This window comes from Malania oleifera, chromosome 4, assembly GCF_029873635.1.
Source record: "Malania oleifera isolate guangnan ecotype guangnan chromosome 4, ASM2987363v1, whole genome shotgun sequence".
Lineage (NCBI taxonomy): Eukaryota > Viridiplantae > Streptophyta > Magnoliopsida > Santalales > Ximeniaceae > Malania > Malania oleifera.
Genome location: NC_080420.1, coordinates 87,264,629 through 87,336,717, shown reverse-complemented (window position 1 = coordinate 87,336,717; position 72,089 = coordinate 87,264,629). Strand labels below are relative to the sequence as shown.

The 72,089-nt window shown below is 33.3% G+C and overlaps 1 protein-coding gene, 2 long non-coding RNA genes and 1 other non-coding gene across 4 annotated transcripts in view; 2 read left to right on the top strand and 2 right to left on the bottom strand.

The window, feature by feature from the left end:
• The window catches only part of LOC131154498 (isopentenyl-diphosphate Delta-isomerase I), a 7,633-nt gene extending 3,500 nt beyond the window's left edge, over nucleotides 1-4,133 (bottom strand). The window contains exons 1-2 of the mRNA XM_058107307.1: nucleotides 3,797-4,133; nucleotides 1,679-1,734 (exon numbers count right to left, since the gene is read on the bottom strand). Of these exons, the coding sequence (XP_057963290.1) occupies nucleotides 1,679-1,734; nucleotides 3,797-4,077 (337 nt within the window). The 5' untranslated portion in view covers nucleotides 4,078-4,133. The remainder of the gene's footprint in view (nucleotides 1-1,678; nucleotides 1,735-3,796) is intronic.
• A 14,010-nt stretch (nucleotides 4,134-18,143) lies between these two features.
• Nucleotides 18,144-18,983, top strand: LOC131154497 (uncharacterized). The gene is made up of 2 exons (XR_009136454.1): nucleotides 18,144-18,301; nucleotides 18,682-18,983. It is a non-coding gene; the product is annotated as an uncharacterized LOC131154497 (long non-coding RNA).
• A 13,521-nt stretch (nucleotides 18,984-32,504) lies between these two features.
• Nucleotides 32,505-32,611, top strand: LOC131154611 (small nucleolar RNA R71). Its single transcript, XR_009136529.1, has one exon. It is a non-coding gene; the product is annotated as a small nucleolar RNA R71 (small nucleolar RNA).
• A 6,818-nt stretch (nucleotides 32,612-39,429) lies between these two features.
• LOC131154496 (uncharacterized) lies at nucleotides 39,430-54,214 on the bottom strand. Its single transcript, XR_009136453.1, has 2 exons — nucleotides 53,580-54,214; nucleotides 39,430-39,815 (listed from the first exon to the last, which is right to left on the bottom strand). It is a non-coding gene; the product is annotated as an uncharacterized LOC131154496 (long non-coding RNA).
• Nucleotides 54,215-72,089: the final 17,875 nt, after the last annotated feature.

Below are 72,089 nucleotides of genomic sequence, written 5' to 3'. Positions count from 1 at the left end.
ATGATAGATAAAATACGACAGATTATATGCTATATGACATGAAGTATCTGTTCAGAACAACCATCCACACTCAAGTGTACTGGATGTAGATTTTTATATTCTTAATAGATTATCTGCCAGATCTGCCACTGATTTTTTTTAAGAGAAAAGAACTATATGAACAACGAACCAATGCTACAATAAGGGGAGAACAAAATGTCCTTCCAAGAACAAAAAGAAAAGAAATCAGAAAAATTACATGAGCACAGCCAGCCAAACCCTAACAAGATCAGGTAGCGGCAAACCCCTAAAGAACTCGAAAGAATGGACAAAGAGTGAGACCAAGAAAACTGCTCTATCCCACGGGATTATACCATGGAAAAATCTGCCATGGATTATCCCATAGTCACCTAATATGTGCTGTGCATTATAAGTCGAGGTACCAGTGAGGGGAACAGGTATGCTTCTTAGATTGGTAAGTGGTATGATGAGGTTAGATGGTCAACCATTTCAAGTCATTGCGCGCTTTGAAGTACTTAATTGGGTTTCTAACCATTTTGAGAATCAAGCTCCTCAATTACTTCAATTTTATAATTGAATGAATATTTTTGCGGGATTATCCACCTCTAATACACCAGGTGCATAGGATTGTGACTACACAATTCAAGAGGCAAAATGTACCATGAATCAGAAATATGATTCTGGATACAGGTTTGGTGGTGGATATAGGGATCCGGATAATGATGGATTATGCACAAAAAGAAAAAAAAGTGTGGTTTTCTAGGTCTATCTAGCATATAGTTCATGTACATTAAAAGTTACATTTAAAATTTTAATAAAAATAATAATAATAATCATCACAACTAGAAGTCAGCCAAGTAGAAACACATTTCACATATCATCAACAGATGGTAAGAATTCTTATATATTTTGGAATAATGAAAAAAGAACGAAGAAATCACAGAAAACATATTTTGGTGTTTTGTTAAATTTTACCCAAAAAAAATTTGCGAAAATGTGCGGCCATTATTATACTGCTCCTATACAATCTTTATTATCTAGAGGATCCATACTGAAAATATTTAAAAGAAATCATTCTTGTATATAGCCTTATGAAGTAGGAAAAATATTTATAGAATTCAAGATTTCTTTTATTATTTTATGAACAGTGATAAACGCCTTTAAAGAAGAAACCTTCAAACTATTCACAGCATTAATCACATTAAAAAGATTTGAAAAGCTGGGGAAAATGTTATCAAACTTCAAAGACGATAGTTCTAGTGATTCAACAGTGAAGCCCTCGTTCACAAGCTTAACTCAATGGGTTAGCCCTATAGGCATTGTGAATCCATTCCCTAATTGCTTCAGCTTTTAAGGCAAGAAACAGCTAACACATAACCAGAAACCAGGGAGGAGAAAAGAAGCTATAAAGAGAAACTTTCAAAGGAGGCATTGAAACAGAAGAGAAGAGATATATATATATATATCAAAATAGAAAATAGTATATTGAAGAGAGAGAGAGAGCATCCTTCAAGTGATAGCAGATGGTCTAATCACAAAACTACAAAACTGTAACATGTCGGCATCAGCCACAGAATCCCAATGAACTAAAAGAATGTATCTACTCTTTCTACGAGGAAAAGGCATTCAAATAATCTCAAATAAGGGAACTCCTCGTGCTCGTGAAAATTTCACTTACAATTGTATTTGGAGTTGTGACCAACAACACGATCATTCTCATCAACTAAAATGCACCTGCAAGTATTAGAATTGAACAAACGTTACTTAACCCGGGAATTAACAACTTCAGTTTAAAAACATTAATCAAAGAAAAGATAATTTCAAAGAAGAATCATCCAATTCAACACAAGACATCTACCCCAATGCTTTTATAAGTTAACACAAATTTCATGAATATTTTGGACAGCTGATATACAATTCAAATGAATGAAACCTCAGTCATGTACAAGATGGATTATAAATCCATCAAGGACGCAAGAAGAAAAAATATATTATAAGCAAGTAATAAAATATACAATAGGCAAAACCAAACAAGTTTAATTGACAGGTCATGACTATGTAATACTGTCTCAACAAGTCATTCTCATGCAATTACTGAAGTAACTAGAATATTGCACATTTCAAAAGCACAATAGATTCTTCCAATCATTACGTTTGTGGTTTAGTTTCTTTTTCAACGCAAAATGTTTTTCATAAGTCATACTATATAATTAGGCAAAAAGCAATCCAAACTGCGTAACTATACAGAGAACCATAGGAAGAAGGGAAAAAAAGGACACAAGGAAATTCCCTCAAACCAACATCGGAAAGGACAAAAATATGCAATGTAAACCTTCACTATAAAATGAGCTAGGCATCCAAACATATACATTACCGGTATAAACTCAAATACGACAAAGACGACACAAAAAATTTCAATGCCTAAAAAAGGTAAGAGGTGCCTAATGGCAACATACACACAAAAATAAATAAATAATATTCATTAATTGTATAGATCGACATCTAGCATGACAGATAGATGACAAAAATCTTCAGACTCAAACTGTTATGAAGTGCCTATTGCCAATATAAACACATACAAGTAAATGAATAATTTTGTGCCAATGCATGTTAATTTGTGTAAAAAAAAAAATTACACTAAAGAGAGCATAAAATAGCAGCACCATTGCACGTGGAACTCCCACTCAATTATGCTGTACATCTGAACCATCAACGACCCGCTATTAATATAGATGATCACAATAAAGATGGTTGAACTCTCAATAATTACGAACCAAAAAATCATCATCATCGATCAGCAATTACGAACACAAATGTTCACCTCACCTTAAGAAATTGAAATGATTTTTCTACTGCTTCACATTGTTTCCCCCATTCATAACATCAAATTAGAAAGCAAACATATCAGGAAACGATGGAAATATAAAGTTATTCATCCATGGAAGAAAATCCTGACTATTTTTTGTCCAAGTGACAACTCAAACTAGGAAGATCATCGATGTTTTGGAAACCTTTATGGACTTTGAAGAGATTGACAAAACCTCCACAGCAAAAATTGTTTTCTTCCATTTCTACATCAAGATCCATGCCTAATTAATTATAGCATTCTTCCTTTTCAGCATCAAAATGCATGTCTAATTTATCTAATCAAATAAACGCCTACAGAATAATCATCCACTAATAACTAACTATAGGAGCGAATAATCATCAACAGATAGTCCAGAACCACAAATAAACCGAAGATTTTGAATAGACACGATACATCTTGCTCCAGATTCAAGATAAAATGCTCATCACAATAAACTAATGCTTCCGACTCTTTTTTGCTTCCTGGGGAAAAAAAGTCTCCTCGAACCTACACACACGTGCGTGTCTGCGCGAGTGTGTGTTCTAAGGCTTGTGTAACTATCAAAAATAACAGAGACCACAGAAAAGAACAAATAAACCATTTCCTTTCCAAAGAACCGAACACCAACCAGGATAGGAACATCCTTTTCCCCTGAAGAAATTTACAGAAGCTTTTTGGACCGCAAGCAGAGCCTCGAATTCAAATTCAAATTCGAAAAATAAAAACTGAAAAAAAAAAAAAAAAGGATAAAAATCCCACTTGTAAAGAGGCATTCAATTTTCGAGAAACAAATAAAACAAAACCAAACACCAAATAGATCAAAATCTAAAACAACACGAATTAAAAAATACCAAACAAATCAACCGAAAAAAACCAAGGACCATAAGACGATCAAGCAAATTTAGAACAAAAAAGGCGACAAGAGATAAAAAGAAAAAGAGAACTAACTCGTCCTCGAACATCAGTCGCTTCTGGACAGCGTCCATTGTTGCATCAGCAACTTCGCCCATGGCGGTGGTGGCGGTAGATGTAGAATAGGATAGGAAAGAACGCCTCCCAGACAAAAGGGAAGAAGACGAGGAAGGAGAAGCGAAGGCCCTGAGAATGCAGAGATGGGTTCTTCCGAGCGAAGGCGGAGATGGAACAGAGAGAGGGAATCGGAGAGGTGGTGCAGCTGTGGAGGAGGAAGGAGGAGAGGCTATGGCCGCCTTAAGTAGCCGCAGCGACATTTGGAATTGGGCCGTGGGCGTTTGGCGTTTAGGTCCCTGCCGTCCCTTACATTTCTTCCCATATATAGCTTTATATATTTAAATAATATATTAAAGTAAATATTTGAATTTATTTTTCCTTTTTGAAAGTCAGTAAATAGCTAAAAGTCAAAATGCTCAATGCATGCATCGTTTATTTTCTGCAGTTAATAATTAATTATAATCAATACAAATTATATGTTATAATGTTTATTATTAGGGATGGGCGTCAACATAATATATATAGTTTTAAATGAGCAAAAATAATTAATTTCAAGAAAATTTAAATATTTAATAAACCTTTATTAAAAAAATATAAATATAATTAAAGCTAACAATAGTTGTATAAATTGAATAGAAATTGAGTGTCCACTATGCACCCATCACAATCTAGTATATAATCTCGAAAAAAAAAATTTAATGTTGTAAGTTATAACTTTTGGTAATGTTCATATAATGGCTCAGTATGGAATTGACTTTTAACATGCTAATATAATCTTTGTCTATATAAGGACATATTTTACAACCAAAATAGATATAAAAAGATAATTAGCAACATCTAATTTTTGAAGAACTAAACGGCTGAATTTCTATAGCTCTAAATTTCTTTACTCTTTACTATATTTATCACTTTATTTATTTACAATACATTATCAGTACGATCAAGTCTCTAATGGTATAACAGAATCTTTTAAGTTTTATTGGTATTATTTCAAGGTAAAAATCTTTTTTTTTTTTTTAACATTTGTTATTATATCAACACCTTCTACTACGTTATCTGAAAGGTATCTTTTGGATCCTTTCGTCGTTAGCTTATCTCTAGAGTTTCGTTTGGTGTATTTTGTTTTGTTTTTTGTTGTTTTTATATTTTTATCTCCTTTGTTAGTTATGTTTAAATTTGTTTGTCTTAATTTGGTTGGTTGGTTTTAACTTGTAACCACGGTATTCCTCCGCCAAAAGTAAGGGTTTATTAATAAATAAATAAAGGTGTCGCCCTCTTTTACCAAAAAAATAAAATAAAAAAAATTTTAACTTTAACTATATCTTTTATCTTGAGTACATGTCCCTAAATGTTTATATATTGGAATATATGTGAGAATAACACTTCCATTTTAATATTTACCTAACTTTAAATTTTTTTTTTGCTTTTTTCAAAGTAACTTTATGATGTCAAACTGCACAAAGTTTGAATTCGTTGCCCTTGATATTTCTGGAAGAAATTATCTTCCATGGGTACTTGATGCTGAAATTCACCTTAATGCTATGAATTTTGATAGTACAATTGAAGAAAGAAATCAAGCATCCCTGCAAGATCACGCAAATGCAATAATTTTCCTTCGAAATCATTTACACAAAGAATTGAAAATTGAGTACCTTACTATCAAGGACTCATTAGTCCTTTGGAATAACTTGAAGAAGATAAATGAACACAAAAAAAAAATGATAATTCTTCCAAAAACTCAATATGATTGGATACACTTGCGATTGCAAGATTTTAAAACTGTAAATGAATATAATTCAACTTTATTTAAAATTAGCTCTCAATTGAAGTTATGTGGAGAAAAAATTACTGATGATGATATGTTAGAAAAAACATATTCGACTTTTCATGTCTCAAATATGCTCCTACAGCAACAATATCGAGAGCGTATATTTATAAAATATTCTGAGCTAATTTTTTATTTACTGGTGGTTGAACAAAATAATGAGTTTTTGTTAAAAAATCATCAATTTCGTCCAGCTGGTTCAACACCATTCTTTGAAATGAATGTAACTGTTTTTCAATGTCATGGGCAAGGTCGTGGTGGTAAAAGGGGTTGTGGTAGGAAAAATTATTGGACCCATGATGATCATCCTTCGAAGTTTGAAAGTAAAGGTGCTGAAAAGACTCAAAGGAAATGAGCAAAGAATAAAGAAAGTTCTGAAAAAAATAATAAAGTGCAAAATAATGACAATATTTACTATAAGTGTGGAACAAAAGGTCATAGGTCTCGAATATGTCGCACTCCTAGACACCTAGTTGATCTTTACAAGGCATCCTTAAAAGATAAAGAAAAAAATGTTGAAGTGAATTTGTCTGAACCCATTGATACTAAGTATGAGTCTCCTTTGGATGTTGATTTTGATGTTTCTGATTTTTTTTTAGGATCCTAGTGGCAAAATTGATCATTTGATTAGGGATGGAAATGTCTACTATTAAATTATCTTCATGTTTATGTTATTTTGAAAAAATTAACTTATGTAATTTTTTTTTATTAAAAGTTTTACATATAATATGCTTAGTAATATTTTGTTATCTTTTCTAATTCTTAAATTTTATTTTTCATTTACTAGATTATACAAAATAAACTTGATAAAATGGAGAATGACATATGTTTGGTGGATAGTGGCATGAATCGCACAATTTTTCATGTTAAAAAACATTTCTTGCAATTAACATTAGTTGAAATTAATGTTAATACAATATCTGCCTCTGCAAAAGTAATAGAGGGCTCTGAAAGAGTTCACATTATGTTTCCAAATGAAACAAAATTGTATATTGATGATGTGTTGTATTCTAGTAGATCCCGAAGAAATCTACTAAGTTTTAAAATATACGTCGCAATAAATATCATTTATTTATGTTGATGACATAAACATAGTAGGAACTCTAGAAGAGATCTCAACGACTGCTAACTATTTAATGAAAAAATTTGAAATGAAGGATCTTGGGAAGACAAAATTTGGTCTTGGTTTTCAAGTTGAACATTTAACAAATGGAATTATTATTCGTCAATCATCTTATGTAGAAAAAAATCTTGAAACAATTTTATATGGATAAATCTTATCCATTAAGCTCATCGATGGTTGTTCGTTCACTTGATATGAAAAACGATTTTTTTCATCCTTGAGAAGATGATGAAGAAATCCTTGGTCCTGAAGTCCCTTATTTTAGTGCAATAGGAGCACTCTTATATCTTGCAAACTGCACTAGACCATATATAGTTTTTGCGATAAATTTGCTTGTAAGGTTTAGTTCTACACCAACTCAGAAACATTGGAATGGAGTAAAACATGTCCTTCGTTATCTCCGCAGCACATCTAATGATATGAGTTTGTTTTATCCAAAGGGAGTAAAGTCTGTGTTGAAAGGATATGCTAATGCTGATTATCTTTGTGATCCTCATAAAACTCGATCACAAATAGGTTATATCTTTACATTTGGTGATATTGTTATCTCATGGCGATTTGTAAAGCAAACGATCACCACTGCTTCTTCAAACCATTCAGAAATATTGACAGTTCACAAAGCAAGTCGTGAATGTGTATGGTTAAGAACTATAATCCAACACATTAAAGGGACAAATGGATTAATACTGGAGAATGACAAACTAACAATATTGTACGAGGACAATGCAGCATGTATTGCACAAATCAAAGGTGGGTACAAAAAAGATAATAGAACTAAACATATTTTACCAAAGTTCTTTTACACTCATGAGCTTTTGAAGAAAAGAGATGTTGATATTTGCAAAATTCGTTCAAGTGACAACTCAACAAATCTATTCACAAAAGTATTGTCAACTTCAATTTTCAAAAAACATATACATAACATTGGAATGCGACAACTTAAAGACATTTCTTAATTGATTGTATTTTTTATGAGAAGTATGAATAATGTATTCTTTTTCCTTCATTAAGGTTTTGTCCCACAGGGTTTTCCTTAGCGAAGGTTTTAACGAGACATATTCATAGTGTATAGTCATCAAAGGGAAAGTGTTATAAAACGTATATATTATACATGTTGATGACTATCTTGAAAATATGTTATAACTTTTAGTATGTCCACATAATGGTTCATTATGGAATTGACCTTTGAGATGCCAATATAATATTTGCTTGTATAAGGATATGTTTTACAACCAAAATGAATATAAAAAGACAATTAGCAACATCTAAATTTTTTTACTTTAATCTTTTCTATATTTCTCTATTTATTTACAACATTTAAAATTCTATAAAATGTGAATAGTTATAGCATCTTTCATATGATCAATAATATAAATTCGTAGTACAATGTTCATAAAGCAAAAAAAAGGTAAAAGGGTCCTTTTTATTGCAATTTTCAATTTGAGAATAAATTGAATATCATAATCTCGTATGAATTTGTGCTTTACTTTGATAAGTTTAAATCGGAAAAGTAAATAACGATGCATCAAAAAGAAAAAAAAAACCAATGTACAAAAATAAAAATCTTCTATGATTATTATCTTTCTGAGCAAGAATATTTTTACCTATACTTTTTTATTTTTTAAATAAAAATATTATAATTACTTTTTATTGTCAAGTAGTATGTAAGAATAATTTTTTTTATTCTCTAAATCTTATTTAAAATTTATAAATTTTAATATAATTACCATGTTGGGTTTTAACTATTGTCCATTTATCAAGAATGAATGTAACATCAATTCTAAACTACTGTTTAAAGCGTGCTTGTGTGTACCAAATAATTTCCCGTAATTTGACACAAACTATTTTAATTTGAAAAACAACAAAAATTAAAAGAAAAAGAGGGAGGGAGTAGGTAGATAAGGACAAGAGGTTGGAAAAAAATTGATAAGAAGAGAGCAATTAGCATTTAAATATTTTAAAATATAATTTTACTTTGATTGGTGAAATTATTTTATATATATACTATTAGTTACTAAAACCACATCGTTAATTATTAGTTTTAAAATGGGATGTGTCTTTACCACTTATAAAAGTAGGGCAATAAAGTTTTAATGACTCCCAAAAAAATAAAATAAAAATAAAAATAGTGACAACACTCTATGTTTCTATGACTTCCATGAATCCTGATTTTGAAAATCTCATAGCTTGCCAAATTTGAATATGATACCAAAATTGGAGAATAATATTTACTATTACTACTTACCTAACCTATTCTAGGTGAAAGATATTGGTATAACTTAACTAGATTATGCTTCAACACCAATTATTTATTTAAATTCATCTTAAAATTGAATTTAATTTAATAAATTGTGCCAATAAAACTGCTAAGAAACTTATCAAGAAAACAATTTTCAGCTTCACTCGATAGAAAAGGATAGAAAATCTCAAATAAATGTAATTATTCATTGAAGTGTTGTGGTTATTATCATTATATATAAAAGATTTAAGTTGTCATATTTAGGGCGATCGATCTGTTGAGAATTCCACTTGTGAACTTGTCTCGCATTGGAAAATTAAAGTAGATGATGGGTGCTTATATACATGGATGGACCCAAGACCCAAATAGCTTGAGCTTTTGGGTCAAGTTGCTGTTCACCCATATGTATCAAGCCCACCCATGGGCTCCTCCGGTCCTAACAAGTGGTATCAGAGCCGACGGTTCGTAACTCTGGGTGAGCGACATTGTAAAAAATCGAGATGGGAAGCTAATTCTCCTAACGTGCTAATAGTTGGAGGACCAAATGTATGGCTGAGGCCAATAAGGATCATCTAGGCTGCGGATAGATCCGAAAAGGGTCAAGATGTGAGAGATAGGATTGGTTTGGAGGCACATCGAATGCAATCTGACGCATGTAAGGCGCCAGTGAAAAGGCCCACTTGAGCAACTGTTGGAGAATTGTCCCAGAAGGAAGACGATTTTCGTTCATGGGGAACAGCTGGGACTTACAAGTGAGGGGGAGATCATTGAGAATTTCACTTGTTAACTTGTCTCACATTAAAAAATTAAAGTGGATAATGGGTGCTTATATACATGGATGAACCCAAGATCCAAATAGTTTTAACTTTTGGGTCAAGTTGCTGTTCACTCATGTGTATCAAGTCCACCCAGGACTCTTCCGGTCCTAACAAGATCGCAATCACGATTTACTAGTGCTTCATTCGGATGAGGCAAGCGAGTTAATAATTAGGCAAACTACTTCACTAAGGATTTTTGAACAAACAAAAAATAATATGAGGAATATATATAAACGTGTGTGTGTGTGTGTGTCTATATAGGTATACATGATAATGCAAATTAAATAAGAATCCAAAAAATTAAGGGAAAACTAAAATAAATAAAATAATAATTTTTCAAATTGAATCATATCTGAAAAAAAAAAAAAAAAAAAAAAAACTCATTTATCTAAAGCTTTGATTGTCATGTTATTCCAATTTATGATAATAGAACAAATGTCTCATGTAAATATTTCTATTTGATTTGAGTTATAGAATTGTTAAGAATGCAAGTGCACACAACGCCTATATTTATATTTGGTTAGACAAAGATATTTTGCTAGACACATTATACCAAAATATTCTTAATTTTTTTATGTAAAACGTAAATGAAATAGTCATACTTTTATAGTGAAGATATTTTTTTAATATTATAATGTTATGTTTAGATATTACTATGAGTTTTTTTAAAATTAATTATGTTATTACATTTTAATATAGCAACATTAATATTATTATAACGTGATATAATTTTAATTTATATTGTAATGATTAACAATGCATGATATTATTAGTAGTATAGTATAAGGTAATTAAAGTTACATTTTTATGTCATCTTATGAATATAATAACATAATATATAATTATTGTTGAAGCCAAAAATTGCCTGATATTTACATCCATAGATCGTGGTTATCATCTACAACTAAGGAAAAAATAGAATTTGGAAGATTCCCGATGACTTCCGATCAATATTCAAGCTAAAGTTCATAAATCATGTATATAATTTAGCTAGAAGGAGTGAACGTTATGATGATGCATTAATATAGGAAAGACAATAGTGCGGTTGATTTTCCTGCTAAGGAAGGAAAAATGGAAACAATGTAATTCAAAAAAAAAAAACACCTTCTATCACGTTATCTGAAAGATATTTTTCGAATGGATAAGTGGGGTCTCATTTCCGTTCATCATTTGCTCAACACTAGAGTTTCGTTTGGTGTATTTTGATTTGATTTTGGTTGTATTTATGTTTTTATTTTTTTTATTAGTTATATTTAGTTTTGTTATTCTAATTTGGTTGGTTACTGGTGTTTTTTTTTTGGAGAAGGTTTTTTTGTAATCTCCCTTTTGCTTATCTTGTAACCACAAAATTTTTTCATCAAAAGTGAAGGTATATTAATAAATAAATGAAGGCGTCGCCCTCTTTTAATAAAATAAAAAAAAAAAAAAATGCTATAGCTATAGTTTTTAGAATGAGCCCCCTACTTAATTACCTTGTCCTTCTCTCTCTTTTTTATAGCTATCCTCACACTTAATTATGCTTTAATGCTCATCCCTCATTGAATTGGGGTTTACCACCATTATTTGCGTGTTAGTGTGTTATACGTTTCTTTCTCATCTCTTGAGCTAATATTACTTCTTTATTTCATAAGATAGCTAGATAAGCTTCTAATTAATTATTATTGTGGCCCATAAGATGCTCCCCCACTCCTGAGCCTTGGAAGGCTCTTTCAAGTCTCGGAATATTTATTTTTGGCATTATCTTTTGATTAGCTATTAATTATGAGTATAACCTTTAAACACCTAATTTTGTTTAGATTGAATTAATTGAAAAATAAAATAGCATAATTGAAGTCTCTTTCCCTTTTTATCAATGCTTTGTCAAATGGAAACTATCTATACAACAACAACATGTAGCCTTAAGATATGTGTGTAAATTAAAATTTATAATAGTCACTTTGATTAATTTTTTTCAAACCAGTCAATTTTGATTGAAATAAAATGTGCAATAAATAATAAAGAATATATATATATATATATATATATATATATATATATATTGCAATAGCTAACTTTTGAAATGAAAATGAAGTACATGAATCTTACCCATTTTTGGGTATCTAATTAGATATATTTTTAGTAAAATAAGTAATTAAATATAGTTTCAATCAATATAGGGAAAAATTTTCAAACAAAGAAGACTTTTACTTCTTGATAGAGGAGTCCATTGAAAAAAAATATTTCCACCACAAAAGAAAGAATATATATATATATATATATATATATATATTGCATATTTATTTGTTGAAAATCTCATCCTTTAAATTTTTTAAAGATCAATGTGGGCAATGACCCGAGTATTATCCTCGTAATTCATCTTTTAGACACTAGTTTCACGATTTGTTTTCTAAAATTTCATATATACTGTATATGTTTTTACCATTTAGAGATGTGACAATTAAGCTTAAATGAATAAAGGTGTACCTTTCCTTGATGCCTACAAGTATGGAGATCAAAAAAATTTTGACATAGTTCATCCAAGGTGAGGTAATGGACTCATATTGTTGGTCTCATTGTGGTCATAATTGCTTGCTGAATAACTTGTCATGCACTAGAGTTGTGTATCTTAGTGATTACAATTATGGGCGGACTTCTTTTTTCACTTAGTCTCCTCCGATCTTGAGGTTAAGATATTCCTCGATGTGGGGCTAATCAAGGTGTCCTCCACTTCCTCTTTTTATTTTACATTTTATTTTTTTAGTTCCAAGGATCGTCATGTAGAAAGCAACACTCTCTTACCTGGCATGCCAAATTAACTATAGACGTCAAAAATTGAACTTGATCTTCGTGTCCATAAATCCTAACAATCAGTGATAGTCAAGGGGAAAATAGAGCTTAGGTGACCCTTGGTAACATATAGGGGTTAAGTGTAAGAACTATAACTAGCCATAATAATACATAGTACGTGCCAACTTTGATTAAGTATCAGAGAAGGCCCTAGAAGCCACCAAAGATAGGAGTGGGCAAGAAAAAAAAAAAGAAAAACTGAACCAAAGCGCATAATTGGACCAAAGCAAACCGAAAAATTGGTTAACCATTATGTTAGTTCGGTTCTCGTTTGAAATTTTAAATTTTTTAGGATATAACTTGGCTCATTCAATAGCCACAATTAACTAAACCAACCAAATGTAAAAAAATACATATTATATGTGATATCATATAAAATTTTTTATAATTAAGATTTAAATAGATGTATTGATCTAATTGTGCTTAATATTTTTTAAAAAAAATATTTTACATTTATATGTTGATTGTTATGAAAGAAAAATATTATTTTTAATAACTTTAAAATTTTAAATTATACTCAATAGTTCGATTCGATTAATCATTGAATATTGGTATAAAAACTGGTTAACCAAATTTCGGTTAATCCTTTTAAACAATTCAATTTTGGTTCGATATTCTATTATTTTAAAAGTTCGATTCAGTTAGTGATTTGGGTGTAATGGTTCAGTTAACCAAACCATGTCCACCCTGTTGGAATTGGTGTGATCCCAAGAAGGGGGTGAATTGAGTTTTAAAATATTTTTCACTAATTTGAACAATTACGCCAATTCACCACATATCATATCTCATTCAATGTGCAGGTGCGTATGTAACATAATTTTAAAAGTGAAAGCAAGCATACACGTATGTAGTATCTTATTTAAATCAAATATGTATATGCAAATAATTTTAACATTAAATAAACATTTATACACATGCTGAAATTAAAGTGTAGAAATTTAAATAAGATAGAGAGAAAGAGAATGACACACAAATTTGTTAACGAGGTTCGGCCAATATTGCCTACATCCCCAATTTGGGCATACCCCTCAAGGATTCCACTAAACTTGCTCACTTAATCGGGAGGAGTAAAAGTCTTTTACATCTTCTCCTTACGGGGTAAGGAAAACTGCAGCTCAATTATTAGGCTGAGCCGAACTACGGAGTTGAGACTCCCTAGTTCAATTCCGGGCTAAACTGAACCGATCTCATTTACGGGTTTGAGACTCCCCAGTTCAATTAAAGGGATGAACCCAACTAGTACATTAAAACCATTTTTGTACATGAAAGTGCTTATGAAAAATACAAGTAGAAATATATACAATAAGCCCAATAAAAATATGCACCCCAATGATATGAAATAATGCTCAGGGGAGTAAGGGTGTTTAACTATATTTAAGCCCTAATAAAAGGTTTTCTCCAAAAAGGTATTTCAATAAAAATATAGGAGAACCTATGGTTTTTCTCTTTCAATTATTTTTGCACAAATAGAATGTATATGAAAAATGAGTATTATGTTCTCCAACAAAGATTTATACAAGTAAAAAATATTTGGAGAATCTAAGAGTTATGCTCAATAAAATATTTGTGCAATAAATAACTTCTTCCAAAATATATTTATCAAGAAAATAATTTGAGAGAAAAACAAAACTATATTCTCAAAATGATTTTCAAAAATAACTAGTATATGAGAGTATAACATGTGAATACGAAAATTAATTCCAAAATAAATATATTCTCTTTACAAAATGATTTTGAAATGAATAGATAGAAAGAGAGATGAAGAGTTTAATTTGAAAAATTTTTCCCCAAAAATGAAATTTTTGCAATAAAAATGAGTTGAGGAAACTTTGAATAACAAGAGATTAGAGAGAAATTTAGAGTTAATCAAAGATGCTAATATGAAGTAATGAGGGGATATTTATAGTTTTTTTAAGAATTTTGACAATTGGGGACACGTTCGGTATTTTGGAAAAGATTAATTAAAGTTTAATAACGTTTTAATACATTTTAAAAAATTTCAACTCGAGAGCACCGGTCGACCAAGACAAGTTCGGTCGACCCAAGTTCTAGGGGTTCGGTCGACCGGACGTGAAATGAACTATGGTCTTCGGTCGACCAGACATGTAAGTCCAAAAGCGATTTTCAATATTTGCGAGGTTTGGTCGACTAGGCAGATTTTGAACTAAGCCTATTGGTCGACCAGACCGTTGAGCTCCCACACGTGGGAACTATGTCGACCAGATTGGTGCAATACAAAAAATTCTCGGTCGACCAGAAGGTCAAATAGTTGACTTGGATGGAGTTCGGTCGATCGGGAGATATACACTTAGCTGTGCGTGGTTGACCGGACTGTGGTCAATTTGTTGACCTGGTCTGGGTTCGGTTGACTGGGGCATTTTTGTACATGAGAGTTCGGTTGACCAAATGTACACATTTTGTGTATTTAGGTTCTATTTAAGCCACTAGTCACCCTATTTCAAATGACCAAATATGTGTATGCATGAGTGAGTGTCATATAGTCATTTTTAGGTCCTTTTGAAGACATTGAAAAAATCCAAAGTTTTTGTAAACTTCGTTTAGCCTCGATTTTAATCCTAAAGTTATTCCAAAAATTCTGTATGATTTTAGTCTATTTAGAAAAAGGTTTTTGGTGAGATGTGCTGATCCCTATGGTCTATCTACGGTCGTTCTGAGCATTCATACACATCATGCAGATGAATGCATTATTACAGACCAAAGATATAAAAAATTAAATGCAATATATACATTAATAATGATGGTTTAATATTTATATTAAAATATACTATTATATATTTATATTGAATTATATCATAATATTAACATTATTTTTAAAATTTATGTTATATACACGTTTATGTACCCCGATTTGAGTTCGGGTTAAGAGGCATAAATCAAAAAATAGGTAAAAGGAATAATTCTATTTCTACATGTAATGATTGCAGGAATGGGAATCGGAGTGAATTACCGCAAAACAAACACTAGGATGGAAATCAACCATTCCGATTCCAATTTTTAAAGTTGATTACCAATTATCAAATACCATGTAAAATTATCTTAATTAATTAATTAATTTATATTTTTCATTTTTCATGATAAGAAAACATAAAATAAAATAAAATAAAAACATGATTTTTATTATATACATTTTAAATATTTTTCAAACTCCAAATAAATTTAAGAAAATATAAAATCATTGTTTCGTGGTTAGGACAGACGAGAAATTGAAAAAAAATTTGAATTTAATTTTTCAGCAGATAATCTCTAGTTAGTGTTAAGATTCCGTTCTCATTATGAAAAGATACGGATAAAATTATTAAATAGTGTACCTTTTTTATCTTACAGAAAAGGTAAAAATGAGATGTTCCCAAAAAATTTTGGATGATCATATGAATCAAATGTCGCTTAAATATAGACAAATAAAGATGAGACGGCGAGCATGTGCTACAATCCTCCCCCCTCTAAGTATCATTGTCAACTCCTAACATCTCAAACGCCTCTTTCTTTCTTCTTCTGTAGGTGGGACTCTCTCCCATGTGTAGTGGGGCAGAGCGAACGACAAGTACATTTGAGATATGAGGGTACCAAAAATGTATTCAACTTTTATTAAAACCCCGCACGTTTTCCAACAAAAAATCATTTATACAGGCCGACACTTCATAATATGGGATCCTACGCGATATTTATTTTGTTTAATATATTTTTTTTCTTTTTTAGTTTTTCATATCTAGATTCATATTTTCTCGTTGACATAATTAAATTTCAAAATTAACAATAACTATAAATTGAAAAATTATGTAAACAAATAAAAATAAATTTAATAAATCTATAAAAATAATAAATTAAAACAATATAATCTGATTATTATTATTATTGCATATTAATTGGCGAGTAAGGTTTTAGAATGTGATTCAATATCATACCTGTATCGATATTGAATGTGATTCGAATATTATAGTTAATTGGATTAGAGTCAGGAAATGCTCATTGTGGTATTTGTGGGATTTTTGGGAGCAGCTTATTCGTTTATTGGAGGAAGTAGATTTTTCGATAAATCATTCGTATAGAGAAGGGAACAAAGTAGCAGATGCCTTGACTCGACAAGATGCTATGGGGAGGAATAGTTTGTTTACAAATAGTAGTCAACTTCCTAAAATTAGCAATAGTTTGTATAAATTGGAGAAGATGAGTATGGCTTATATGAGGTATGTTTAGCTGATTTTCTTTTGATTTTTGCTCATACTTTTTGCTGTTCTTCTTTTGTTTTGTTATGTTGTGTGAGATTTGTTTTGTAGGTCATGATTTGTTTTGTTTTGTTTGGACTTGTAACCCGGTTTTGGCTGGATGTTGGTGTTATTTTTTGGGAGATTTTTAACGTTTGTCTTTTGTTATCTCTCATTGATTGTCTTGTAACCACGGTATTCTTCTGCCAAAAGTAAGGGGTTATCAATAAATAAATGGAGGTACCGCCCTTCTTAAAAAAAAAAAAAAGAGTAAGGTTTTAGAAATATCGGATTCTTACCAGATACAACGCTCTAACCTCAAAAGTTCCACAATCTAAGAAGAAATAGAAAAAAAAAAAATTCAGAGTGAAAATAATAGAAAAATAATGCACAAACATTAAAATCAAAATTAGGGTTAATGAAAATGACAGAGAATTGGAGGTTCGAAAATGATGAACACAAGAGTCGAAACAAAAATCTTAGAGAGACCGAGAGATGAGAGATGAGAGTGAAAGAATGAGAGATGGAAAGATTTTTTTAGAGAGGTTAAGAGAAAGAGATGAGAGTAATAGATAGTTAGAAATATAATAAAGTTGTTAGTTGAGAAGTAAATGAGATTTGAAATAAAAGAAGAATTAAATTACATTTATTTTACATTTTAAAATATAATTTTATTTATTTGTTAGTTTGGAAGTCAATATATGGAAAGAGAGCATAATAAATAATATTAACATTATTTAATTAAAAAAAATTTAGGGCCCCAAAAATATATTATTATATTAAAAAAAAATTCCGGGACCTTAAAATTTTTGGAGCCCTAGACAAGCACCTCAATCGCTTAAAGGAAGAATCGGCCCTATATATATATATATAAAAAATATTTTGATAACTCGGGAACTCTATCTATGATGCGCCACTTTAGATAACATGGTGCGACATCAAATTCAAAGGGTGAAAATCGTTCACTCATTAATGCACGTCTGGTAATTTATTGAAATAAACTCTTAAAGGGAATCAAACACATAACATTTAGTTATAAAATATAACAATATATATTGAAAGCTGCAAAGCATGGTTCATGAATTATTATTATTTTTTTTTTAGTCTTTAAGAAACGGAACTCGTGAGACACGGGCTTCCAATTTTTTGGAGCCGCGTGCAAATCAAATCATTAAAAATAATAAATAAGTAGGATAAGTAAAATAAATAATGCCCCACGTGCTGCACGTGAATTTGAGTGGGTAAGGTGCATCTCACTGTCACAGGCCTCCCAACTTGAAAGGATCCAAGTGACTCTCTTTCTCTCTCTGTCTCTCTCGTGGTCGGGGGGATTACTAAGGTTGGGCTTCCCAAATTAATGATCACCTACAAAGTTAGTAACGCAGATGATACTCGTGTTGAAGAATCTGTGATGTTACGTAAACTATCTGGTATATTTTCTTTTATATTTTTGATTAAGGAATTTTTATTTTAAAAAATTAATTTTATTTGATTTGCTTTATATAATTTTGATTGTCCGTAATAAAGTGATTAGTGGCCAGGGATTGAATTATTTTATATTGGCTGTGTCGAATATATTCTATTCATTCCGAATTTGGCAAGAATATAAGGGTTCAAATCAGTCTAATTACCTTTTTTTTCTTAATCAGGTTTTGATTTTAAGGCTTATGGTTCAGGTTCACTTGAATGAATTTTTGCTAATGGAACCATTTGTTTCACATATAAATTTTAATTAAAATTTTAAAAACATTAATGGCCATTTATTTTTTAAGTGTTATAATTATTTATTTATTTTATTTTGAGAATGCAGAGATCAAAATACGAACGTAATGAGAAGTGTCAGATTTTAAATGCGGAAGACGTAGCTGGGCAGTGGGCGGAGGCGGTGGCGGCGGCAGGCGGGCTGCTCCGTCGAAACCTTCGAAGCAGTCAAAGTCCGATTTGGCTACTCAGGAGGAAATCCGTCAGCGTGAATCGTGCTGCCATTGGAGGATGTCACTTTTGGAGTAAACAAATGCTTATTTATTATTGGATAGATAATACGTTAATTCAGTGGTCACGTCACCACTAAGAATAAGAAATTTTCCTACTCAAAAATTGACGACTGTTGAATTGAATCCTCTGTCCTTCGGCTTACTTCAGTACGCCATCGCTGCCCACCCCATACGCGCTACATGTCCCCAATTTTATTTTATTTTAAAAAAAATTTAATTCCCAATAAATAATTCTTTGGATTAGGGATATTAGCCGATATATATATATATATATATATATATATATATATATAAATGTAAGGATTTGTTCATTAATTCTTCTTCATCAAGTGGCTCATTTGCCACAAATTCTTAAGTTTGTATTTTGTGATGAATTTCAAAATTTAAATTTACATTTATATGAGTTTATTTTATCTTTTAAAGCATAAATTTTATATTTTACATCTAAATTTGTGTAAATTCAAAGGAAAAGTAGGATAAAATTATACTGGCTTTGTTATGAATCCAACTAAATTTGAATTCAAGATTTATAATTTAAGTTTATTTTTTATTTTTTTTAACTAAAAGAGGGCGACACCTCTATTTATTTATTAATAAATCATCACATTTGGAGGAAGAATACCGTGATTACAAGATAAGTAAAAGAGAGATTATAGAAAAATAAAATAAAACCCTCCTAGTAACAATACCAACAACCAATCAAATCGGGACAATAAAACTAAACAAAATTAATAAAGAAAATAGAGGCACAAAAATAATCATAAACAAATCAAAATTCACCAAACAAAACTCGAGAGTTGAACTAACGACAAACGGAAGTGAGACCTCATCTATCCATCCGAAAAATATTTTTTAGATAACGTGATAGAATGTGTTGTTTTTCGTAGATTATATATTGTTTCCCATTCAGGGCCGGCTTTTCACAATATAGAGTCCTAGGCGAATGATTTAATCAAGTATCCTTAATATTTTGTTTAATTTTTATTTTTATTTAAAATTAATTTTTCTAACTTTTTGAGATGTAAAATCACTAATCAATGTTATCTTTATTATTATTATTATTATTATTATTATTATTATTATTATTATTATTATTATTATTATTATATTAGATTCTAATTCCATCTCTGGAATTGATTGCACGTTTCTTGGAGGATTTTCATCTTACTCATTTATATTTTGTTTAGAACTAAAAATAAATTTATCAAGAGCTCCCTTTTGAGATGATAATAATTCTTATATTTTTTTTTTCTTTATTCGTTTTTCATATTCGGATTCATATTTTCTCGTTGACATAATTAAATTTCAAAATTAATACTAACTATAAATTGACAAATTATCTAAAGAAATAAAAATAAATTTAATAAATCTATAAAAGTAATAGATTAAAACAATATAACCTAATTATCATCATTATTATTACAAATCGATCAGCGAACAAGACTTTAGAGATATCGGATTCTTATCAGATACAGCGCTCTAGCCTCAAAGCTTTCAAAAATCTAAGAAAAAAAAAAATCAAAGTGAAAATAATAGAAACATAATGCACAAACATTGAAATCAAAATTCGAGTTGATAAAAATTACAAAGAATCGGAGACACGAAAATGATGAACACAAGCGTCGGAGCAAAAATCATAGAGAGACCGAGGGATGAGAGTGAGAAAGTGTGAGGGATGAAAAGATTTTTTTAGAGAGGCTAAGAGAAAGAGATGAGAGTAATAGATAGTTAGAAATATAATAAAGTTATTAGTTGGAAAGTCAATGAAACTTGAAAAAAAAAAAAATGAAATTGCATTTAATTTATATTTTAAAAAACAATTTCATTTATTTGTTAGTTGGGAAGTCAATGTATGGGAAGAGAGCATAATAAATAATGTTAACATTATTTAATTAAAAAATATTTAGGGCCCCAAACATATATTATTATATTAAAAAAAATTTTGGGGGCCCCAAAATTTTTGAAGCCTTAGGCGAACATCTCGGCCGCCTAATGGTTAGGCCGGCCTTGTTCCCATTTCTCATTCTTTAGTAAGAAAATCAGTTGCACTATTGCCTTCCCTATATTGTTGTGTCATCATGACGTTCACTCCTTATAACTCCACCACGATCTTCTCCCAAAAATTCCAAAGAAACTACAAAGTACATCTACCTTTTCAAAACCGATCAACTACAATTTGTGAGTCACTTTCAATAATAACATTAAAATAATGCAATCGTTAGCACAAATGAATTCCTTCCCTGATTGCTTTTAATTTCGCACTATTATTCGTACCATTGCCAAAATATCTTAAAAAAATTACTTGTCATGCCATGGCAATCTCGAATAATTCCTCAATCTCCTGAAGTACCCGCATTGCCCCTACAGCTCCCATTACAATTAAGTTTTATCCACCCTGCTGGAGGTTTAACCTATGAAATAATTTTTCCAGACCTGTTGCAAACTCCCTGATGCTTAATTTGAAACTCGTTCAAAATCATAATGTCTGACTTCTTCAATTTTTGAAAAAAATTGGTGCTCTCAGCTATAAAACTAATCCAGAATCGAACACTTCTCCACATCTGATATGCACTTTGATAAACTCCTTTCATTCTCACTTTACATCTTCGATTCCAGAGGTACCACGTAATCAAATACGGAATCAGCTCGATTAAAATACCTTTAATAGAATTTAAGTTTATTAGTGTTTAGGATCTCTTCTATCTCTTCACCTAGTGTGGGATCTCCTCTATCTCTCTTCTTTCTATTGATTTTTGTTTTCTGTTCTTGATTCCCTGCAAGCAGGAGAACCTCATTCCCTCTCTCTCTCTCTCTCTCTCTCTCTCTCTCTCTCTCTCTATCTAAAAATTCAACATGACACATAAATGATCAAGATTCGCGTGTTGGGGGCTACGACTTTTCATTTGAGAAAACACCTTACTATTTAAGTGGAGAAGGGTTGGGGGCTGGCCCATTATCTTGGTGGATTAGTTGAGTGTCCAAAAGGTCTCGAGCACCGTCATTTCAAAAAAGTATATATATAGTGCATTTCTTTCAAAACTAAGGTTTGAAATTTGTATTGTCGAATACTACTTTACGGTGTATTTGAAAACTCGAATTTTGAGTTTACAAAATTCAAACTTGAATCTTGAAATCTGAGTTCCAAACATAGGTTGGACATGAGTTTTGGATCTTAAATTTAAATTTGTGTGGATTTGAATATATAGAAATCTGGTACAACCTTGAACTATTTTTGCTTAAATCATTTGTGTGGATTTGAATATATAGAAATCTGGTACAAGCTTGAACTATTTTTGCTTAAATCCAAACAAATCTAAATCTAAAGTTTATTACAAATTGTTAAATATTGAATTGTTATTCAAGTTTCATAGCCCATTTTAATTGTGAAAACTTTATTTTCTATTTTAAAATTTTCAAAGAATTACAAAAAAAAAAAAATACTAATATTTTAGTTGTACAACATTTGTATAAAAAATAAAAAATAATAACATTTTTAGCACTATTCACTTGTGGATAATGTTAAGATTTGATTAAAATTGAACGACCTTGCCTGAAGATTGGTCTCTCCCTCTATTTATAATACAAATTTAAATACATCCTAATGACAATAATACTCTTACTAACTCTTGCCAATTAACATACTAACACACTCAATAATAATTGTTGCGACGTTCCCAACACGAACTAGGACGAAAGGTGTGGTTTTAAAAATATTTTTGTAGAAAACATGGTGTAATAGAGTCACCACTAACCTTTTAGTGTAGTTAGAACACTTGATTACTACCAAATTAAGGGTAGAATCAGTCTATATTACCAGAACTGAGATCAGGAGTTCGGTTATGCGAGGGGAAGGTATGAGCACCCCCTACACGCCCGATCTTACGAATGGTACCTAATTAATCAAAAATTATCCCATAAATTAAATTTAATAAGCCTTTGAAATTACTCTTTTTCAGATGCACCATAAAAATACTATATAAATATTTTCTTAGAACTGGGACATATCGTACTCTAAAGAGCTCATGCTTTCCTTTTAAATCATAGGAAAGGAAAATTTTAAAAATAAATTTGCAAAATACGCTCCCAAATTTTTAGAAATTTTTATAGAATTTTCTAAGTATTAAAAATAGTATTCCGGGAGGTTTGGGACTTCATTCGGGATGAAAACCCATTTCGGGACCTCAAAAATATTTTTTACGCTTTTCCTATGATTTTTCTGATTTTTCTAAGTGCGAAAACATTTTTTGTGAATTTTGTATTTTTTGTGATTTTTCTGGTTTTTATGGGTTTTATGGAATTTTTCAAGTGCAAAACATTTCTTAAGCTTCAAAATATTTTTGTGAATTTTTTTAAAGAAATGTTTGGAATTATTCAAGTGCAAAACAAATTTTAAGCTTCAAAATATTTTTTTTGGGGATTTTCTTGAATTTTTATGCATTTTATATAATTTTTGTTGAATTTATTTGAATTATTAAAACAAATAAAATAATCAAAATAAAAAGAACCGGTGGAAACAAGTTCAGGGGGGAGAACCGGTTTAAGGCTTGGTTAGGGCCATGTGTCAGCATTTGAGTGGATAGGTGAGTGTGGGTGAGGACTGATGGCATGTGTTGACCTGATTGGTCACGCCCTGTTTTGATAATGACAAATACTCTTGGTACTGATGGTTGTACTGAGAACTGCATGCAGGTTCACCTTGTGCGCGCTTTAAGGCTAAAAGACTTATCATAATGGCGTGCGGTGTTCGTGCCGATGAATGAAGAATCTTGTGATGCATTTGTATTTATTATTTAGTTTCTTCATTTTGGGATGTAATTTTATTATGGACTGTACACTCATATGACTTGTAATAATTTGCATCATGCATGATAAGTAGGTATGCTCAAACAAACCATAAACTGAATGTGACCTTAAAAAGACCTTAGGGTGTACTCGAAGGTCGACCGACACCGGATTTTTTTGGTGTCTCTATTTTGGACCCGAGTGACCCTAGGACACACACATATTCACATATATTTGCTTGGCACTTAAATAGGGCTTTATTGTGTTAAGACGGGACCGAAATGCACACTTGGTGCACTTTCGATTGACCGGCGAAATCAGTTCATTCTTGGCTTGGTCGACCAAACCATCCCTGGGTCAACCGTTGACCTAGGTCCCGGTCGACTGAGACCCTGTAGTTCATTTGACCCCGGTCGACCAAACCACCTAGAAGTCAACATTTTGACCTCCCGGTCGACCGACCAACTTTGTACTCCAACTATATGGTCGACCGGAGGGTCCTCGGGAGAATTCCCAGCGGTCTGGTCGACCGAACCAGGTAGTTCAAAATGCCCTGGTCGACCGAACTGGGCTAATCTGAAAAATCGCCTATCCCGGTTGACCGACCATTTAGTTCATTTTTCTCCTGATCGACTGAACCTAGAAAAATTGCCCTTGACACATATATATGGTCAACCGAGCATTTTAGTTCAAAAGTCCCTTGGTCGACCGAACCATTTTTGGTCGATTGGACCTCTCGGGTTGTCACCATTTTTACCGCGGGTTAAATAATTTTAAACAGGGTTAAATTGATTTAAATGTTATTAATCTTTTCTAACAATACCCAATAGGTCCCTAACGGTCATATTTCCTTCCATGGCTATATATAGGTGATCATTTGCAACGATTAAAGTGGGATTAGCAAACTTGATTAGGACAAAACTCTCTCAACTCTCAAAACCATATATTAGCCAAAAACTTCTTGCAAACACTCACATACTCTTCAATCTTTATTTCTCTAAGCATTGTGAGTATTTCTATAAGGCTGTAGTGTGTAATCTCTCTAGCTAATACTCTCTTTTAGTATAAAGTTTGATTGATTTTATTTGAGAGTATAGCCTAAAGTTCTTCCATGGATTTCATTTGATAAATCTTGTGTGGGAAGATTTTGAGGGTTGTGGTTCTTGCATTGTTGTTGCAAGATACCTAAACCTAGATTTTGTGTGCAAAAATCCTTTTGTGAAAAGCTAATCTTTCAAACAACTTCATTGCGCTTCAAACATTGAAATGTCGTATTGAGTTTGTTTGATCTATCTTGCTTAGCATATTTGAAACCCTGATCTGATTTTGTGATATTCAAATATTGTGTTTCAAATCTTGCTTAGATACACACTCTAGATCCTGATTGATTATCATACTTGATTGAGTGTTTTGCACACATTAGAGCACTGAGCATATCTACATATCATTAGTGCTTGCTTTATTGATTGAGCTATATTGGTGCACATATCTGCTTTTCTAGAAGCATATTTCCGTGTACAAATTTTATACACATTTGTTGTATTCCAGGCACGGGCCTGAAGAGGGAGACTAGCCCTGGAATAGTCTCGAATTGGCTTAGACCCGGTTAGGAAAGCTAGGTGCGTCGTCCTGTTAAGGCGTGTAGGTTGAGGTTAGCCCCGCTAATTGACCTGGTTAAGGTTGAGGTCAGCTCTGTGTTAATTTGACCTGGTTGTAAATAGTGCCGCTCCACCCTTAAGTGAGCTATTAGTGGAATCCTCTGGCTTGCGAGTTAGAGGCGGGGACGTAGGCACTGTTGGCCGAACCTCGATAACATATCGTGCGTGTTCACTTACATTTCTGCAATTTAGTTATTGCACGTGTATGTTATATTGTGAATGATTAGGTTTACATTTGCATAAACAAACCCTAGGTTAAGTAATACTGTTTATCTGGTTTAACCTAGGCGATAAATTTTAAAATACCAATTCACCCCCCCTCTTGGGATTGCACCAAAGCTAACAGCGTGGCACGATCTTGAACGTCCGCTGAGAGTGGAGATCTTACGGCTAAGAGGAAACACACATCCCCCTGCGTGCGTGGGGAACAGGTGGCCCACGTGTCACCTAGTGACCCAGCTGCATGGCCGGGTCACATCATCTTTAATATTTTTTCTATTTTTTTCTTTTCTTTTTTTTTTTTCAAAAGCATACGGTTTGCCCTCCACTTTCAAGTCCGCTTTCAACCCTCCTATAGCCCGTAACTCTCAAGACTTAAAACACAAAAATTGTAGAGAATTTCCTCATATTTCCACAACATTTTGAATCGTCTGAATTGAAGTTTAGATGAGAAAGTTATGCTCAGATTATGAAGTAGTGCCGAAAATGGCCTCTCTTTGCGTGCATGACTCGGCTTCCGAAAATTATCCTTTAAATGTTTATGAAAATCCCGGATGCTCACGATCTTGATTTGGACTCCGCCTTATATACGTGGCACCTCTTCATGCTTATGACCCGCGTACATTCTAATTTCAAATTTAATGTTTAGAAAAACTATCTTGCAATAATCAAACACGAGTGTCCATAAATGTTCGGCAACAGATAGGGTAATTATCTTAAAATTATTGGGTGAACTCAATGATTAAACTATTAGAAAAAATTAGGCATTTTTATTAAAATTATGATCCTGAATGCATGAAATTAAATGCATAATTACACAACTGTGGCACGTAATCACACCCCCTAACTAACGTTTTGCTAGTTTTTTGCAAATAACATGAATACAATTCAAGATGGTACCCACAAATTTCAATGAATGAACGCACAAGCAACATAATCATACCATTTTGCATATAGGAATATCACCAAATTATACACAAACTCATTGATACACAATGCACGCAATTCGGAAGTAAACTCACGTAAAATTAACTAGTGAGCACAATTCAGAGTTAATGTAGCCATATAAATTTGAGTCTACATAGGCGAAATCTCGAAACATGTGTAATGTGTGTGACTCGTTACACCCAAGATATCCATGGACACCTAAAGAACTGTCGCTTTGACTCGACTTAATTGGTATACCCTAAAAAACACTCAAAAAGGATGGGTTCACTCATCGTATGTGAGGAGGAGTATTATGATCAAACATCCCACATACTGTAAGGAACAAACGCTAAATGTATGGAGTGGACCAGTCTGAAAAGGATCTAGCCTATTTACGAGGTGTCGAGTCCTTTACCCTAACATCTTCTCACCTACTCGCCCTATCCAACCAAGACCACCCTAGATCAGCCTTTTCACAAACCAGGCGTGAATACATCTGAGGCATTAGGCAGGTGAAGAGTCTTCATATGTGGAGAACATGGGTCGTGTCCCTGACTTTTATTGTAGTTGTGTGGAGCACGAATTAATCTTTCACCTCCTCTAGGGTATTTCTATTTCTTTTTTCTTTCTTATGCCCATTTTTCAATTTCTTTCTTTTCATGGTCAATTAGTACAATCATAACACTTCTTTTATTGTTTTCATAGCACCCATGTGCATAAAGCTCGAACAAGATTCCATGAAATAAGTCTATTTCTAGGGGTGACTCAGCCTTCACATCTTGAGTAGGCTACAAGACCTATGTTTCTATCTCCCCACTAAATGTCACCTCTAGGCTAGCAATTCAAAAACCAAGACTGGTGTACAAAGAATACCCAGAGAAAAAAATAGGGAAATTTGAATTTTGTGAACTCTGAGTTGATGTAAAAAACTCAAAAGAACAATAAATGGCTCAACATTACCTTACAAGGTGTCACAATTGCCACGGGTGCTCTCTTAGTGTTCACAAGGAACCCTGAGTGCTACAAGTCATGTGAACGTGTATTTTTTTAAGCCTCAAGAGATACCATATAGATACAAGAGTTTATATAGCCAGATTAATACAATTGAACTACCAGTCAACTTTCAATGAGTTACGATTCCTAGTTTAGCCATATAAATAGAAACTATATATAAATTACCCAAGTGTGTACTCCTAGGTTATATGCAAGTATATGAAGGGTATAAGTAGTGTCACGCATGGCCTAATCATCCATATTCACACTTTTTTTTTTCAATGTAATTCAAAAATGAGAAAAATTGAAGAAAAGAAAGAAACTTCCCTAACTTATTGGTGAATCCGTCGAGGATTTAAATTTTCATCTCTATACTCGTGTCAAATAAACATACATAAAAAATCTAAATTATTCAAAAGTGCATAGATAAATAAATAAATAAAGTAATAAAGATAAAAGAAATAAGCAAAAGAAAAACTCTTTGGGTTGCCTCCCATAAGCGCTTGTTTTAACGTCTCCAACCAGACGTTTCAAACTTCATCAATCAAGATCTCCAAGAGGAATAAATACAAAGTTCTTCTCCATTTGTTTTCCATAATAGTGCTCCAATCTCTGACCATTTGCTTTGAATATGTTCCTTGTCTTGTCCTTGAAGTCTCCTTCTCCAAAAGGGAAAACTTTTTTAATTGTATAAGGACCTGTCCATCTTGACCTTAACTTACCTAGGAAGAGTTTTAATCGTGAGTTGAAGAGTAGAACCTGTTGTCCTGGAGCAAACTCATGCCTAAGAATCTGTTTTTCATGCCACTTCTTCGCCTGCTCTTTGTAGATTTTTGCATTTTCATACGCCTCACCTGAGAACACATAGCGAAGATGCTTAGGGAATTGTTTCAACTCTAGAGATATAGGGTGCCGCATCTTTTCTTTAGAGATTATAGAATCCGTCTTTGCTACCATAGGTTCTAGCCTCCCCACACGCTGCTGTGTTGTAATCTGCTGCAAGGATCGTTCTAGGTGATCAACTGATACGTCTTTTTGAAAGACTTTTTTTACACCTTGCTGAATGACATCTACTCGAAAACAAGTGCTTGGATCTTCTGGGAATCTTATGTCTTGGTAGATGTTGAACATAACCTCTTCCTTTGTCCACTCTTAATGTTAACTCACCTTTTTGAACATCAATTAAAGCCCTTCCAGTGGCCAAAAATGGTCGGCCAAGAATTAGTGGAACTTCTTGGTCTTCCTCCAAATCTAACACCACAAAATCAGCAGAAAAAATGAATTTGTCCACCTTTACCAATACGTCTTCTATGATTCCACGTGGATACTTGATGGATCGATCTGCTAGTTGCAAAGAAAGGGTTGTTTGTTTCATCTCTCAAAGTCCCAATTTCCTGCAAATAGAAATTGGCATAAGATTAATGCTAGCTCCAAGATCACATAAAACTTTATCAAACAATGAATTTCCAGTAGTGTAAGACAAAGTAAATCTCCCTAGATCTTTTATTATTTGAGGCAATTTCTTTTGAAGAATAGCATTACACTCCTTGGTAAGCTTCATTGTTTCAAACTCCTCCAACCTTCTTTTCTTTGAAATGATGTCCTTCAGGAATTTGACATAGTTTGACATTTGTTCCAAGGCATCTACAAAAGGAATATTTATGTGAATTTTTTTAAAAATATCCAAAAACTTAGAAAATTGCTCATCTAATTTTTTTTTTTTGAAAGCGTTGAGAATAAGGAAGTGGAGTAGAGAGAATAGTAGGATTGTCTGGAAATGAAATTGCTGGTGACGTGTCAGTCTCTGCTGGTGTGTCATCCACCATCTCGTCTTTTTCCACTTTATTCTTGCCTTGGCCATTATTTTCAACTATAGGTGTGAACATGATTTCCTTTGATGGTGACTTCTCAATTTCTCTTCCATTCTTAAGTGTGATGGCCGTGCTTTGTTCCTTAGGATTCACTTTTGTGTTGTTAGGAAAAGTTCCTCTTTGTTGGGAATTTATTGTCATGGCTAGTTGTCACGACCTGCTCATTTTTCACATATATTTTTTTTTATATCAATCAACATCAAACCAAAACCACACATCACACATACCAGCTCAGCAGGTCACAATCCACCTGGACCCGTGGGTACCAGGGATATAATAGAAGATACAGCAGAAGCCTACGCAGCAGAAAATATAAAATCATATACGTCTCATCATAATGTGCATAACACATACCAGAGTCACTACAATCACTATCTCACAGTATATACATCCCAAAAATGAAATCTAGGGACAATCCCCACAAAACCTAACTATCCCTACAAAAAAAAACTTACCCTTCCAAAGAAGGCAAACAATTGATCTAGATCAGCGGGGCTTTTCCCGCTTTCCTATCAAGGGCTCCTGAAAAATGTATAAGATTTAGGGGTGAAACACCTCTCAGTAAAGGTAATAAACTAATACTAGTGTGTGGCAACAGAAGTATTCTGTGTTCAACATATATCATACATAACATGTTCAATACTGTTTATCAAATTTGGGAAAACTTATATATAAATCAAAACATGGCAGAACGTACTGCATTTTCATAACATATCTCATCTTATAATAATGATAACATAAAACAATCCTGGTAGGTTAGCTGGCTGTTGTTATGTATTGCCCCCACATGGTTGGGTGGCCTGAAGGCGGGACTTGACAGTGGTTGGCCGACCACTGTCAAGTAAAACAGTAGTCTGTAGGTCCGATGGGTCTACCCAGACTGGTCCGTACACTAGGGGTGATAACAGCACACTTCTTGAAAATAACCACATCGACCATCCAATCTCACAACACTCCGTACAGCGGCGTTAATACACATAGCAATGGTATCGTGCAAGTGCGAGCCTAGACCAAGCCAACCAGGTTCTAATATCATATACATATACTAAAATCGTGATAGATGGATAACTCATATCATTAATTATCAAATCATTCAACTCATATAATTAATTATCAAATCATTCATATCATTTTCCACATATACATATATCATGAAAATCATCGGCCCGTACGCCGATATTTCACATTTTATCATAGGTCGGCTCGTACGCCGAAAAATCACATAGCACAGCCCGTACGCTGGCAAATCACATAGCTCGGCCCTTACGCCGGTAAATCTCATCCACATAGCACGACTCGTACGCCGGCAAACATATCCACATAGCACAGCCCGTACGCCGGCAGACATATCCACATAGCACAGCCCGTATGCCGGCAAATCACATACACACACACACACACACACACACACACACATATATATATATATATATATATATAAATATCTCAGCCCACACGTCGGTTCTCCATCATAAAAATCCATATCATCCACATTCCTAGAAAACAGTATTTCACAACATTTTTATACTCATGCCACACTGAAAAAATTTTCCACGTATTCAACATATTATCATTTAAACAGTATTTTCCAAATATAAATCATATATAAAAATATATATACATTTTTCGCAAATCAGATGTTAAATATATATATATATATATATATATATATACATTTTCTTAAAACAAAACTAACTTAATTTATCCCCTTACCTGATTTCTGAAAAGCCCCTAAGAAAATCTTCCCCGTACCCTCAAGGTTCTCAGCTCAACACCTTGAAAATGAAAACTCGCAGAATTAAAGTTTAGTATTTTCGTACGTACAACATTTTCTATAACTACCACTAAGTCAAATTCGGCTTAAAAAGCCTTACCTCAACTTAGGGATGATTTACAATATTCCCAATCAACACCATGGGAAATGAAAATTTCCAGTATTAAAGTTCAGTATTTTTACGCGTATATCACTTTTTTCAACTGTCAAAAATCCAAATGTTGAGTATAAAGCCTTACCTTGGATTTGGGATGAAATCCAACTTCGTTTCCCTGACGATCCGCTCTGGCAGACTTGTAGAGAACTTCACTAGGAGCGTCGTGGTGGGTTCGGTTTGTCGATCCGGCGTAAAACTGGCCCGGAATCGAAGAGAGAGAGAGAGAGTCGTAGGAGAGAGAGAGGAGAGAGAGAGAGAGCACTTCCAAAAAAATCTAAGCAAGCTTCTTGAATAAGCTTGCACACCATTATGTATATATATTAATATCATACTAAACATTAATTAAAGTAAAACTTCTTGAAGAAGCTTTCACATTTTATATATATATATATACACCTTTAACCTATATATTAAATGTATATCATAATAACTTACTTATACACACACACACACACACACACACACAGACATAGATATATATATATATATATATATTTTTTCCTTATCATACTATTCATTTTACTTGTTAATTTAATTATTTAATTTTATTTTATTATTTTATTATTATTATTATTATTTTTAAATTTTATTTTTCCCGGTTACTACACTATTTGCCTAATTTGCATTTCAAGATTCTTCATAATGGCTCCCATATTGTTGCAATGAGTCTCGATGTTGTCCAACCGTGAATCAATCTTTTTAAACTTTGCTTTTGTCTCTTCAAAAAATGATATCATGGCATCCTCAAGTGACATTTTCTTCTCACCTTGATGACTATCAAGTCCTGGAGGAGGTTGCAGTACATTCCTTATATTTCCATAAGACAAATTCTCATGATTTCGAAGCCCTGGATGGTAATATTGTGGCAAAGAATCACCATAATAATTGTAGTTCCGATTGTTGATGTATTGAACATGTTCTTGACTCGCTCCATTGCTCAGATCTGTCCTACTTGTAGCTGCCACATATTCTGCACTTTGTGGTATCCTTTGGGTGGTCAAAGTTGAAATCTGATGAGACGGAGAAGCAACTTGAGCTGAAAGTGTAGCAAACGACTCCAATTCATGAATCTTAACACTTTCCTAACCATAGTTCTTTCGGTTGACCATTGATAGTTATTTGAGGCTATTTCTTCCAAAAGAGCAGTAGCACCTTCATGTGTCTTTGCATCAAAGTTCCCCCAGATGCAGCATCAACTAATGTCTGCGTTTGCCCATTCAACCCATTATAGAACATCTGAATTTGCAACCAATCCGGCAATCCATGTTGTGGGCAATGTCGAATCAAATTTTTATACCTTTCTCATGCTTCATAGAGTGATTCAAAATCATGTTGCTTGAATTGACCAATCTCATTCTTGAGTTGGGTTGTTTTTGCAGGTGGAAAGAATTTAGCTAGAAATTTTTCTGCCATGTCCTGCCAACTAGTGATACTCCCTAGTTGTTGAGACTGTAGCAAACCTCTTGCTTTGTCCCTCAAAGAAAAAGGGAACAATCTCAGTGTAATGGTGTCTTTAGTAACACCATTGATCTTCACAGTGTCACAAATTTCCAGAAACATCGCCAGATGGATATTGGGATCATCAAGTAGCGATTCACTGAATTGGGCCTGTTGCACCATGCTGATTAATGCGAGTTTGAGCTCAAAATTGTTGGCATTAATGGGCTGGCGTCTGATACCCGAATAGTTGTCATTCACAACTAGCTGTACATAATCCTTCAAGGCGCGTGGCTATGCATTATCTTGTCCGTTCTCCATGGCTAGTACCTTCTTTTTCCTTAGTACTCTAAGCGTTCTTTCAATTTCTAGATCAAAAGGAATAATGACACGTGTTCTAGCACTGCGCATCCAACATAAAAAACACACCAGAAATACAGAAAATAAAATAAAATAAAAATAAAAGAAATAAATAAAAATATAAAAATAAAATTCTAAATTAAAACCAAGATTACTTTGTATCGATATTGGCAAAATTAAGAAAAACTCAATCCCCAAAAATGGCGTCAAAAACTTGATCGGTGCAAAACTGCAAGTGCACAGTATCGTAGTTTTATAATATAATGATGTGTAGAGTATCTTTCTCAAGGATTGGAGTCTTAATTTTACCAAGTACCGAAATTAAACTAACCTTGATTTTATTTAGAAAGATTAATAATTTAAGATTGCAAAATTGAAATATGACTATTTTAAACAAACTATTCAAGATAAAATAAAGTCGGTTGATACGTAACAAATTAATGATGGTGAAAATTTCTAGGAAACCGATTTCACCTAGTTTCTCACTATGCTTTACTCATCTAGCCAATTCGAATTCATATTCTCTGTTTGTTAGCAAATTTCCACTTTTTCCAAAAGCCTCTTTCGATAGCTAATCAGAACCTATTCTTGTTTATTATTTAACATAAGATTACGCAAATTAATAAAGTTAGAACGCAATAAGACCCTTGATTTTTAATGCTATGTAGGTTCATATAAGTCTTTCGATCTCTATATTTACCTACGCTGAATTATCCAAGATCTATCATATAATCCCCCATTTTGGTAGCAAATCACAAGACTAATATCATTTAATTAATATCTAGTCAATTAAAAGCATTAAGCACAAAATAACTCAAACAAATATAAAGGAAAACAACTTTCGATTAGCATCAACGAGCAACATAGTTAAAAACCGGGCTACATCGTTTTCCTAAAATACAAATATCAGTTCATCATGAAAATTAAATCTAACAATAAAGATTTCACCATGTTTTCTTTTATTTGGAGAGTAGAGGAAAAATCAACACTCGCAGCACCGTCGTTGCTCGCCGCGAACACCCCAACACTGCCATTGTTCGCCGCCTTCCGATTTTGAAATGATTTTAATTTGCTGTGCGCCGCCACCTCTCCTTTGCTGGTCGGGTGTGTGTGTCTTCGTAGCACCAAAGAAAAAAAAAATCCCCTTTTTGTTTGCTTTTCCAAACCTCCTAGCAAGAAGAAGCATTCCAAGCCACCCTATTTACTTCTTGCACACGGCCTCCCCAATAGGGTTCTCTTACTGCTGCTCTAAAAAATATTAATATATATACCTCTTCACTCATTTTCCTTGCACGGCCTCCTCTAGAAAAAACCTAGCGCACGGCCTCTAATCTCCAATTAAAAGCCCCCAAAAGAAGTTCCCAAGTAGCATACCATTTTTGACTTTTCAAAATCTCCATTTTTCCTTTCTTTCCTTTTCTTTCTTTTCTTTTCTTTCTTTCCTTTCTTTTGTTCCTCACCTAGCGTGTTGCTAAGATGACCCGGCTGCATGGTCGGGTCACATCATGTTTAATATTTTCTTTAATTTTTTTCTTTTCTTTTCTTTTTTAAAAAGCATACGGTCTGCCCTCTACTTTCAAGCCCACTTTTGACCCTCCTATAGCCGTAAATCTCAAGGCTCAAAACATAAAAATTGTAGAGAATTTCCTCAACTTTCCACATCATTTTGAATCGTCTGAATCGGAGCTCAGATGAGAAAGTTATGCTCAGATTACGAAGTAGTACCAAAAACAGCCTCTCTTTGCGTGCATGACTCGGCTTCTAAAAATTATCCTTTAAATGTTCATGAAAATCCCGAATGCTCACAGTCTTGATTTGGACTCCGCCTCATATACACGACACCTTTTCATGCTTATGACCCGCGTACATTCTAATTTCAAATTTAATGTTTAAAAAAATTATCCTGCAATAATCAAACACGAGTGTCCATAAATGTTCGACAATAGATAGGGTAATTATCTTAAAATTATCGGATGAGCTCAATGATTAAACTATTAGACAAAATTGGGAATTTTAATTAAAATTATGATCTTGAATGTATGGAATTAAATGCATAATTACGCAACTGTGGCACGTAATCACCTGGCGTGTGGAGGGGTGGAGCTCGAGGGGTCACCAGACTCGGGGCCATCTTGGCCATCGATGAGGAGCTAGATCCAATGGTGGAGATGAGGCTCGCTCATATTGATGAGGTGGCTACACTTGGACCGTGCGCTAGTGTTCAGATCAGATGGCAAATGATGGTGGCGCACGGATCATTGACGTGGCATTAATCTAGAGCGTTGGTTAAAAACACATATCTAACGGTTCCTAGAAGGCCACATGGTCCCTTGATCTAACGGTTGATGAAAGGCCACATGTTAGAATTTTGTGGTCCTGAGGCATGTGATACTTAAGCTGGATTTTTTTTTTTTCATTTGTGTTCCCTTCTCTTGAGTGACCTCTCTCTTTGCTTCCTTCCCCTCTCTCCTTCTTCTCTATTGCGAACTGGAAACCCTAACGGTTTTTGTAAGTCCCTTCGAAGCTTCTTAGCGAACAAAACAAGGGTTTCTGTTCCTCCTTCGATCTACTTTCTGACCCCTCTTGATCTCTCTTCCTCTTCCTTCCTTGCTCTTCTCTCTTCTATCTCTCCCCCTCGTCTCTATTCTTTGATTATTTGAACACCCAGAAACTTTAGCTCTTCCCATGTTCTCTCTCTTATGCGATCCTTCTTGAACCAACCTGCATTCTCTCTTGGACTTTCAGTGACTCACATGACCAGAAACCCTAGGGTTCCTAGTCCCTCACTCATCTGAAGCCCTTTGGCATGCTTTTGAGCCTTGCCTAAAATTCCCCATTGACACTGTTGACTCTCCTCTGTCGAACCCTTAGAAAACCATCTAAACCCCAGGTCTTAACCCCTTTCCGTACTCTTTGCCCAAGATGCAGCCAAATTGAAAACCCTGCTTCTCTTTTTTGTGTTTCTGATGATCTGTAACCTCTCTGGTTATGGCAAGGCAAATAAGGAGATCTGAGCTCTCCCTAAGCTCGAAGGGTTTGAGGTTGATGGGTGGTGCATCTGACAGATAAGTGTTGTATTGGATGTACCCCCCCTCGCTTTTGTATTGCAACATTTGTTTGTACACTTTTATTTCCTTGTATTTTAACTGCAACTTTTCGTATGTATTTTCTTACCGTGCTATGCTGCCCTCACTTGTAACTGGGACACATGCCCACTCTCATGTATTTTCTTTTAATAAAATGTGACCTTATGTACTTCATTTAATTTTCACCAAAGCCTTATGTCACGGTTGACCAACCTGCCCAAGAAGCAACCAGTAATAAGATGTGACTTTAAAACCTAACCAAACTCCCTGTTTCAAAATTAAAAGACCTAATCTTAAAATTTAAAATCTGGAAACTCAATTCAAAAGTTTGACTTACTTGATTTAAAAAATTCCTAGACTAAAATTAGAAATTGAAAAACTCAATTTTCTGAAAAAGGATAACATAACTCAGTTTTTGAAGTTTAAAGATTTCAACTAAAAATTAGAAGAACTTAATTTTTGAATTCAAAATTTTGGAAATATGGGACTTATTTCACAAAACCTAGCCTAATGAAAGAGATTACGGGACATCAACTAAAAATAGAAAAACTTGGTTTAAAATGAAAATTAAAAGGGACTCAAACTCAAAATAAAAAGACTATTTTGAAATAAATTAGGACTCTAAAAACAGGACACAAATTTAAAACTTAGGACTCAAAAGGCTTATTATTATTATTATTATTATTATTATTATTATTTTTATTTATTTATTTATTTATTTTTTTGAAACTCGAGATTGTTCAGGATTCAAAATCAATTTTATTGCACCGGGTCTTCTCAAGGAGGCCTGGTTAAAATTGGGGTGTCTACAATAATACTAAAAGAAATATATAACCTCTAACACTTCCCCTCAAGCTGGAGCATAAATGTCATAGGCTCCTAACTTGTTACAAATGAATATAACACGAGGACCCTCTAACGCTTTGATAAACAAATCAGCAAGTTGCGTGTCCGACTTCACATAAGCGATTGTAATGAGCTTCTGCACAAGTTTCTCCTGAACAAAGTGACAATCAACTTCAATGTGCTTTTTCTGCTCATGAAAGACCAGGTTGGAGGAAATATGAAGAACAACTTGATTATCACACATCAACTTCATACACTAAGAATGCGTAAAACTCAATTGTTCCAACATGTTCTTCAACCAAACAAGTTCATAGGTAGTGTGAGCCATATCTTTATTTTTTGATTCAGCACTTGACCTTGCCACTATAGTTTTTTTCTTACTTTTCCAAGAAAACAAATTACCACCAACCAAGATAAAGTACTTGATGGTGGATCTCCAATCAGAAGGTGATCTAGCCCAATATGCATCTGTATATCCATGGACATAAATGTGACCCTGGTCACGATATAAAAGATCTTTCACAGGTGCTCCTTTGAGATATCTCAAGATGCGAATTATTGTGTCCCAATGACTTGTCCTTGGGGAATCTAGAAATTGACTCACAACACTTATTATAAAAGATATATCTAATCAAGTAACTGTGAGATAATTCAACTTTTCAACAAGTCTTCGGTATTGTCTAGGATTAGATGGTAAATCATCAATATCTGACATTAACTTGCTGTTAGGATCCACAAGTGTATCAATCGGTTTGATCCCAACAAAATAGTTTCTTCTAACATATCAAGAACATACTTCCTTTGTGATACAACAATTCCAATACGAGATCTTGATACTTCTATACTTAAGAAGTATTTCAATGGTCCCAAATCTTTGGTCTGAAACTTAGTATGTAGAAAACGTTTAAGACTTTGAATACCTTTATCATCATCACGTGTAATAACAATATCATCCACATAAACAAAAAGAAGGATTCTACTTGATGAAGTATGATGATAAAATACAAAATGATTAACAGCGCACCGTCGAAGACCAAACTCAAGTACTACGACACTAAAATGACCAAACCATGCTCTAGAAGACTATTTTAAACCATACAAAGCCTTCTTAAGCCAACACACTAAGCCTAACTCCCCTTGAGCAACAAACCTAGGTGGTTGATCCATAAAAAGCTCCTCCTCAAGGTCACCATGCAAGAAAGAATTTTTTACATCTAATTGATGCAAAGTCAGTGATAAGTAGTAGCCAAGGAGATGAACAAACGTACTGATGTAAGTTTGGCAACCCGAGAAAAAGTATCAGAATAATTCAGACCATATACCTGAGTGGATCCCTTAGCAACAAGATGAGCCTTTAAACGAGCCATAGAACCATCCGAGTTGACTTTCATAGTGTAAACCCAGCGACAACCAACCAAAAACTTTTTAGGAGGATTAGGTACCAAGTCCCAAGTACCATTGTCATGTAAAGCATTCATCTCTTCAACCATAACAATCCTCCACCCCATGGATGGGCTAAGGCTTTCGAAATAGATTTAGGATGGGTACTAGTAATAGGAGGGTGATAAGGAGTCATAAGAAACATAGTTGGATCCATGCTATTGAATCCATGTGTGTTTACTTTTTGAAACAGCAATAGGAGGATCAGCATCATGAAAAGTATGATCATCAAATGAGGAAACCAAAGGCATGGTAGTAGAAGCTAGAAGGGACTCTCTTACTTGGAGCCACCGTCGTGAATACACCTACAAATTAGGATGATAATGGTGATGAGAAGGACTCGAACTACATGGAGACTCAGAAGGTTGGTTGGGCAAGGACAACAATGTAGAATTTGGAATATTAGACAAAGAAAGAGACTCAATGAGTTCAGAAGCGCTTAATGACTGGGTGTAGTAAAGTGTAGACTCAAAATAGGCAACATCTACAGAAATAAAGAAGCAATGTAGCATAGGACTATAACAATGATGTTCCTTTTGAATATATGAGTAGCCTAAAAAGACAAATTTTATAGCACGAGGATCCAACTTATCCACCCTAGGAGTTGGTTGATGAACAAAGAACACACAACCAAATATATGAGGAGGAAGAGAAAACAAAGGTAAATTAGGAAAGAGAATGGAGTAGAGAATTTTATCTCTAAGAACAGAGGATAGCATTCTGTTAATCAGATAACAAGTAGTAAGTAAAACATGACTCCAAAACACTATAGGCACATGCATTTGATAAAGTAAAATGCGAGTGATTTCAAGAAGGTGTCTATTTTTTCGCTCTGCAACCTCATTTTGTAAAGGAGTGTGGGCACGAGATGATTAATGAATAATACCAAACTAAGTCATATAAGTAGTGAATTGTCTATTGAAAAACTCTTTAGCATTATTACTTCAAAATATTTGAACTAACAAACCAAATCGAGTCTTTATTTCAGAACAAAAGGCACAAAAATACATGAAATGACTCAAAGCGATATTTTATTAAATATAACCAAGTCATTTTTGAATAATCATCCATAAATGTTACAAAGTATTGGAAATCCAACTTAGACACAACCCTACTAGGACCCCATACATTTGAATGAACTAACATAAAAGGGCTTGCAACCTGTTTATTGACTTGAAAAAGTGATAGAAACACAATGGTGCTTTTCCAACTAACAAGTGCCCACAAAACTCAAACTAGGAACAAGATAGTTTAAATTTTCCAATAAAGGATGACCCAAGCAACAATGAATTGGAAAGGTGTGGTAGCAATAGTGCAAGCAGTAGAAGGAGATATCGACTCAAGTAAAAGAGTCCACTAGCTTCACGCCCTCCACCAATCATCTTCCTCATCTTCAAATCCTGAATAATCACAGAATTAGGGAAGAATGTCACTGGAAAATTCATGGATTTAGTAATTTTGCTAATTGACATAAGATTGAAAGAAAATTTCAAAATATATATAAAACCAAAGGAAGAGAAATAGAAGAAGTGGGATTTAACATCCCAATTCCTTTAACTGCAGGAATGGATCCATTAGTAAGAGTAACACAAGGTAAATTTGCAAGATATTGAAGAGTGGAGAAAATGCTTGGTATATCTGTGATATGATCAGTGGCAACGAAGTTTATGACCTAAGGACTAAGACGAGAAGTACTAGATGACGAACATATTATGTGTTTACTGGATTGGGCAAGAGATGCAATGGGAAGAGAAGCTTGTTGTGACGCTTGATACTGCCAGAACTTGGACTACTCTTCCTCTAACATAGAGATAGTACGTTTCTCCCCACTCGAACCCAAAGGTGAGGAGTCGATGGTGGCTGTATTGGCTACCCCCAAAGGTTCTAAATTAATGGTGGCTACATTGACAACACATGAAGGTCTACTATGAAGATCCCAACACTTCTTAATGCCATGATTATTCCGTTTATAGTGAGTGCACTTGCGAGGAGTACCTCTGCCTCGTTCGTCTCTACCACTACGACTACTTGACCACCATGAGTGCTAAAGGAAGCACGAAGGACATGAGAATAAACATCAACAAATGATGGCATCTCACCACTACTGATTATTTGGAACCAAAATGCCTTAAACTCATTTCTCAAGCCTACTAGAACACGAAGAACTATCATCTGCTCACTCTAGTTCAGCATCTCATGAATGTCGGCAATTATAGGTAGCACAGTGTTAAGCTCCTCATGAATATGCTTCATCTCTCTAAAATAATTTGCAATGCTCCTATCTCCTTGTTGTAACTGAAATTACTCTTGGGATAAATCATACATATGTGTAATGTTACTGGAGTAAAGAAGTTTGACATAATCTTAAATCTCCTTGCACGTATCTAGTTGCATACACATTCATGCAGTTTGTCGCTCCATTGAATTCCATAAAAGGGAAACAATCAAGGCATCTCCTAAACCCACACATTTTTTCTCTTCCCATTAGAAGGCTCAGAATGGAGCAAGTGGTCAGATTTACCTAATGAGTTGTTGTTTGCGGCAACGATGTAGGACACAAATTTTTGGGATTCATAAATTCCATCTCAACACTCACAAATCAGAGATCACACCAAAAACAAGAAGAACAATAAAACTAATTGGGACTATAACAAACTATGTGAAGCACCGAAAAAATGATAGACTAGGTGAACAACACACTGATGGATATATCGCCGCCATAGCACTCGCAAACAATAATCACACCAAAAACAAGAAGAACAATCAATAATCAAATAATCACAATCCATGTGAAGCATTGATGCAACCACGGACAAGGTGAACAACTCATCAACGGATATAGCACTACAACAGCCTCACAACACAATATACGAATGTTGCCACGACTCCAAAAAAACTCACAAGGAAGCCTTCACAAACCTTGAACAAAAACTAACAGAATATGGTGAGTGCATGGACGAAAAAGGTTGATTTTTTTAGCAAAAAACTGGCCTAAAATCTTGATAATATAGTATAAAGAAAGAATCGAAGCATGGTAGAAGAAAAAAAAAAATGGCTAGAACTTCTCTCACGCACTGGCGTATGGGATCAGCCCTGTTGGCGGGCGCATTGGGGGCCCTCCAGCGATGGGGTTTTGTGGGGTGAGTCATCAGGGAGTCTGATTATGGGTAAGCATTTGGCCAATGTGTGGGGGTGCATGGGGGGCCCTTCGGCGATGTGGTTTTGTGGGGTGGGTTGTCAAAGGGGGTTTGATTATGGGTATATGGTTGGTTTTGTGATTTAGTATGGGATGGAGGTGGATTAGGGAAGAACAACCACGAGAATAGTGTTTTTCGCCGACAATTGAGGGAAATAAGGCTTTTATAGGATCATGCTCTAATACCATATTAAGATTTGATTAAAATCGAATGACCTCGCTTGAAGATAGGTCTCTCCCTTTATTTATAATACAAATTTAAATATGTTCTAATGATAATAATACCCTTACTAACTCTCAGTAATTAACATACTAACACACTCAATAATAATAATAATAATAATAATAATACTAAAAGACATATATAACCTTAGATAGTTTTATTTTTAATTTATAAATTTTCAAATAATTACAAAAATGTCAACTTATTTTTTAATTTTTAAATTTAATTAAAAAATTTTAAAATATAATTTTTATTTTTCAAAATTTCTAATTTTTTATTTGTCATTTGGGAGCATAAAATTCATATCTTAAATTTGTATGTATAGATTTAGACAAAACATAGTATAAAATTATATTAAATTGCTTCCAAAATCTATACAAATTCAAATTCAAACCTCAAAATCCATCTTCCATATAGTTTTTGATGTTTTGGAAAACAAATTATTTTTTTGAGCTACTTTGAAAACTACAAATAAGAAACAAAAAATATTTTGCACAACTAAGTAAATTATTTATTTTTATTTTAATATAAATTTAGAAAAATTAAACATAAATTAAAATTTTTATAATTCTTTTAGAAATTAAAAATAAAAAAAAAACTTTTTTTTTTTCACAAACATGTGGCTGGCCAAAAACTAACACCAGCGTGTCATGCTATTATATAGAAAGAGACAACTATTAAGACAATGCCTCAACTACACCTGCCTTCAATGCGTCTTTTCCCTTTTTAATTTCTTCCTATACTTCATTAACAATCTGCCAAGGCTGCCTTCAAACCCCCTCCTTTATTGCCCAACTACTTCATAGCAAGGCAAAACTTTGGAGCTGAGGTATTTAGCAATCCGCTCAACTCCCAACTTGACCAATTCAAATCAGATCAACTAAAACAATCAATTTTTGAATGATTTATAAGTTTGTTCTCATTTTGCATAATTCAATCGTATGGATCGATCCACAGGTTTAGTGTTTAACTCACTCAAGCCAACCTGATCCGCATTTAATAATAATAATAATAATAATAATAATAACAAGGCTTACAACTACTCGATCGAGACCTATGAATATGATGGACGGTGAGATTGATGCATTTTGTAATGTTTTAATTTCAATGTTTTCAATTTATTTCTTTTTAGTAATGTTTATGGGTGTAGTGTTTTGGTCCTTTTGAAAAATAATGGACACAATGTGGTTGATAGTATGCATGTTAGACAATAAACAAAATATTTCTTTAATTGCTTTTAAAATCTTCTTTACATATCACTAACCAAGGGCACGTTGTGCGTGCTCCACAATTTTAAATTTTTTTTTAAATTTTAAATAATTATAAAGAAAATAACAAAAAATTAAATAGTATAAGGACATTTTAGGATTGTTGTAGGTAGTTATACGGGTATTTTAGAATAATTATGAATAACTTTTGGAATAAATTTGATATAATTATAAGGGTATTTTGGGACAGTTGTAGGTAGTTAAAAAAGTATTTTGAAATTGTTATTGGTAGTTATAGGGATAAATTTGACATTTTTGAAAGATAACACTAAAGGGAAAATCCCTTTTACAGTATTAGAGATGTCATCAGTGCAAAATTAAAAATTATAAAGAACTCATTATATTACATGGTATTGTTACATTGATACTATTATTATTGATTTTTTTATTAGATGATCTAATATATATATATAACTTGAATGACATTAATATAAGTAATATTTTCGATGTAACATACCTTGTTATGTTTCACAAAACTTTCATATTGTTGGAAATGTGGCTTATATTTGAGTGGAACACATATGCCGGGGAAAGTATCATGAAGCAAAGAACAAGAAACCTAGTTGCAGTAATTGTCAATAGTTTTCCCATAATCGTCGACGGTTTCAGTTTGGTCTGCATGATTCAACTCTCGGCATAAAATCGTTGACGGTTTCAACCAAATCGTCAATGATTTCGTTCAACACAGGTCACAGAATTTGAAATTGGTGATCGATAAATTGGGGAGATTGGAGGATTTTCCTTCGAGAATTGCTACAAGGATGATTTAGATAGGTTCTAAGGTTCATGTACGCTTAGGGTTTGTATTTAATCAATATTTGTAACCCTAGTTGTAAGCTTGACATTGTGATAGTGAAAAATTCAGTTGGTGCTCCCATGGACGTAGGCACATTATCGAACCACATAAATCTTGTGTCTTTGTTTATTCCTTTCATTGATTCTCTTTGTGAAGGATTGCTTGTTCAGTATTGTTCATCATTGAGTGCTTGCATTTCTTGTTCTGTGATTGATTCGAGTTTGTGTGAGGTTTCTGCTGTGCACTCGCGTCAACAATTGGTATCAGAGCACCAATTGCCACCGAAACATAAAAATTTATTTATTTTCTTGTCCTACTTCATTTTTAAACAAGTTAAGACACCAACCTGACCCACCCTCTTAATAATCAAATTGACCACAATGATTGCATTCTCAATGGTTCGAACAAGATTGGCTTGTTGTTAAACCAATAAGATTGGATTGTTGGTGTTGTGTCGGGCACCCCACTTGTGCCAAATACCAATGTTACAACTAATGCTATTGAATATATACGAAACTAAAGCAATGTAGAAACTAATAATAAAAAATAGTAAAAGGAACAAGACAAGAATTTAACGAGATTCGGTATAGAATTACCTAGGTCCTTGGGCGCCGATGATCAATCCACAACTTCTTGACAAAGTACAACTTTGAGGTGTGTTTTACAAAAGAAGAGTTTAGCTCTTTATATAGCTTCAACCTCAAGTTCAAAAAACACTTCTCACCAATGTGGGACAAACAAAGAAAAAATTTAAAACAACTTTTCTACCAATGCGAAACTTTTCTACCAATGTGGGACAAAAAATAACAAATCTTTACCTTGACGATAAATTCAACAAATTTTTCAGTCACCAACATTTTCTAGTGTTCCACATCATTGGCGCCTTCCAAGAATATTCAAACTTGCAGGATATTGATCAAGTCCAAACAATGTTTGAACTTGATTGTTGTCACAATCTTGGTCAACATATCTGCAGGATTTTTAGCTGTAGCAATCTTCTGAAGAAGTATCTTGCCTCCATTAATAATATCCTGCATAAAATGAAACTGAGCGTTGATGTGCTTCATTCGTGCATGGTAAACTTGGTTCTTTGTCAAATGAATAGCACTCTGCCTATCACAGAACACGACAATGTGCTTCTAAACAACTCCCAAATTTTCAAGTAAACCCTACAACCAAATAGCTTCCTTAATAGCCTTTGAAGCTGCCATGTACTCTTCTTTTGTTATAGACAAGGCAATGGTAGACTGTAAGGTAGACCTCCAACTCACTAGACCATTAGAAAATGTAAAAACATATCCATTAGTTGATCGACATTTATCCAGATCACCTGCAAAATCAGAATCCACATATCTAACAACCCGTTGATCAATAGTATTATTTTTCTCAAATACTATACCAACATCAATCGTATTAATAATATATCTCAAAATCCATTTCACAGCTTGCTAATGTCCTTTACCCGGATCATGCATATACTAGCTCACCAAACTAACAGCTTGTGAAATATCAGGTCTAGTACAAACAATTGCATACATCAGACTACCAACAACACTTGTATAAGGAACCTGTAACATATACTTACGTTCCTCGTCTGATTTAGGAGGTAAAGCTGCACTAAGTTTGAAATGAGGAGCAAGAGGAGTGCTTACTGGTTTTAACTGCTCAGACATGTCAAAACTTTATACTACCTTTTTCAAATACTTTTTATGAGACAAACTAACTCTTCCTCTCATTTTGTTTCTGCGAATTTCCATGCCAAGTATCTTCTTTACTTCACCTAGATCTTCCATCTCAAACTATTGATTTAACTGACTTTTTAACTTGTTGATTTCTTCCATGTTTTTTGAAGCTATCAACATATCATCAACATACAAGAGTAAATATATAAAATAGCCATTTTGTAGTCTACGAAAATAAACACAATGATCATGTTTATTTCTCATGTACTCGTGACCCAACATAAACTGATGAAATTGTTTGTACCACTGTCTTGGAGATTGTTTTAAACCATACAATGATTTACCCAGTTTACATTCCCAATTTTCTTTTTCAGCAACCTGAAATTCATTCGGCTGAGTCATATAGATTTCATCTTCCAAATCACCATGTAAAAATGCAGTTTTTACATCGAATTGAACTAGTTCAAGATCAAATAGTGTCACCAAAGCCAACAAAATTCGAATGGAAGAATGTTTAAAAATTGTAGAAAATGCCTCATTATAATCAATGCCTTCCTTATGTGAGTAGCCCTTAGCTACCAATCTAGCTTTGAAGCGAACATTATTTGCATCTAGAAATCTTTCTTTCTTTACGTAAACCCATTTGCAACCAATTGCTTTCTTACCCTTACGCAACGGGGCTAGCTCCCAAGTCTAATTCTAATGAATAGATTGCATTTATTCATTCATCGCTCTTTTCCACTTTTCTGATTCAGAGTTCCTCATTACTTCTTTAAAAGTGCAAGGAACACCATCATCTATAGCTGGAAGTGCATAGGCCACTATATCAGTATACCGAGCAGGTTTTCAAATTTCTCGTCTTGGGCTTTGAGAAAAATTTGATTCTTGTTGCTATGAAGATTCTTGGAATGAAATCTCCTCTTCTTGTACACTATTCCCCACCGTAACTAGAGAATTACCTTATGTAGTCTCATTTCTCACTGGGTTTCCTAAAATTGTCTCAACCTCCACCTATTGTTGAGTACCACTGGTATTCTCTTCAACTCATGACTCCTTGCGTATTATTTTCTTTATCATCGCAAGTTCATCAAAAGTCACATCCCTCCTCAAAATTATTTTTTTCATCTCTAGACACCAAAGACAGTATCCTTTGACTCCTGCACTAATCCCCAAGAATATTGCTTTCTTGTCTCTTCAATCAAACTTACATTCTTTAACATAATAATAAGTCATAGTACCAAATACATGTAAAGAATCATAATCACTAGCAGACTTTCCAGACCATATCTTATAGGGTGTTTTTCCTCCTATTGTAGATGATGGTAGATGGTTGATGATATGACACGTATATCTAGCAGCCTCAGCCCAAAACCTTTTGTCCAACCCAGCATTAGACAACATACGTTGAACTTTCTCCAGTAAATTCTGATTCATGCGCTCTGCCACCCCATTTTACTGTGGTGTATCTTTAACTATGAAGTGTCAAACAATACCTTCATCCTGACATACCTTTATAAACGGGTCACTCTTGTATTCACTACCATTATCTGATCTGAGCCATTTAATCTTTCTGCCAGTTCGAGTTTTAACTAATTTTTTCCACTTAAGGAAAATATCACACTTCATTTTTATGCTTCATAGAATACAACCAAACTCTTTTGGAAAAATCATCAATAAAAGTGACAAAATAATGCATACCACCCAATGAAGCCATTTTTGTGGGCCCTCATACATCTGTATGGATGTAGTCTAAAATACATTTAGTCTGATGGATTGTAGTGCCAAATTTCACTCTAGTCTGTTTTTCTAGAATACAATGCTCACAAAATTCAAGTTTGCACACCTTTGCACCCTTCAACAAACTACGCTTAGCTAATTGTTGCAAAGATTTTTCTCCTGCATATGCCAATCGCATATGCCATAACTTGGTTGTATCTAAACTTGCATTTTTCTCAGAAAAAAAAGGTTGTTGATCCAATAACTGTACTACTTTGTAAATAATACAAGTTATTTTTCCTTATTCCTTTCATCACTACCAGTGCACCTGATTTAATCTTTAAGGTTCCATCTTTCAGAGTGATAGTGAACCTTTTAGATTCCAAAGCACCCAATGAAATTAGATTTTTCTTTAGACTTGGAACATACCTAACATCAGTCAAGGTTTTAATAGTTCTATCTTGACATTTCAACTGTATTGATCCAATTCCAGTTGTTTTACAGGTATTATCATTTCCCATAAAAACAACCCCACCATCTAATTCTTCAAAATTATAAAACCATTACCTATTGGGACATGTAATAGGAACACATAAAATCCAAAATCCACTCACCAAAATAATGTGATGAATATGTTCCAACAAGAGAAAAATCTGACTCACTTCCATCATCATTGGCTATATTTGACATTAGAATGTGTTTTGCCCTTATTCTTATGTTGTAATTTAGGGCAATCTTTCTTCCATTGTCCTCTCTCATGAAAAAAAGGTGCATTCATCTTTATCAAGTCTCCTATGAGATTTACTCCTCCCATGATATTTACACATCTTTCCAGGCTTATGACTCTAAGAACGTCCCCTTATTGTTAGGGCTTCTGCTGTTTCCTTATGGACCCTCTTATCCTTTTTTCTACATTCAGTACTAATCAATGTAGTACAAATAGCATCAAAAGTAATTTTATCTTTCCCATACAATAAATTGGTGGTCAGATGTTCATAATCATCAGGGAGAGAATTCAGCAATAATATGACTTTATCCTCATCTTTCACCTTTTCATCCAAATTTAACAAATTGGCCAAAATTTTATTGAAAGCATTTATGTGGTCATTAATCGAAATATCTGATTGATACTGGAAGCGAAACAATTTCTTTTTCAAATAGAGCTGAATTTCCAAACACTTGGTCATAAATGTTTCTTCTAATGTCTTCCGCAATTTTTTTGTAGATGTCTCCCTCATAACACAACATTTCTGATTTTTAGCGAGATACAAACGAATTGTACCACATGCCTGACGATTGATCTTTTCCCAATCTCTGTCACCCATATCCACTAGTTTGTCATCCAAAGCAATATCCAATTCTTGCTGATACAAGATGTCCATCACCTTATATAGTCACATACCAAAATTATTGGTACCATCAAATTTCTCCACCTCAAACTGAGCATTAACTATCGCCTTTGACGATGATGTCAAAGCTGAAGGGGTTGGAGTTCGTGTGGATAGAGTTTCTTCTACTGCTGCACTAGTTTTTATCATATTCTATATATTCAATAGCAACCAACAAAGCCAAAGGCCTAGGATGAATAGTACGTACCAACTATGTCTAATATGTTTTATCCTGTGAAATTCCACTTTGACTAGGCCAACCTCCAGGGAGCGACTGAGCTGCAATGGTCTCTGAACACTCGCTTAGATAAGGTCTTTCTTAGACATCAAGCGTGGAATCAAGGATCCTAACAAAGGAATACCTCTGTATTAAAACTATTCAACCTAGCTCTGATACCAATTGTTGTGTCGGGCACCCCATTTGTGTCAAACACCATTACTACAACTAATGCTATTGAATATATAAGAAACTAAAGCAATGCAGAAACTAATAATAAAAAACAGTAAAAAGAATAAGACAAGAATTTAACGAGGTTCGGTATAGAATTACCTACGTCCTCGAGCGCCAACGATCAATCCACTACTTATTGACAAAGTACAACTTTGAGGTGTGTTTTACAAAAGGAGAGTTGAGCTCTTTATATAACTTCACCCTCAAGTCCAAAAAATACTTCTCACCAATGTGGGACAAACAAAGAAAAAATTCGAAACAACTTTTCTACCAATGTGGGACAAAAAACAGTAATTGGAATTTTAGACTCAATTCAATCCATGAACAACCCTACTTTCGAGGAATAATTAGAGAATGCGAAGTAGAAAAAGCAAGTTTATGGAGTAAGCCTCCATTTTTTTTGGTAGCTTCTCTAGGTTAGGATAGGCTAAGCATCTTTAGCCTATGTTTAGTACAACATAAGTGTGGAATAGAACTGACCAAGATGGAGGGTCTTGACTAAAAGGATTGGACCATCATTTTTTTTTGTTATATTGTTCTTTTCATTTCCTTATGTTTGCTAAAGTCTTAAATTTGGATTTGTACAAATTTGGAAAAAAAATGTAATACAAAATTGGTTTTAAACTTTGTACAAATCTACCCTAAGTCAAAATTAAGGGTCGAAATTCATACTCTTAAATGCTACATAAGGGTATATTGATTCTTCGAATGTTTATACATGATATTCCAAACATGGAACATCATGATTATCATAACAATTCTAGCACTTTACCATCCAACTCAGTCCAATCCTATAGCATTAGCCACAAAAATGAAAAACTAATACAATGTTTATTACACAAAAATGGAATGGATTAGGGCAAGAATGAAATAAATAATTATATGGCAAAAATGTAAACTTATAAAAATTAATTCCATTCCATTCTGGCAAATTAAACGTATTATAATAATTTGTTTGGTACATAACAACATAATGGAATCAAATTGCTATAATTTTATATTTTTTGATGAAGGGAAAGATTACTATACCTATAATGGCAATGATAACTTGCCATAATCTATTATGGAGGAGAACCTCATATTGAACATAATAACATCCCATAATTCATTATAAGTAGTGACCCCTTCATTGTGACAAGAGTAATTCCCTTAATTGAGCATTGAATTCCTTCTAAATAAGCCTAGAAAATGGAATCTATGAGAGAAGAAGATAAGTATTCTTCTACCCATACTATATATAAGATCTATTATATTATGTATATCTAACACATAAGCATTGAAGAGGATCCTCAAAGGCCATCAAGAGTATCCCAAACTCTTTTTCTATTCCACAGTTACAAGGGTAGCAAGCAGTATTGGATGACCATTGGTGCAAGGATTAGAGTCCAACCTAGGCCAACATTAATAGTTTGAAATTGTATTTGGAAACAAATCACCCCCAAAAAGTATGAAATTTGATATAATCCAAAGTATGACATTTGCTCTAATCCACCTTCTTAAAAATCAATGTTAAAATTAATGCCCTTAGTGGATGAGGCCCTTTTGTCAAGTGTGATATTGTAAACATATCTACCTACCCGCAATAAGCGAAGTCCTTTTGCTAGAGTGCGTTGTGACAACAATCACATCTCCTACCCTCCACAAGTGATGTCTCCTTGTTGGAGCATAGCAAAGTAGATTAGAACCACTCATCCTCTACGAGTAGAGACACCTTTGTAAAATTTGAGCAGTAATAATAAAATCCATGAATATGTTCATCATCGAATCCTTAAATGTCACCTTCGAGGCAAAGTATGAGTCACTAATATCAACCACCCATAATATACCAAACTCGATAATTTGCATTCCCAAGCTAAGATTTCTATGTGTTCTCCATCTTATGGAGTTATCAAGTTATGTCATTAATTGGTGGAATGAAATCTGTTTAAGCGTGATGTGGTGAAGATAAGATCCTCCTACCTTCTACGAGTGAGCACTTTTTGGTGGAGTATGAATAGCAATTATCATATTTGTCTATCCTATGAATTGCAATTATCATATTTGTCTATCCTCTGTGAGTAAGGTCTCCTTACCAAAGTTGGCATAATAGCGATGAGATTTGCATATCTTCTACTAGTAGGAGCTCTTTACCAAAACATGATGCAAGAACGATCAAATTCAAGAACTTGAGGTTTATCAACAATTCAAACATCACCACTGGAAAAAGTCCCAATCAATTGAAAAGCTTAGAAAAAAAATCCCAAGGGCAAAAGGCCCAAAAAGGCATAAAAAATCATTATATATGTAAAATAATTTTTTTGGATAATTGAGGCATCTAAGCCTTCTCAAAATTTCTATGGGCAACAAGCTCATAATGGGAGAGCCAATGTACTATTAGTAAAAGATCAATTGTTTATAAGATTGGCCAAAACTTTTATGGGCATAAGCATTGTATGGCCACAAGCCTTGTTTAGGCATTAGCCAGACATGGTTATTTGTCCGGTGTGGGCATTAGTTCAAAGTAGTATGAACCCAATATATCGGTATAAGCTTGATGTGGGCATGCGTTGACGTGATATGAACCTAGAATATAGGCATGCATGAGGCTAGTGTGCATGAGCATGTTATGACATTAGCTCAATATGACCATAAGCCTAGTATAGACACAAGCCTAAAATGGGCATTAGCTCGCATAGGCATTATAGCCCAATGTGGGTGTGAGCTTGAAATAGGAATAAGCTCAAAATGCGAAAAGAATAAGAAAATTACTCCAAACCTAAAATCCCTTTAGGGTCCAAGAATTAAGAGCTACTAATGAGGGGGTAACAATAAAACCCATAATGATAAGGATGACCTCCCATAATCTATTATGAAGGAGCAACTACTTGCAATGACAACAATAATTAAGTATCCCATTATCCATTCTGAAGGAGTAACCTCCTCATAATAATAAGAGTAATTCCCCCAATAAATCAAGCACAAACTTCCTTTGAATGAGCTGATAAAAATAAGGCTTTGGGGAGAAGAAAGGAAGTATTCTCCTACCTAAATCATATGTGATATCAATTATATCTTATATTGAAAACTAACTTAAGAAAGGAGAAGGCACTTGAGGCCATCGAGGGTCTCCTAAGCTCTTCTTTTGTTCCATAGTTGTAAGGATAGTGGATCGATGCCAAACAACTATTGGTGCAAGGATCGAAGTTTGACCTAAGCCATTTTGTGCATCAACATTCATTACATAATTTTTCCTTCCATTCCATTCAATGTCCCAAATAAAGGGTAAAAGGTTAGTATATTGAAGGCTCACACAAACTTGTTCGAAGTATTTGATGTTGTTGTAACTGAGATTCATTTGAATTTTCCAAAATAGGGCAATACCTGTTAAAGGAAAAAAAATGAAATCTTGATAGATTTTAAAAAAGAAATTATTTAAACTACAAAAAGTAAGATTATAAAATAGATTAATCCTCTATGCAATTCCTTCATTTCTTTAGAGGAAAAAAAAAATCAAATTAGAGGATTTAAGCAAGGAGAAGACACCTGAGGCTATAGAGGGCCTCATAAGCTCTTCTTTTGTTCCATAGTTGCAAGGATAGTGGATGGACGCCAAATGACTAGTGGTGCAAGGATCAAAGTCCGACCCAGGCCAATTTTTGCATCAACACTCGTTATATAATTTTTCCTTTCACTCTATTCCATTCGATGTACCAAATATATGGTAAAAGCTTTGTATATTAAAGGCTCACACAAACTTGTTTAAAGCATTTGATGTTGTTGTAACTGAGATTCATATGGATTTTTCAAAATAGAGCAATACTTGTTAAAGGAAAAAAAAAATCATGATAGATTTAGAAAAGAAAAGGAAATGATCTAAACTACAAAAAGTAAGATTATAAAACAGACCAATCCTCTATGCAATCTAAACTACAAAAAGTAAGATTATAAAATAGATCAATCCTCTATGCAATTCTTTCCTTTCTTTAGATCAAAGGTTAAATTAGAGGATTTAAGAAAGGAGAAGGCAACTGAGACCACCGAGGGTGTCCTAAGCTCTTCTTTTGTTCCATAGTTACAAGGGTAGTGGATGGATGCCAAACGACTATTGATGCAAGTATCAAAGTTCAACCCAAATCAATTTTTGCATCAACATTCATTATATAATTTTTCCTTTCATTCCATTCAATGTACCAAATATAGGGTAAAAGCTTATCATAATGAAGGCTCACACAAACTTGATCGAAGCATTTGATGTCATTGTAATTGAGCTCCACATAAATTTTCCAAAACAGAGCAATACTTGTTGAAGGAAAAACACATGAAATCATGATAGATTTTTAAAATTTTTTTTTTATCTAAAATACAAAAATAAAGATTATAAAACAAACTAATCCTCTATGCAATACCTTTATTTATTTAGAAAAAAAAAGGATTAAATTAGAGGATTTAAGCAAGGAGAACGCACCTGAGGCCACCGAGGGTCTCCTAAGCTCTTCTTTTGTTCCATAATTGCAAGGGTAGTGTATGGATGCCGAACGACTATTGGTGCAAGGATCGAAGTCCTACCTAGGCTAATTTTTGCATCAATATTCATTACGTAATTTTTCCTCCCATTCCATTCCATTCAATGTACCAAAAATGGATAAGAGCTTAGTGTATCTAAGGCTCACACGAACTTGATCAAAGCATTTGATGTCATTAAAACTGAGATCCATATGAATTTTCCAAAATAGAGCAATGCTTGTCAAAGGAAAAAAAATGAAATCATGATAGACTTTAAAAAAGAAATTATATAAACTACAAAAAGTAAGATTATAAAACAGACTAATCCTTTATGCAACTCCTTCCTTTCGTTAGAGAAAAGATTAAATTAGAGGACTTAAGCAAAGAGAAGATACATGAGGCCACTAACGGTCTACTAAGAACTTCTTTTGTTCCATAGTTGCAAGAGTAGTGGACGGATGCCAAAAGTAGGGGTGTACAAAAATTACCGAAACACTCAAAAATGGACCAAAACCAGACCGAAAACAAAAGAGGTATAGTTTTTCAGTTTTGGTTTCCAAAAGTACAAATTTTCGGTTTCGGTTTCAAAATATAATCGAACCAAAAAATTGATTTAAATAATATATATATATATATATAAATTAATATGACTAAGTCAATATATATATATATATATATGAGCTAGTCCTAGGGAGGGAGTAGCCGAATGGGGGATTAGGGATTTAGGGTTTCACTTTCACAGTTTTACTCCATATTTCTCTTCTCTCTGCATCAGTGTTGTCTCTCGTCTGCGAGTCGACGACCCTTAGCCTACTAGCCACGCTGAATCTCTGCTTCTTAGTCTCAACTCTCTCCCTTAGATCAGACTCTTACTCTCGGATCCGATCTCAGCTAGGTCTCTCTCCATCTCTCCGTCTCTCGTCGTATCTCGAAAGATCAAGTGACAGATCATGCACACCACTCACTTAATCACTCGATTTCTCTCTAGGAGTCACTGGTAGGTTTGTCAAGGCTTGGGTCCTTAACGACCAAAGATAAAATTTATAAACCTAACTACTCCCAAGTTTAGTAGAACAGTGATTAAGTCGATTGCCAATCCTCATGGACTACAATGCCGCGGTTCACCAAATTAATCTAATTTACTACACTGGAACAAGAAGAAAATATTGAATTTGGGTTTTTTGATTTAAACTACAAAAGTAATTAAAATTGAATTAAAGTATTTGTGGAAAAGCAATTCCTCGGTTATGAATCCACCCTAAGCTTTTAATATGCAATAACTAGGTTTGGTCAATTATCCATACTAGGGTTTCAACGATCAAGTAATCAACTTGAGTAGCATAGTGTAGCCAGGTTTGCACCAATCGTCCAGAGCACGATCGAAAGAATGGGGTATACCCTATCTATCGAACATAGATTCCTTTCTAGCAAATGTACCCTATTATGCACAATTGATTGAATCTTGGTTATGCTATTCTAGCCTAGGGTTTCATCACAACTAGAGAATCAAATGGATTAGCTACTCATTGTGCATGAAATCAAACATGAAGACAAGGTAATGAAAAATGTAATTGAAAGCATAACTTTTATTAAACAAAGCAGCAGTGAAAATACAATTGAACTTGCAATTCGAAATTAAACAAAGCAATGTAAATTGATGATTAAAAGAAAACTATTATAAATGGCACCCAATGGAACTTGAGGGGACTCAAAGGAGCCTCAAAGAACCAAAAGGGAACTCGAGAGAACGAAGGAGAACCTCAAAGGACCAAAAGGGAACCCCTAATCATTTGTTCGAAGTTTGATCTTATACCCCAAAGGGTTTACACACAATCGAATTCAAATCAGGAAACACTCGCCAAAAATCTTGCGCAGTAGATTTCTGAACTCGATAGAAGTCGACCTGGTCGCACTCCAAGTTCTTCTCATCGTGCCCTGGTCGACACATTCTGGAAAATCTTCAATTAGTTCGTTGTTCAATTGATGGCATTGTCGACTAGGTAGCATGTCCAAGGTCTCCTAGTCGTGCCCTGATCGAAGTATTCTGGAAAATCTCAATTTAGCTACACTTTGGAGTTTTCTATCTAGACCTGGTCATCCCTTGTGACTCCTTGGCTGCACCACATGGTCAATCAAGGTTATGCTATAGTAGTTGAATCTAGGCCTTGGAGACCTAGTCGAGCACTGGGTTGAGCCTCATGCTTCCACATTGTTGCATTGACTCCTTGCACTGCTTAACTCCTTGATTTAAGTTCCAATTTCTTGAAACATGAAACATACTACGTGTAACTTCAAACAATGATAAGAAGTGATAATTAAGGTGTAAACAAAGACATCACATCGGTAAATGGGGGCCTAAATAAGCATATTTTAAGGACACATCAGTCGCCGACCCCTAGCTACGTTGAATCTCCGCCTCTCTGCCCTCTCCCTCATATTATACTTTCGATTAAAAATAAAAAAAATTGTAACTAAACCGCCAAATGTTCGGTTCTCCATGGAAAACACATTCGGTTCGGTTTCGGTTTCGAAGTTTCAAAAACCAAAACTTTCTATTTGATTATCGATTTTAGCCATAACCGAACCACACCGAACCAAGTACACCCCTAGCGAAACAGACTATTGATGCAAGGATCAAAGTCTAACCCAGGCCAAGTTTTGCATCAATATTCGTTATAAAATTTTTCACTCAATGTACCAATTACAATCATTATATAAGCTTAATTAGTATATTGAAGACTCACACAAACTTAATCGAAGCATTTGATGTCGTTGTAATTGAGATTCATGTGAATTTTTCCAAATAAAGCCATATTTGTTGAAGGAAAAAAAAAATGAAATCACGACAGATTTTAAAAAAAGAAATTATCTAAAGTATTAAAAGAAGATTAAAAAACAGAGTAATCTTCTATGCAATTGTATATAATGTAATATAATATTTTTTATTTGAAACCATATATCCAACATAGTCCCCACTTTAGAAAACTGATAAGGCATAAGTAAATTGTGCCTAAAATAATTTGCAACACAATTAGGACAAATTTCAAACACTTGTAAATTTTGATTGATGCTATAAAATTAACTATCTTATAATTTTGTGTTTTTTTATAAGTAAAAAACTCAATTTCTAATTAAAGCTCAAACAACCCAAGAGACAGGAAAACAAGAACAGCAAGAGCAATACCCTTTTTACGAACTGTGAATCTAAGATTAGCATCTTGAAGAAATTTGCATTTGTTATTATTATTATTAATAAAATTTATAAGGGATCATTCTTAAGTCTCTAAAAAGGGTGGAGTATTTAGAGAGGATGATGAAGATGTATGACAGCTTCAAAGTATGGAAGGTAAAGCAATGTTTCAGCTCATGAATGCATAAAGATCATGGAGAGTGCAGTAGCAGACTCCCATCTCTCTTAGCCCTACTTCCATTATTTAGAATTCCAAGTTTAAACTCATAATTTTGGCAGAATAAAATCCATGCCTTTAAAAAACACTCCCAAAAAAAACCAAAACAAAAAACAAAAAACAAACAAACAAACAAAATGTTACAAATAAAAAAATGAAAACGAAAACAAAAACAAGAATCACGGCATGGGTTGGGCCCAGCTTGGCTGAACATCAAGCTGAATATCCTCTGTCCAAGTTCATCACTATACAAGAAATATAATGGTCTCACATACATACAAATATGCATACATACATACATACATACATATATACATGCATACATACATGTGTATGTGTGTATATATAAAATAAAACAAAAAACAAAAAGCAAAAAACTAAAACTAACAAATAAAAAAAACAAAAACAAAAACAAGAATCACGACATGGATTGCGCCTAGCTTGGTTGATCATCAAGCATAATATCCTCAACCCAAGCTCATCCCTATACACTAAATATAATGGTTTGACGTGCATATAAACATGCATACATACATACATATGTTTGTGTGCATATATATAACAAAAAATAAAAAAACAAAAAGCAAAAAACAAACAAAAACTAACAAATGAAAAAACAAAAACAAAAACAAGAATCACGACATGGGTTGAGCCCAGCTTGGCTGAAGATCAAGCTTAATGTCCTCCGGCCAAGCCCATCCCTACACACCAAATTTAATGGTTTGACATACATACATAGATACATATGGGTGTGCGTGCATATATATAAAAAAAAAAAAAAAGCAAAAAACAAAGAGTTCAACAAACAAAAACTAACAAATAAAAAAATAAAGACAAAAATAGTACATACATACATACATACGGGTGTGTATATATAAAACAAAAAATGAAAAAAAATAAAAACTTCAACAAACAAAAGCTAACAAAGAAGAAAAAACAAAAACAAGTACGTACATACATTCATACATACATAAAAAAAAAAAAACAAATAACAACCAAAATCAACAAACAAAAACTGGCAAATTAAAAAAAAAAAACAAATATAAGTACATACTTACATACAGGCATACATACGGGTGTGTGTATACATATAAAAACAAAAAACAAAAGGCAAAAAATTCAACAAACAAAAACTAACGAATAAAAAAACAAAAACACATACATACATACATACATACATACATACATACATACATACATACATACATGTGTGTAAATATAGAAAACAAAAAAAAAGCAAATAATGAAAAAATCAACAAACAAAAACTAACAAATAAAAAAACAAAAACAAAAGCAAGAATTAGGACATGGGTTGGGCCCAGCTTGGCTGAACATCAAGCTTATTATCCTCCACCCAAGCCCATCTTTACACACGAAATATAATGGTCTGACATACATGCATACATACATACATACGTACATACATATATACATGCATACATACATACATACATACATACATGTGTGTATATATATAAAACAAAAAACAAAGAAATCAACAAACAAAAACTAATAAATAAAAAAAAAACAAGAATCAGGACATAGGTTGGGCCTAGCTTGGCCGAACATCAAGCTTGATATCCGGCCCTCGGCCAAGCCCATCCCTATACACAAAATATAATAGTTTGACATACATACAAACATGCATACATACATATGTTGACTTTTTGAATCCGATTCTTATTTTGATGTTGACAAAACACTTGTATCTTATGTGTGTATTTAGTATGTGGACAAATTTATAATCCAACACACACATAAATGAACGAAAAATGGAAGCCTGAAAGACTTAAAGCTTATACAGTCCGGCGTATTCCCTGTAAAAATGAAGAGCAAAAGAAGAAGAAGAGGACATGTATTTTTATTTGTAATTGCATTTAGATATGTCTGTAATTATGCATGTCTTGTGTGATATAATGAGAAGCTCAAATGATCATAGAATGACCTAAGGGAACCAATGTTTTCATGAAAAACCTTTCACATTATTTGCTAAAAACACTTACAATGGTTTTTAAATGAATTTGAGGTCAAAAACAGGGCTAAACTTAAGTTTTTAAATGACGTCGATTGATCGACCCTCACACGTTCAAATTGGCTCAATCGATCGACTATGCCTCAGGCTAAAAGTCAAAGTTTTACAAAGCTCAGTTGACTAGACATTTTTTTAATTAAGTTTCCTCAGTTGATCGAACCTTGTGAAATTTGAATTACGCTTTAAGGCTAATCGACCGGTGCATTCACTAGTCGACTGGACCTCATTTTTTGGCCATTTTCAAAAACTCAGTCGACCGGACATAGAAGAACAAAACATGCTTAGTCGATCGGCCTTCAAGGCCCAGCTGACTGATCCTTTAGACCAGTTGACCAAACTTATGAATGTTTGGAAAATCGCCTAAGCTTAATCAACCGACACCTTGCCCAGTCAACTGAACCTCTCAAGTTGACAATTTTTTGAGCGCTTAAACGTTATTAATTTTTTAATTAAACAATTTTAAAATGATGACCGTGTCCCTTAACGGTCATATTTTGGAAAATCTATATGTAGCCCATTCCAAAACATGATTAGTGTTTTTGATTAGCCAAAAATTTCTCTTAAATATTTTGGGCATTTTATTTCAAAAGCCAAAGCTCCATTCCATTATTTCATTGCAAATATTTTTGGAGTGCATAAAGTTTAGCTTTTCTCCTACTCTTTCCTTTGAAAATATATTCTTTGGAGAAAACATTTTTATTGAGCTTAGATTCTTGAAGGAGCTTTTATTGCATATCTTTAATTTCATTCATCCTTTCAAAAACAAGAGTTTATTTACTCCCTTCTACTCTTTATCTCTTGTTTTATAAAATCTCCTTAGGTTGATTTTTAAAAGGCTTAAGCACATATTTATGGGGTTAGAAAAGCCTTATAGGATTTGAGCTTTCATATATAAATCTTATTTTTGCTAAAATCTTATATATGGGGCTAGAAAAGCCTTATAGGATTTGAGCTTTCATATATAAATCTTATTTTTGCTAAAATCTCTTTGAGAGCAAGCACCTTTAAAGCTTTTATCATATACATCTCATTCAAAGATTGTAAAAATTATTTTTAGAAAATAGCCCCTTTCTCTATTGAGCTTAATCTCATATCATTTGAGAGTGCATTTAGTGCTTCATTGTGTACATCTTTGCTTACTTGAGAAACATTTATTTTACACAAAAAAGTATTTTATGTACCAGTTTGGCTCAGTCTGGTGATTGAGTTAGGGAGACTCTGCCTCATAAGGAGGAACCAGTTTGGCTCAGCTTGGTAATTGAGCTGGGAAAACTCTGTCTTGTAAGGAGGAACCAGTTTGGCTTAACTTAGTAATTGAACTGGGGAGATTTCGCCCCGTAAGGAGAATCGGTTTGATTTTGCCCTATAAGTGAGTTGGAGAGACTTTGCCATGTGAGGAGAAGTGTAAACGACTTCTACTCCGCCCTTATAAGTGACCAGGTTAGTAGAATCCTCGGGGTTTTCCCAGGACGGGGACATAGGCAGGATTGGTCGAACCTCGATAACAAATCTTCTCTCTCTCTCTCTCTCTCACTCATTTAATTTCCGCACTTTAAATTCCGCATGTGTATGCTTATTCCTTTATTGTCATATTTATTTTGCATACACATATTTAATTTAAGTGGGATATGATGTGGTGTTTGTATGCTAATATCTAATTTGTTAAGAATGTCATATTTGTTTTAAATATTAGCATACTTGATTATTTGGGGGATTCGAGATTACTTAAAAAGATCCTAGGTTGTGTAATACTGGATGCGATTTAAAACTCAGCACACTTGACCTGGGAAGAAATTTTTAATACCCAATTCCCCCTCCCTCTTGGGATCACACCATTCCTATTAACATACATACATACCTATATACATACATACATACATACATACATACATACATACATACATGTGTGTCTATATATAAAACAAAAGGCAAAAAGTAAAAAACAAAAATTCAACAAAAAAAAAAAAACAAAAAAAACAAAAAAAAAAGTTCAGGGTTGGGCCGAGCTTGGCTGAACATCCAACTTAATATCCTCCACCCAAGCCCATCACTATACACGAAATATAATTGTCTCACATACATACACACATGCATACATACATATATACATACATACATACATACATACATACATGTGTATAAATATATAAAATAAAAAACAAAAAACAGAAAGCAAATAACAAAAAAATTAACAAACAAAAAGTAACTAATAAAAAAACAAAAACAAAAACAAGTACATACATACATACATAGATACATATGGGTGTGTGTATATATATAAATCAAAAAACTAAAAACAAAAAGCAGAAAACAAAAAATTCAACAAACAAAAACAAACAAATAAAAAAACAAAAACAAAAACAAGTACATACATACATTCATACGTGTGTGTGTGTGAATATATAAAACAAAAAACAAAAAACAAAAAGCAAATAATAAAAAATATCAACAAAAAAAACTAACAAATAAAAAAACAAAAACAAGTGCATACATACATACACACATACATACCGGTGTGCATGTATAAATAGAACAAAAAGCAAAAAGAAAATTCAACAAACAAAAACTAACAAACAAAAAAAAAAAACAAAAACAAAAACAAGTACATACATACATACATACATGTGTGTAAACATACAAAAAAAAAAAAAACAAAAAGCAAATAACAAAAAAAAAAATCAACAAACAAAAACTAACAATTAGAAAAACAAAAGCAAAAACAAGTACATACATACATACATACATACATACATTTATACGGGTGTGTGTGTATATATAAAACAAAAAACAAAAGCAAAAAAACAAAAAATTCAACAAACAAAAGCTAACAAACAAAAACAAGTACATGCATACATACATACGCGTGTGTAAATATATAAAACTAAAAACAAAAAGTAAATAGCAAAAAAAATCAACAAACAAAAACTAACAAATAAAAAAAACAAAACAAAAAAGAGTACATACATAAACACATACATACGTGTGCATATATATATATAAAAGAAAAATCAAAAATAAAGAATCAACAAACAAAAACTAATAAATAAAAAAACAAAAACAAAAATTAAGAATCAGGACCTAGGTTGGGCATAGCTTGGTTGAACATCAAGCTTAATATCCTCCGCCCAAGCACATCCCTCTACACGAAATATGGTTAGACATACATACAAACATGCATGCATACATACATACATACATACATACATATGTGTGTGTATATATAAAACATAAAATAAAAAAGGAAAAGTAAAAAACAAAAAAATCAACAAAAAAAACTATCAAAATAAAAAAATAAAAACAAAAGCAAGAATCAAGACATGGGTTGGGCCCAGCTTGGCTGAACATCAAGTATCCTCCCCCCAAGCCCATCCCTATACACGAAATATAATGGTCTGACATACATACAAACATGCATATATACATACATACATACAAACATATATGTGTGTGTATATATAAAACAAAAAACAAAAAGCAAAAAACAAATAAAAAAAATCAACAAACAAAACTAACAAATAAAAAAAAAACAAAAAAAAAAAATCTAGGACATAGGTTGCGCCCAGCTTGGCTGAACATCAAGCATAATATCCCCTAGACAAGCCCATCCCTATACACAAAATATAATCGTTTGACATACATACAAACATGCATACGTACGTACATACATACATACATACATACATACATACATACATGCATGTGTGTGTGTGTGTGTGTGTATATATATATATATATAAATATAACAAAAAACAAAAACAAGAATCTCGACATGGGTTGGTCCCAGCTTGGTTGAACATCAAGCTTAATATCCTCCGCCCAAGCCCATCCCTATACACGAAATATAATGGTCTGACATAATACATGCAAACATGCATGCATACATACATACATACATACATACATACGTGTATTTATATATATAAAAGAAAAAAATGAAAAACAAAAAGCAAAAAACAAAAAGAAATCAACAAACAAAAACCAACAAATAAAAAAACAAAAACAAAAACAAAAGCAAGAATCAGGACATGGGTTGGGCCCAGCTTGTCTGAACAGCAAGCCAAGTTGTTAGAACATCAAGCTTAATATCCTCTCCCCAAGCCCATCCCTAGACAAGAAATATTATGGTCTGACGGGTGTGTGTGTACATATATATAAAACAAAAAACAAAAAAATCAACGAACAAAAACTAACAAATAAAAAAATAAAAACAAAAACAAGAATCAGGACATGGGTTGGCCCAACTTGGCTGAACATCAAGCTTAATATCCTCCACCCAAGCCCATCCCTATACACAAAATATAATGGTTTGACATACATACAAGCATGCATGCATGCGTACATATATATATACATACATACAAACATACTTACATACTTACGTGTGTGTGTGTGTGTATAAAATAAAAAACAAAAAACAAAAAAATTGACAAATAAAAACTAAAAAATTTTAAAAAAAACAAAAACAAAAACAAAAGCAAGAATAAAAAAATGGGTTTAGCCCAACTTGGCTGAACATCAAGCTTAATATCCTCCGCCCAAGCCCATCCCTATACACGAAATATAATGGAATGACATACATACAAACATGCATGCATACATACATACATACATACATACATCCATCCATACATACATACATACATACATACATACATACATACATACGTGTGTGTGTGTGTGTATGGATATATATATGTATAAAACAAAAAACAAAAAACAAAAAACAAAAATCAAAAAACAAAGAAACAAAAAAAATCAACAAACAAAAACTAACAAATGAAAAAAAAAAAAAACAAAAGAATCAGGACATGGGTTGGGCCAAGCTTGGCTGAACATCAAACATAATATCCTCCGCCCAAGCCCATCCCTATACACGAAATATAATGGTCATACATACATACATACATACATACATACATACATGGTGCATGTGTGTGTGTGTGTATAAAAGAAAAAAACAAAAAACAAAAAGCAAAAAAAAAAATCAACAAACAAAAACCAACCAATAAAAAAACAAAAACAAAAACAAAAATGAAAACAAGAATCAGGACATGGGTTGGGCCAAGCTTGTTTGAACATCAAACCAAGTTGTTAGAACATCAAGCTTAATATCCCCTCCCCAAGCCCATCCCTATACAAGAAATATTATGGTTTGATGCGTGTGTGTGTGTGTATATATATATAAAACAAAAAAAAAGGTAAAAAACAAAAAAATCGACAAACAAAAACTAACAAATAAAAAAACAAAAACAAAAACAAGAATTAGGACATGGGTTGGGCCCAACTTGGCTGAACATCAAGCTTAATATCCTCCGCCCAAGCCCATCCCTATACATGAAATATAATGGTCTGACATACATACAAACAGGCATGCATACATACATTCATATATACATACATACAAACATACATATATGCTTGCGTGTGTGTGTGTGTGAAACAAAAAATCAAAAATAAAAAAAAAAATTTGATAAATAAAAACTAAAAAACAAAAACAAAAACAAGAAAATAAAAATGGGTTGGGCCCAGCTTGGCTGAACATCAAGCTTAATTTCCTCCGCCCAAGCCCATCCCTATACATGAAATATAATGGTATGACATACATACAAAAATGCATACATACATACATACATACATACATACATATATACATACATACATACGCATATACATATATACATACATACGTGTGTGTGTGTATAAAACAAAAAACAAAAAATAAAAACCAAAAAACCAAAAAAATCAACAAACAAAAACTAACAAATAAAAAATAAAAGCAAAAACAAGAATAAGGACATGGGTTGGGCCTAGCTTGGCTAAACATCAAGCATAATATCCTCCGCCCAAGCCTATCCCTATACACGAAATATAATGGTCTTACAGTACCTATGTGTGTATATATAAAAAACAAAAAGAAAAAAGCAAAAAACAAAAAAATCAACAAACAAAAACTGACAAATAAAAAAAACAAAAATAAAAACAAGAATTAGGATATAGGTTGGGCCTAGCTTGGTTGAACATCAAGCTTAATATCCTCCCCCCAAGCCCATTCGTGTACACGAAATATAAACATACATGTGTGTGTGTGTGTGTGTGTATATATATATATATAACAAAAACCAGAAAACAAAAAGCAGAAAACAAAGAAAATCAACAAACAAAAAGTAACAAATACAAAAACAAAAGTAAAAACAAGAATCAGGACATGGGTTGGGTCTTGCTTGCACTAATAAAAAACTGGTTTTTAGTGACGAAGTATTAGTGATGTTTTGAATTTCGTCACTTAAAGTGCAGTATTAGTGATGGTTTTTAAAAACTGTTGTCGACACCCCAATTTTAACCAAGCATCTTGGAGCAGACCCGGTGCAATAAGAATTGATTTGAATCCCGAGAATGGGAGGATCTGATTGAATCTTGGAGAATTTTTGAATCCCGGTGAATTCTTGAGTCCCGTTGAATTTTAACTGAGTCCTGATGAATTTTAATTAAATCCCGGTGAATTGTAACTGAGTCCCGAAATTTTTGTGTCGGGTTTGGGTCCCCTGATTTTTGGAAATCAAGTCTTTTTGAAATAATTGTAAACGTTCAAATATGCCTCGGGCGACCGAATTGGCAAGTTCGGGCTACCAAACTTAGCTTTGGGCACCTGAATCGCTGACACAAACATTCTGTCCTTTGTTCAACCAACCAATCCCAAACTCGGGCACCCAAACTTCGAAAAAACACTTTTTTGGTTGAGTCTATTTGGGCGACCGAACCTTGGGTCGAGCACTCGAATCTCTCGAGTTAAATTAATTTTTACCAAGGTTAAATTTAATTAAACAGAGTTAATTTTAATAAATTGTTTTAAAACAATTTTAATAATACTCTTGGTGTCCCAAACGATCATAATTTTGCCTATGCCTATATATATCTCTTCATTTGTAAAATTAAGCCAAGATTAGCAAATAGGATTAAGCCAAAATTCTCTAAAAAATTCCGAATCCTATTTTCTTCTACCAAATCCATAACACTCAAATACCTTCATTCCTTTAAGAAATCTTACCTTATGAGTGTTTATTGCTTGTTATATTGTGCTAGAAACCCTCACTCGTATATTACACATTTGATTTTCATATTGAGGGTTGAGCTAGATTTTTCCCCCGATTTCATTTGATAAACCTTTGGTTGGAAAAAATCATATAGCTAAGTAAGTTTACATTATCATTGCAATACTCATTTGGGCTTATACTTTTGTGTGCAAAAATATTTTACAAACTTAGATTTCAAACAACTCTTGTGCTAGATACACTTGAGAAAATATTTTTGAGATTGTTTGAATACTCTGATTGGCATCTTTGAAACCCTAAGCTTGCATTGAGATATTTTATATTGTGCTTCAAAGAAAACCTTGTTTATACACTCTTGTGTATATTTGAGATTATCCATAATATTGAGTGTTGATTGCACACGTAGAGCACCGAATTTATAGTTCTTACATCATTGAGGTGCATTAATTATATTGTGCGTAGTGGTACATATCAATTTATGTAAGAAGCGTTTGTTTGTACGAAAGTTTTTATATCTGTTGTATTCCCGGCGTGGGCCTGAAGAGGGAGACTAGCCCTGTGGAATAGTCCCAAATTAACTTAAACCTAGTTAGGAAAGTCAAGTGCGCCATCTTGGTAAAGCGTGTTGGTTGAGGTCAATCCCGTTAATTGACCTCGTTGTGAACGGTGCCGCTCCACCTATTAAGTGAGTATTAGTGGAATCCTCAGACTTGTGAGCTAGAGGCGAGGACGTAGGTACAGTTGGCCGAACCTCGATAACATGTCTGGTGTTGATTTTATTTTTCGCAATTTACTTTCTGCACCTGTATGTTTATGTTTATCGTTTAAATATTTGATTGGGATTGTGAATACATAGAAAGACCCTAGGTTTGTGAAATACTACTTGCTAGATTAGTTGAATCTAGGGAATTAATTTTTAAATATCCAATTCACCCCTCTTTTGGGAATACACCAAGGCTAACAGTTTTCCTAAGCTAAGGATTTCTTTAATCGCTTACATTTTTACCTTAACCTTTTTTGTTAATGTCAAAAGGGGGAGAAATATCCTTACAAAATTGGGGGTATAAGTGCAACATTTAAGTAACAATATTAGGGGAACCATATTTAGTATCTGAACTTGACTGACAATCTCCACTTGATATCTAAGCTTAACTGTCAAACTTGAATGCATATTATCTGAGAAACTTACATGCATATTGTTTTGTAATATCTTCTTTCATTGATATGCTTGCACTATACTAAAACTTTTAAAATTATGCATATTCTTAGGGGGAGCCTTTTTAGGTTGTACCCATTTTTGCTCTTGTATTTGTCATCATCAAAATGGGGGATGTTTTTTACTTCATGAGTCCTATCCCGTTTTGATTATAAGAAATCCAAAGTATCTTACTTGTGCATCTAGTGCTTGAACAGAGACTTCTCTTAGAAGGCACGTCAAGTGGAGGTACAATGGAAGCCATGAAGAATTGTAAAGCTTACTTAACCTGGCATATAGCATGGCAATGAGAAAAGCAAGAGTTGAAGATATTTTAATTTGAATTTTAATTGCATTAAGTTTAGTCTGTAATAATACATATCTTGCATGATGTGGATTGATGCTCAAAAACCATAGATTGACCTTAGGATCCAAAACCCTTTATGAAAAACGCTTCGCTTAAAAATATCATACTCATACACATAGGGTTACAAAGCTTTAAGGTCAAAATAGGGCTAAAAATTGCATTTTATACTAAGTACAGCCGACCAGCCCCTGCATGCTTGACAAGCCCTAGTCAACCTAACCGGCCTTTACATTTGGGCAATTTTATATATCCTCGACCGACCAGCCTTGTTAAAGCTTGAGGAGCCTAGCTGACTGGCCTTTAATTTTGGCATGTCTCTAAAGCCTCGGTTAACCGGTCATTATAGAACAAAAATGCCCCTACCAATCGGCCGCTACCCAGCCATCGGCTCAACAGGCCTAGCAGACCGTCTCTCGGTCTTTTGGAAATCGCCAACGCCCATCCGACTGATGATGTATCCAGTCGGCCGACCGACTTAGAATTTTAAATATTTAACAAAGGCCAGCCAACAGGAACCTTCCCCAGCCAACCGGACCTCTCGGGTTGGCAAATTTTTTAGCGCTAAAAATACATGTGCGTGTAAATATATAAAACAAAAAATACAAAACAAAAAGAAAATAACAAAAAAAAATCAACAAACAAAAACTAACAAATAAGGAAACAAAAATAAAAACAAGTACACACACACAACATACATATGGGTGTGTGTAGATATATAAAACAAAAAACAAAAAACAAAAAGAAAAAAATAAAAAATTCAACAAACAAAAACTAACAAATAAAAAAACAAAAACAAATGCATACATACATACGTGTTTGTAAATATATATATATAACAACAAAACAAACAAAAAGCAAGCAAACAAAAACTAACAAACAAATAATAATAAAAAACAAAAAAACAAAAACAAGAATTAGGACATGGGTTGGGCCCAACTTGGCTAAACATCAAGCATAATATCCTCAACCCAAGCTCATCCCTATACACTAAATATAATGGTTTGACGTGCATATAAACATGCATATATACATACATACATACATACATACATACATACATATGTTTGTGTGCATATATATAACAAAAAATAAAAAACATAAAGCAAAAAACAAACAAAAACTAACAAATGAAAAAACAAAAACAAAAACAAGAATCACGACATGGGTTAAGCCCAGCTTGGTTGAAGATCAAGCTTAATGTCCTCCGGCCAAGCCCATCCCTATACACCAAATTTAATGGTTTGACATACATACATACATACATACATATGGGTGTGTGTGCATATATAAAAATAAAAACAAAAAAAAACAAAAAAAGCAAAAAACAAAGAGTTCAACAAACAAAAACTAACAAATAAAAAAATAAAGACAAAAACAAGTACATACATACATAAATACATACATACATACATACGGGTGTGTATATATAAAACAAAAAATGAAAAACAAAAATGAAAAAAAATAAAAACTTCAACAAACAAAAGCTAACAAAGAAGAAAAAACAAAAAAAAGTACATACATACATACATACATATATAAAAAAAAAAAAAACAAATAACAACAAAAATCAACAAACAAAAACTGACAAATTAAAAAAAAAAAAAAAAACAAATATAAGTACATACTTACATACAGGCATACATACGGGTGTGTGTATATATATAAAAACAAAAAACAAAAGGCAAAAAATTCAACAAACAAAAACTAATGAATAAAAAAAAAAACAAAAACAAAGACACATACATACATACATACATATATACATACATACATGTGTGTAAATATAGAAAACAAAAAAAAGCAAATAATGAAAAAATCAACAAACAAAAACTAACAAATAAAAAAACAAAAACAAAAGCAAGAATTAGGACATGGGTTGGGCCCAGCTTGGCTGAACATCAAGCTTATTATCCTCCACCCAAGCCCATCTTTACACACGAAATATAATGGTCTGACATACATGCATACATACATACATACGTACATACATACATACATGCATACATACATACATACGTGTATATATATAAAACAAAAAACAAAGAAATCAACAAACAAAAACTAATAAAAAAAAAAAAAAAACAAGAATCAGGACATAGGTTGGGCCTAGCTTGGCCGAACATCAAGCTTGATATCCGGCCCTCGGCCAAGCCCATCCCTATACACAAAATATAATAGTTTGACATACATACAAACATGCATACATACATATGTTGACTTTTTGAATCCGATTCTTATTTTGAGGTTGACAAAACACTTGTATCTTATATGTGTATTTAGTATGTGGACAAATTTATAATCCAATACACACATAAATGAACGAAAAATGGAAGCTTGAAAGACTTAAAGCTTATACAGTCCGGCGTATTCCCTGTGAAAATGAAGAGCAAAAGAAGAAGAAGAGGACATGTATTTTTATTTGTAATTGCATTTAGATATGTCTGTAATTATGCATGTCTTGTGTGATATAATGAGAAGCTCAAATGATCATAGAATGACCTAAGGGAACCAATGTTTTCATGAAAAACCTTTCACATTATTTGCTAAAAACACTTACAATGGTTTTTAAATGAATTTGAGGTCAAAAACAGGGCTAAACTTAAGTTTTTAAATGACGTCGATTGACCAACCCTCACACGTTCAAATTGGCTCAATCGATCGACTATGCCTCAGGCCAAAAGTCAAAGTTTTACAAAGCTCAGTTGACTAGACATTTTTTTAATTAAGTTTCCTCAGTTGATCGAACCTTGTGAAATTTGAATTACGCTTTAAGGCCAATCGACCGGTGCATTCACTAGTCGACTGGACCTCATTTTTTGGCCATTTTCAAAAGCTCAGTCGACCGGACATAGAAGAACAAAACATGCTAAGTAGATCGGCCTTCAAGGCCCAGCTGACTGATCCTTTAGACCAGTCCACCAAACTTATGAATGTTTGGAAAATCGCCTAAGCTTAATCAACCGACACCTTGCCCAGTCAACTGAACCTCTCGAGTTGACAATTTTTTGAGTTCTTAAACGTTATTAATTTTTTGATTAAACAATTTTAAAATGACGACCGTGTCCCTTAACGGTCATATTTTGGAAAATCTATATGTAGCCCATTCCAAAACATGATTAGTGCTTTTGATTAGCCAAAAATTTCTCTCAAATATTTTGGGCATTTTATTTCAAAAGCCAAAGCTCCATTCCATTATTTCATTGCAAATATTTTTGGAGTGCATAAAGTTTAGCTTTTCTCCTACTCTTTCCTTTGAAAATATATTCTTTGGAGAAAACATTTTTATTGAGCTTAGATTCTTGAAGGAGCTTTTATTGCATATCTTTAATTTCATTCATCCTTTCAAAAACAAGAGTTTATTTACACCTTTCTACTCTTTATCTCTTGTTTTATAAAATCTCCTTAGGTTGATTTTTAAAAGGCTTAAGCACATATTTATGCTCATATATATGGGGCTAGAAAAGCCTTATAGGATTTGAGCTTTCATATATAAATCTTATTTTTGCTAAAATCTCTTTGATAGCAAGCACCTTTAAAGCTTTTATCATATACATCTCATTCAAAGATTGTAAAAATTATTTTGAGAAAATAGCCCCTTTCTCTATTGAGCTTAATCTCATATCATTTGAGAGTGCATTTAGTGCTTCATTGTGTACATCTTTGCTTACTTGAGAAACATTTATTTTGCACGAAAAAATATTTTATGTACCAGTTTGGCTCAGCCTGGTGATTGAGTTGGGGAGACTCTGCCTCGTAAGGAGGAACCAGTTTCGCTCAGCTTGGTAATTGAGCTGGGAAGACTCTGTCTTGTAAGGAGGAACCAGTTTGGCTTAACTTGGTAATTGAACTGGGGAGACTCCGCCCCGTAAGGAGAATCGGTTTGGTTCTGCCCTGTAAGTGAGTGCGAGAGACTTCGCCATGTGAGGAGAAGTGTAAACGACTTCTACTCCGCCCTTATAAGTGACTAGGTTAGTAGAATCCTCGAGGGTTTTCCCAAGACGGGGACATAGGTAGGATTGGTCGAACCTCGATAACAAATCTTCTCTCTCTCTCTCTCTCTCTCTCTCTCTCTTATATTTAATTTTCGCACTTTAAATTCCGCACGTGTATGCTTATTCCTTTATTGTTTTATTTATTTTGTATGCACATATTTAATTTAAGTGGGATATGATATGGTGTTTGTATGCTAATATCTAATTTGTTAAGAATGTCATATTTGTTTTAAATATTAGCATACTTGATTATTTGGGGGATTCGAGACTACTTAAAAAGACTCTAGGTTGTGTAATACTGAATGCGATTTAAAACTCAGCACACTTAACTTGGGAAGAAATTTTTAGTACCCAATTCACCCTCCCTCTTGGGATCACACCATTCCTATTAACATACATACATACCTGTATACATACATACATATAAATA